This window comes from Mytilus edulis, chromosome 13 (assembly GCF_963676685.1).
Source record: "Mytilus edulis chromosome 13, xbMytEdul2.2, whole genome shotgun sequence".
NCBI lineage: Eukaryota > Metazoa > Mollusca > Bivalvia > Mytilida > Mytilidae > Mytilus > Mytilus edulis.
In genome coordinates this window covers 60,902,966-60,965,302 of record NC_092356.1, presented here as the reverse complement: position 1 = coordinate 60,965,302, position 62,337 = coordinate 60,902,966, and the positions used below count along the sequence as shown (strand labels likewise).

The window sequence follows — 62,337 nt, the reverse complement described above, 5'->3', positions numbered from 1 at the left end:
ATGAAGATATATTATCACAAGATGGATTGCAGGCTGCAGCATCATCATGACCTTCATTTCACCATGACTTTTGACTAATTGGTTGAACAATCAAATTCTGAAGGCATTTCTTGTAGGGGTAATTTGCCTGTGAGACAAAGGGATTACATTTCTGTGGTCACATAATAAACAGCATAAACTATTTGTTAAAAGTATTGTATTTCAGAAGATAGAAGACCTGGATGCTTTATAACTTGTATACAGATGCATTGTATCACAGATTCAGTCTCTCAAATGTCAACTGTCCTTGGCCTCATTTTCATGGTTCAGTGGCTGCTTATATAAATTGTAGAGTGGATTATTTAAATTCCTCACTTATGGGTAAAAAGATAACTTTATTTGGTATATGGCATCCTTTCAAGGGTTCAAACAACCTCATTTAATGGATGATGCACGTCTTGTACGAAACTACTGAGTATTAATATTTATGTTTTGCTGTTGCAGTATATTCTTTTGTTTAAAGATTCAATCAGAATTAGACTGGTATTATAGTCAAGCTGGAGTAACTGTAAAAATAGTAACTCTACAGCATTGGGCATTCAGTTGCATTCACTTTTTAGCTCACCTGACCTGAAAGGTCTGTCGTCCGTCGTCCTTAAACTTTTACAAAAACCTTCTCCTCTGAAACTACTGGATCAAATTTAACCAAACTTGGCCACAATCATCCTTGGGGTATCTAGTTTGAAAAATGTGTCTGATGACCTGGCCATCAAACCAAGATGGCCGCCATGGCTAAAAATAAAACACAGGGGTAAAATGTATATTTTGGCTTATATCTTTAAAACCAAAGCATTTAGAGCAAATCTGACATGGGGTAAAATTGTTGATCAGGTCAAGATCTATATGCCCTGAAATTTTCAGACGAATCGGATAACCTGTTGTTGGGTTGCTGCCCCTAAATTGGTAATTTAAGGAAATTTTGCAGTTTTTGGTTATTATCTTGAAAAATGTGTCTGATGACCTGGCCATCAAACCAAGATGGCCGCCATGGCTAAAAATAAAACACAGGGGTAAAATGTATATTTTGGCTTATATCTTTAAAACCAAAGCATTTAGAGCAAATCTGACACGAGGTAAAATTGTTGATCAGGTCAAGATCTATATGCCCTGAAATTTTCAGACGAATCGGATAACCTGTTTTTGGGTTGCTGCCCCTAAATTGGTAATTTAAGGAAATTTTGCAGTTTTTGGTTATTATCTTAAATACTATTATATATAGAGATAAACTGTAAACAGCAATAATGTTCAGCAAAGTAAGATCTACAAATAAGTCAACATGACCAAAATTGTCAGAGAACCCTTTAAGGAGTTATTGTCCTTTATAGTCAATATTGAACAACTTTTCGTCATTTTTGTAACTTGTACAAAAATCTTCTTTTCTAAAACTATGGGCCAAATTTAACCAAACTTGGCCACAATAATTATTTTAAACTAGAGGCTCTCAAGAGCCTGTATCGCTCACCTGACTCTACTTGGGTTTTTGAAATCATATAAAAACAGATAAAATTTGACTACAAAGTAACAAGACTTGGCCAGCACCTCATAAGGAAAGGACTAATCATTCTATGTTTGATTTCATTCAATTCCTTGGTTCTCTAGAAGTATGCATTTCCCATAGGGTCCTATGTTAAACTAAGTCCCCCTGCTGGTGGCCATCTTGGATGATGGATCAGCTACAAAGTAACAACACTTGGTCAGCACCTCATGAGGAACATTCATGCCATGTTTGGTTTCATTGCATTTGATGGTTCTCTAGAAGAAGTCATTTGTGTGCATTTCCCATAGGGTCCTATGTTAAACTAAGCCCCACGCTGGCGGCCATCTTTGATGATGGATCTGCTACAAAGTTACAACACTTGACCAGCACCTCATAAGGAACATTCATGCCATGTTTGGTTTCATTCCATTCAGTGGTTCTCTAGAAGAAGTCATTTGTATGCATTTCCCATAGGGTCCTATGTTAAACTAAGTCTCCCGCTGGTGGCCATCTTGGATTATGGATCGGCTACAAAGTAACAACACTTGGTCAGCACCTCATAAGGAACATTCATGCCATGTTTGGTTTCATTCCATTCTGTGTTCTCTAGAAGAAGTCATTTGTATGCATTTCCCATAGGGTCCTATGTTAAACTAAGTCTCTCGCTGGCGGCCATCTTGGAAGATGGATCGGCTACAAAGTAGCAACACTGGTCAGCACCTCATAAGGAACATTCATGCCATGTTTGGTTTCATTCCATTTAGTGGTTCTCTAGAAGAAGTTCAAAATGTAAAAAGTTAACGACGATGACGACGGACGACAGACGCCAAGTGATGAGATAAGCTCACATGGCCCTTCGGGCCAGGTGAGCTAAAAAGTGTTTAATGACCCCGCCTACCAACCAAGATGGCCGACATCAGTAAATACAGTAACAGGTGAGCGACACAGGCTCTTGAGAGCCTCTAGTTCCATTGCAGTTTTGTTGGGAAATCAGGTAAACCCTAGTAAGTTTACATCTGTTTTTCTGATAATGTATATGACTATGTTTATTCAAACCATCATGTTAATACAATGCAGTTTGCAATCTTTCAAAATTCATTACATACTGTGATGAATATAGGTCCTAAAGTTGTTTTAATGTCGTGTATGCTCCTTTCAACCATTATTGATTTTGTTCAGTAGTCTATGTACAGGTACCTACACTTCTACAAAGATTTGACATAGTTCATGTTGTGTTATAGTTATCACCAAATAAAAGGAGATTTAATATTATTGCCAATGAGACATTACTCTCCACCAGAGACCAAATGATGTTCATGCAAACAAATATAAAGTCATGTGGCCTTCAAGTATGAACAAAAACCATTGATTAAAGTGAGTACATTGGTACACCACCAAAACCTGTATGACTAAAAAAAAAATAATGTGTGCCAAAGTCCACAGTATTCTTTAAATTCTCTAAGTTTCCCTGAAATTTATTTCTTGATTTAGGAAAGTTGTTGATCCATATGCATCTAAATTTCATCTTTCAATATTCAACTTACTTGGCTTTATGCCAATATCTTGGGTTGATTTACGTTTTATTTTACATAGTCATAAAATCAGAATAATAAACACAGCCATGATTGTACTGTTCTATGACCAAAACATACAATGAAAATAGTATGGATTTTGATCATTGTTGAAGATCATGCAGTGACCAATGCTTGTTTATATCTTTGTCCTTTGATCTTTCAGATTTGTAATCATCCCACATTTCCTAATTTGTATGCTAGATATGGTTTAAATGTGAAAGGTATTTATTTGAAGAAATTACAAAACCATTGAATAAAATTAAGAATGGAAATGGGGAATGTGTCAAAGATACAACAACCTGACCAAAGAGCAGAACACAGCAGAAAGCTACCAATGAGTCTTGAATGCAGCAAGAAAATCCCACATCTGGAACCCAGCTTCAGGTGGCCCATTACAAATGTGTACAATTTCAGTGAAAATGAACAGCAGCATACTTAACTCCAAAAACATATAAATAAACTAAGAATAAAAAATCTACAAACTATCAAAGGTCAGAGGCTCCTGACTTTGGACAGACAGACACAAAAATGCTGCTGGGTTAAACATGTTTTGTGAGATCTCAACCCTTTCCTATACCTATAGCCAATGTAGAATAAACAAACAGACAGTAAAAATCCAGTTTAAAAGAAGCCTGATGTCAGAACAGTTAACAAAAGAAACTAAGCAAAGATGCATAAATTAACAAAGAACTACTACCAGTTACTGATGTGCCAGCTCCAGATCTCAGCTAAACTGATTGAAAGATTATCTTCATCATATTAAAATACAGTACAATCCCTCTCATCAAGGGTTTAGTATCATACCATCATAAAACAAGAGTGCACACACTGAAATGTCTCGCCTTTTTTACTAATCATTGATTTTATGTTGATAGTCCTAAATGTAAAGCTTTATTACAACTGTCACATAAACTTAACATTAACCAAGAAAAAACCAAACATTGATCAATGAACCATGAAAATGATGTCAAGGTCAGATAAACATGATAAACCATGCCAGGCAGACATGTACAGCTAACAATTCTTCCATACAACAAATATAGTTGACCTATAGCTTATAGTTTAAGAAAAAACAGACCAAAACACAAAAACTTAACACTGAGCAATGAACTGTGAGAATGAGGTCAAGGTCAAATAAAATCTGCACGACTGACATATGATCATAAAATATTTACATTCACCAAACATAGTTGGTCTATTGCTTATTGTATTAGAAAAATAGACCAAAACTCAAAAACTTAACTTTGACCACTGAACCATGAAAATGAGGTCAAGGTCAGATGATACCTACCAGCTAGACATGTACACCTTACAATCATTCCATACACCAAATATAGTAGACCAATTGCATACAGTATAAGCAAAACAGACCAAAACACAAAAACTTAACTATAACCACTGAACCATGAACATGAGGTCAAGGTCAGATGACACCTGCCAGTTGGACATGTACACCTTACAGTCCTTCCATACACCGAATATACTAGACCTATTGCTTATAGTATCTGAGATATGGACTTGACCACCAAAACTTAACCTTGTTCACTGATCAATGAAATGAGGTCGAGGTCAAGTGAAAACTGTCTGAAGGGCATGAGGACCTTGCAAGGTATGCACATACCAAATACAGTTATCCTACTACTTATAATAAAAGAGAACTTAACATTACAAAAAATTTAAACTTTTTTTTCAAGTAGTCACTGAACCATGAAAATGAGGTCAAGGACATGTGACTGACGGAAACTTCGTATCATGAGGCCTCCATATACAAAGTATGAAGCATCCAGGTCTTCTACTTTCTAAAATATAAAGCTTTTAAGAAGTTAGCTAACACCGCCGCCGCTGCCGGATCACTATCCCTATGTCGAGCTTTCTGCAACTAAAGTCGCAGGCTCGACAATATATGAGAAGAAAATATCCCATATATATCATACCAATTAACAACTGGTTTTAGAATAAATATAAAATTGAGAATGGAAATGGGGAATGTGACAAGGCGACAACAACCTGACCATAGAGTAGATAACAGCTGAAGGCCACCAATGGGTCTTCAATGTAGCGATAAACTCCCTCACCGGAGTATCCTTCAGTTGGCCCCTAAACAAATATGCATACCAGTTCAGTGATAATGGATGTCATACTAAACTCCGAATTATGCGCAAGAAACAAAAATTCAAAATCATACCATATTAACAAAGGCCAGAGGCTCCTGACTTGGGACAGGCGCAAAATTGTGTCCTGTTAAACATGTTTTTGGAGATCCCAACCCTCCCGCTATACCTCTAGCCAATAAAGAAAAACAAATGCACAATAATACGCATAGTAAAACTCGGGCTTAAGAGACGTCTGAGTCTGATGTCTGAATATGAAACAAAAGAAAATAAACAAAATGACAATAATACATAAATAACAACATACTACTAGCAGTTCACTTACATGCCAGCTCCAGACCTCAATTGAACTGATTGAAAGATTATGTCTTCATCATATGAATATCAGGCACAATCCCTCCTAATAGGGGTTTAGTATTATACCATCATGAAATATATGAGAACATAGCTTGTGTCATGCCAACAATTGGTTTTAGAATAAATGTGTTTAATTCGGGTGCAAAGACCCTAAAGGTGAATCAATATTAAAGCCAAAATATGCAATCTGTAATGACCTGACAACAGTATCGTAACTTTATTCCTTCTTAATAAGTCTGTTTAAAGGATTTGTTAGGTCATTGAGATGAATTCTGATATTTTTGTGCTTTGTATAGAATATTACCATAAAAGATTGGATGTGAAATGCCTGAACGTATAAGATGTCTGCATATTGGTTTATATTTACGATTAATATCCTTGATCTGATGATAAAATTAAGTAAAAGATTAGACTAGTTTGTGTGATGAAATAAAGTCATTAATAAAAGAATGCCACAACTTTTAGAAAAGTCTGTAATTTCCATTTATAATTATTCAAGAGACATAACTCAAAATGGTGCAAGTGATGCAACCTAACTCAAAATCTGTAATTTAAGGTAATAAGTATTGTGTGTCATAACATTTGATTTAGGCAAAGTAATGTTAACAGACTGCAGAAAACAATTTCATGAAGTACAGACAGGCAAGAATAATCCTTAATACTTTGTGGACAGGGGCATAAAAAATACTGATGCCTAAAGAAATCTGAACTTAATAACTTTCCAAATTTTAAAAGGTTAGATTTAACATGAAGTCGAAAGTGTGGTGCTAATAACTTTTCCAAACAGAAACTTCCTCTTAGTTGTTTTCTTCGAACAAGAATGTGTCATAATTACATAGATATCCCATCCTTACAACCATTTTCTATGTTCAGTGGACTATTTAAATTGGGTAAAATCTTTAATTTGACAGTAAAATTAGAAAGATCATATCATAAGGAACACATGTGTACTAAGTTTCAAGTTGATTGGATTTCAACTTCATCAAAAACTACCTCGACCATAAACTTCAACCTGAAGCAGGACGGACTGACAGACCAGAAAACATAATGTCCATAAATGGGGCATAAAAATAGTAAGACTTGTTACATACCTTCCAACTTTTGAAGGTTCCCATGGGGGGTTTTTAGTGCGCGACAACAATTTTAAAGGTTACAATTTTAAGCGAAGTATTTTGCACAATCTGGATTGTCTAGAAAAAGTGTCATATTTGAATGATGAGCTTACATGACTTTTTCTTAAGTCTGTTTGCAGGATTCTAGTTATTAAATCAGTAGAAAAGATGAACATGTAGCTAGCAGACCAGGGTTTATTTTCTTGTGTAAGAATATATGATGCATTTTGAAATTTCCAATTTTGAATTATGCACAAAGATGGACCTTTTACAGGTTGGGAACAACACTTCAAATGAGGGGTAACCCTCATTGGAAGAACATAACAACCCACTGTAAAACCTGTTTGTTGGTCTTTGTTAAAAAAGAATAGTACATTGTGCTTTAAATGATTTAATTGAATACAAAAATAACATATTATGTCAATTAATTAGTGAAAAACTACTATTCAGTATTATCTTTATGGTAGTACTAAAATTGAGAATGGAAATGGGGAATGTGTCAAAGAGACAACAACCCCACCAAATAAAAAACAACAGCAGAGGGTCACCAACAGGTCTTCAATGTAGCGAGAAATTCCCGCACCCGGAGGCGTCCTTCAGCTGGCCCCTAAATCATTGAATTTTGTCAATCAGTCATGATTTTATCCTAAAGCTGTGTAAGAACCCTCTTTGCAGATGAAAATTCACCTGCGGCAGTGCCATGTTCCCGATTTTACAACTAGATGAAAACAACAAAGTTCAAAATCTAGCATGTTAGAATAATCTACAGAGAAAATGTTTTTGATTACTTATTAATTTGATCATGAGAAACAAAGAATTTTATTGGCTAAACACAATTGTTTTTCCTTGGGAACAAAATAAGAAACAGATGCTTTTCACTAAATCGTGTTTTAGAGTTTTTTTTAACGATACCTTTAATATAAATATCTTTTAATAAATGCCAGGACGTATTATAAAACGTCCTTGATAAGAGTGAAGAGAATGAACACAGGGCAAACATACTATATGGTCGAAAGAACTCAGGACGAACAGACCAAGAGCGAACATGTAAACAGGGCAAGTTGACCCGAAACCAAATTCATGCATGCATACTACAAATGTCTACATTAAAAACATCCCGTTACAAGTAAACAAACAACGTTCATGTAGATGAGATGAAATCTAATAATTTATGTTAATAAAAGGATACATATTTACGATAGTGATTTTTTTTCAATCCTAACTTTAAAAATTAAATGATTCAGATGCTTAATCATGTGTAAAAATCGGTGTCAAGAATCAGAAGTTGTTGTGAAATTGTAGTGCACAGAAACGGATGCGGCATACGGAGGTGGTAAATGATTTTAAAGTCGGCACCATAGGTCTTCAGAAGACTTGAAGTCTTCTTCAACCAAAAGGCTAACATTGGTATAAGCACTGAATAGCAAGTGATGCAAAAGTACATATAAACCCCAACACTTTTCAACAAAGCATGAAAAGTGACACCAAAGTTCCTAATTATTCTCAGACAGTATATCTTTTTTAAATAATACAAATAATTAACTTTATTTTAACTTTTTTAATCATAAAATTCTATATAAATTCCTGTCAATTTATACCAACCCTATATAAATAACAGATCTAGAATTTGTACATTTCCATGAAACATAGTTTTTATTGAACAATTCTCACGCTAACAAGTTTCTATAATCACATGACTATTCTGTGTAACTGTGTCTCTTTTCGAAATCCCGTCTATGTCCTGCGGCTTCTTCTTTTCCTTTGACATCAACTGGTACATAATACCAAGCCTTATAATCCTGGTTTTCTCTCATCATTGCTCTAATCTTACGTGCTAAAATTCTGAAAATAAACAGAAACATCAATCAATTTCCAAGAAATTTATGCTGCCATGAAACAGTAACCTCAAATCCAAAAAAAGTGTGAAGCATTATTTTTATATTCCATACAACATGTACAATATAGTTGTAGCAAGTCAGAAATATGACAGTTGTTATCCATTCGTTTCACGTGTTTGAGCTTTTGATTTTGCCATTTGATTAGGGACTTTACATTTTGGATTTTCCTCCTAGTTCAGTATTTTTGTGATTTTAAATAAAAAAAATTATATGAAATTAATTTTGTGCATGGTTAAGATTTATCAAAGTGCTTGTAAGCACAGAAGGGTAAAGATTGCGTTTATTTGTCAGGAGAAAGTAAAATCAAATATTGCATTGTCAATACAGCAATGATTGTTGTTGATTCAACTACAATTCTGGACAATGGGAGATAACTTCAAATTTTATAACAATGACATCATTTATATATTTCTGCACCTTGCAAAAGTTATGTAATTTTCTTGACAGATCATTTTGTGACTTGAATATCTGAACATATAATGACTTTGATAAATTTCTGGAAATGTTCATGGATAAGGTGTTTAGAATGCTTTGATCAATGTACTATATTTTGTATATCAAAAGGTAGTGATAAGCCATGGACGATTTAGATATCAATTTGTTAACATAGGGTTTTGATAGCACTTCATACAATCTTTACCCCAAAAGGGGCAGGGTTTAGATAAACTCCACTACTTATGCATGCACATGTCTCAAGTTCAGTAGATGTCCTCTTTCATATCTATACTTATTTGATATATTATTTTAACACCAAGGTGACCAGTTTTTCAGGTTTAAATCTCAGATAAATAGCAAAAACTTGCATTTTGCTATATTCTTTATTACGTGGTCTTGTCAGCCATGTAGGTATATCATTGGAAACATTTAAACAAGACAGCGTATCGAAAAGTGTGGCTAAAAATAGTATCAATAGACAATTTGATGCATTTCTGTCAAAAACTTTGGTTTTAGTGTACATCATTTGTGCATTTAGGGGCATCATCACCTCCATTAGCATGTTGAGTAAGTTGTTGGAAAACAACGATGCTATAATGCACATATTATTCAGCATACTGACCTCTGATAATTGACAATCAGCACTGCTGTCATTGGGGAATTGTGATTAAGTACATACAGAACAAACATTATTTCTAGTTTATCCTTCAAAATGAAGATCACTCAGACACTCGATAAAAGTTAATAGTGCAGGAATACAGGTGATCCCCTCTATCTGGTAGATGATATCATAAAGGTGCACATAATTAACAAGTTTTTTTCTGGTGAAGAACAAACTCAAAATTGGTCTATTTATCCAGCATTTTTAGAGAAAAAAGATTTTGTAAAAGTTTACTTAATGACAGATGTACTATTAAGACAGTTTTGAGGGAAGAGGAAAGTTGGATTGAGCCTTTCAGTCAGGTTAGGTAATAAAGTTTCTGTGCAATTACTTTACCTCTGATCATTTTTGGCATTATCCATCCATTGATAGTGGAGGTTCTGTTCATATACTTTTTCCATAGGTACTGTAAAATGTTTAGCAATGAATCGTCTTATGGGATGCTGAAATTACAAAGCATTGTATTTATCTTCATTGAATCAGAACTGGTATTATAAATTATTTGAATAGCTGTATCTTTAATTTATAACTAAAAAGCACTTCATATGCACTTCCATTTAAAGAAACTTAAGTGATAAAGCTTACACACACTGTGCAATAAATAAAGCAATATGTCTTCAACAAAAAGTTTTATGAATGCCTTAATATTTCAAAAAGATTTATGAAACTTTGCAATTTTCAAAATCAAGAGGTTAAAAAAAGTTTTATTAATGTAAACATGGTAAATTCAATTGAAATTGAAATTGAATTTCGGAAACAAAGGAGAATATTTCACATGCATGTACTGAAAATTCAAATATATTGAAAATTTTGAAGAATGGACAAATAATGAGATTATTGGAATTTAAGGAAAAGCTGCATACCCCTGTACATAGACGTATATGCATCAGAAATTTTAATGCATGTTCTAATTGTTGCGATACTCACACAGTTGCATTATTTACATTAAGGTTTATGGGGAAACTTGATGGAAAGCATAATTATTTACTGTTTCATTGCATTTAATAGAAAAAGAGTACTTTGTGGCAAATAAACCAAGATTTTTATAGAAAATCCACAGCCTTTAATACAAAAGATTTTTGTTATAAAATTTGAAATAAAGATTTTCTCACTTGCTTTTCTATGATGTGCTAGTGTTTATTTTCTACAAAAAGTTCTAACCAACCTGTAAATACCAAAATACCTCGTGCTGAGTCATTAAAGTCGAGAGCACCCTAAAAGGTGTACTTGATTTGGTCCATATTTTTATTTGTTTTAACCAATAACTACATTAATAAACTTGTTTAAAGGAAATCAATGCTAGCACTAAATGCAATAATCCTATATCTATCAGTCATCAAATTGCCAAATATTAGAGTACAAGGATAAAGGCTGTGGATTTTCTATAAAATTTCCATATGTTTAGCATTGAATCAACAAAAGGGTACATAATCCTTAATGAGAAGTTCTCAATGATTTAAAAATCCTACGCATGCATAACATGATGTCTAGTGGTTGTCATTTGTTGATGTGGTTCATAAGTGTTTTATTAGACAGTTGGTTTTCACGTTTGAGTAGTTTTACACAGGTCATTTTTGGGGACCTTTAGAGCTTGCTGTTCAGTGTGAGTCTAGTCTTCGTGTTGAAGACTGTACTTTGACCTATTTATGGTTTACTTTTACAAATTGTGACTTGGATGGAGAGTTGTCTCATTGGCACTGATAACACATCTTATTTTATCTATGTATATTGTATTACTATACCTTTTCATATTCCCAATGATGAGGCTGGTAACCTTCTGGAATATCTGTTAGTTCTCCCTGACCTAAATATAAAAGAAATCAACCTTATTTTCTTGGCAAAGGAACTATGAAAACATTCAGGTTCACAGGTAGTAATTAAATTTATAACAAATATATACATGATATATATACATATATATAGTTTACTGTTACAGTTTGAAGAATACCTTTGTTTTGTAGCAAATTTTACAATATTCAAATTAAAGGTTTCATAACAAGTGAGAGTTGGATATTTCATCATATTAATTAAGTTTTTTAATTCAAATATAATTATGAAAGAGGTTTGTAAAGCCTTTGACAGGTTTATTATTACAATCTCTATCTATAATAGTGTTCAAGATAATACAAGCAAAGAAAGATAAATGGGGAATATGTCCATGGAACACAGATGATGCCCCGACTTGCAAATATATTATATAAAGTTATAAAGGGGCATATATGAAGAACAGTATAAAAAGTGACACAACAAAATATTTGTACTTGATCTGAGTTTTGTGGTAATAACTATTGTGTAAAAGTTTCATAGCATTTGGTTGAGGCAAACTTAAGTTAAATAACAGATTTTTAAGTTTAAGTAAATAGAAATCTACTTTTAAAGGGGCATAAAGAGGCAAACTTAAGTTAAATAACAGATTTTTAAGTTTAAGTAAATAGAAATCTACTTTTAAAGGGGCATAAATCTAGAACAGTAAAGGAAAAACCTCCAAAATTCAATCTTAATCTGTATTTGGTGTCAAAAAGCAAATTGTGTATAAGTTTCATAACATTTGGTTGAAGCTAACTTAAGTTAAAAAAATTAAAGGAAACAAAAAATTCATCAATTTTTCACTTGTAAAGGGCATAACTCTAGAACCTTTATATTGACCCACTAAAATCCAATGTTGATCTCTATTTTGTGGTAAGAAGCATTGTGTTTAAGTTTCATAACATTTGGTTGAGGCAAACTAAAGTTGGAGAATGGAAATGAAAAATTCAGCAATTTTTTTATTTGTCAATGGTGAATACTCGAGAATGGTTTAAGTGTGCCACCAAAATTCAAACTTGATCTATATTTTGTATATGGGCTATTTCAAAAAAAATTATGCCTTTCCTTTAAACCTTTGTCAGTCTCTTGTATGATACTATATCTGTAATGTTTTTATGTCAGATAATGTATTATGATTAGTTGGTCCTAACTACCAAAGATAATAGCAGTATGTGCTCTGTTTAAAAAATATTGTCCAAAATTGTACCTCAAAATGTCAGGAGTGTAACGCTTTTAGTGTGACATTTAGAAGAAAGCATGTGCATTCATTGATGATATAGAATAAATAAGAGCAGATACAATACCAAACAATGTCTTTCATCCAACTATTATATCTTGACTATGATTTCTTGTTCAATTCTTCCATATATTTACATTTTCATGAGACTCATAAGGTAAGTCAAATAAGTTTGTGTAAAAAAAAAATGTTAGTAAAAGTCAATATGCTGCCAGAAAATGTCTTTGTAGGTGAAATAACATGTTTCTGTACATCTTGCAGGGTTTATTTTTTTTGTTTAGTATCATAGCTTGGCACAGGTGCATCCAGTTGACCCTGAAGTTCTACTACTGGAATATTATGGTTACAATAAGAGGACTACCCAGGTCCGTCAGGAGTGTAACAACTGGGTTAAGATGTATTTTTTTTTAGAAACAATGTTGTTATAGTTGTTGTTTTTTCTTGAATTTCAGTGAACATTACCTGTTACAGTTTATCAGTAACAAACATGCCATTATTATGGCCTTCATTGCTTTTGTATGCTCAATACTTCAATGTCAGGAGTGTAACACAAAAAATGCCTTATTTCAATCTTATTAGCAAAGGTAAGTTATTGGAAGAAAAACAAGTTGACAATTATTATAAAATGACATTACTACACCTCAGCTTAACACAGAATACAAGTCTACATCATTACTTCTGAAATTTTTGAACTAAAATTGCAATTGAACTAGCTTGTTTAAATGTGTTACAGTCCTGACATACAAGTATTGAGCATAAACAAGCAATAAAGGCCATAATAATGGCATGTTTGTTACTGAAAATATGCAACAGACAGTGTTCACACTCAAATTCCAGAAAAGAAAACCAATAATAACAACATTGTTTCTATAAAAAATAACATGAATGTTACACTTAAACATTTTAAAGCGTTACACTCCTGACATTTTTGGGTACATTTTTGAACAATTTTTAATATACCGAGCACATACTGCTACCATCTTTGGTAGTAAGAACAAACTTATCATAATACATCATCTGACATAAAAACAGCATATATATAGTATCAAACAAGAGACTGAACAAGGTTTAAAGGAAAGCCATCTTTTTTTTTAAATAGACAATTAGCAAAATTGGTAAATATGTAAGAAGTATATAATTTTTTGTAACCTGTTCTTAATTTGCACTAAAATAATATGTGAAATATAAAGACTCTACATGATTTCAGGTCAGTTTCAGGTTAAAATATGGTAGCAATAAATTATGGTCAGGAGTGTAACATTTGTTACACTCCTGACAAGTTTCTGATGTAGCTTTTCTATAACAAAATTCAACAGGATTCTTTATTTAAATAATTGTAACATCTTTACAATGTAATGAGAAAGCCGATCTGTCCTGTAAAAAGGATTTTTCTGCACACTATTCACCAAAGATTCTTAAAAATTGCAGTGTAATTCTTATTAAACATGTTAAAAGTTTGCTCTTTGCTCAGAAATTAAAAAAATATCTAATCAAATATCTAATAAATTTATTTATTTGTGAGATTGTAAATTTAAAATAGATATCATTACTGATTTTCTACACATTCCATTAAAAAACAGTCTCACAGTTACTGAAAAAATATGTCAGGAGTGTAACAAAAGGATAAAAAACACATGTTTGTATTTTTTAAATGAAGAAAACTTAGAATTGACTGAAGCAATTGTTGTGAAATTTTCAGAGGATGTAATTAGATCATATATGTTTGCTTCCTTCTACTTTTTATATAAAATTAAAGCTTTTGCAAAGAGTATAAAAACTTTTGAAATAAAATATTAAAGAATACACTAAAAATTGGTGAAATTTACATATTTAAAAAAAAAATACACTGTTTATAAGTAAAAAAAAATTGCAGGAAAATCATTTAGTACCTTTATTGCAACAAACAAAAATATTACATTGATATTTATATTCTTATTTATGTTTGTCAGTTGATATTATTATTTTGTTGTTTCCTTTGAAAAGTGGATGAATTCTTATGAGTAAAGTGTTGTTAAAATTTTTGTTTTTATTATTTTGCATTAACCCTTGGTAGTTTTGTAAACTTGAATGTCTCTGGATTAAAGAAAAATGATAGAAAAAAGATTAGCAATGACTTAATTTTTTATCATGTTTGTCACACTTTGGCATCATTCTTTTTTTAAATAGCCCATATATAGTAGTTAGCATTGTGTAAAAGTATCATAACATTTTGATGAGACAAACTAAAGTTGGAGAATGGTAATGAAAAATTCTGCAATTTTTCTACTTGTAAAGGGCATAACTAAAGAACAATTTAAGAGAGGACACCAAAACTGAAAATTGACCTGGTAATAAGCATTGTGTTTAAGTTTCATAATATTTTGTTGAGGCAGACTAAAGTTAGAGAACAGAAACTGTAAAGGAGCATAACTCTAGAACAATTTTTGTGACGCCACCAAAATTCAAACCTGATCTATTTTTTGTTGTAATAAACGTTCTATATAAATTTCATAACATTTGGTTCAGGCAATCTAAAGTTTGAGAACGGAAACCAACTTTAGTATGTATGTTTGGACAAGGGTAAAACTACATGCACCCTCCACTACGATGGGGGCATAAAAATGGTAAAAATCACCTTTACATATATTTTATAAGAAGTTGTCTATTAATTTTGATCAAGATAGACCATATGTAGATCTTGACATTTTGTAAATGTACACAACAGATTTTCCTCTATCTAGGTTTTAATATTAAAAGACAATATTTGTATTTTATAACTTCAATGGCAATATCAGTCGACCAGTGGGATAATTGAACACAATTTTAAAACTAAACTAAAAACCCAAATGTTGATTTAGGCCTAATTTGGCCCATTAGTTTCAGTGAAGATTATTTTTGTAATATTTTTGGTCAGAGGAGCTTTAAAGTACCAGTACTAAATACTAACCACCAAAGATGTTAAATGCTGCTACTATCAGTATACATGGTATAGCTCCAACCCAGAAGAAGAAATGCTGTAAAATAAAGGATATAAACTAAGTCAAATAAATAGTAAGTCATTTTATTTGCTGTGACATGGAAATGCAGGGGAGATAACTTAAAAGTACAGATTTATTGTTAATTTATTCTGTTACTGATATTTTATCTGTACACAGGGGAGACAACTTAAAAATAAAGATAATTTTATTCTGCATGCTGCTATCACTGCACATACCGACATAGTACATAACAAAAATAAATCTTAAAAGATATTACTAAAATGTTTAAATTTCAGATTTTTCTTTTAAAATGTCATAATTATTATCATTTAATAAGGTTTCAATCATGTTGATAAGGGGAAATCATCTGTAGAGCATCTAACAAGAAATAAGGTGATATATAGATAGAGGAAGATACGGTGTGAGTGCCAATGAGACAACTCTCCATCCAAATAACAATTTATAAAAGTAAACCATTATAGGTCAATGTACGGCCTATATACACATAAATTTACTTTTCTACATTATGTGGACCCCTAAAATCCTATATATATATATATTACATAATACATACAAATTCATCTTTGAGAGTATTGTAGACACTCCTGGAAGCTGTTTTAATCATCGTAGGGGGCCCTCCACCTCCTCCCATTTGTCTGACAATACCTGTAATTATACAATTATACGGGGTATAATGAACTGTAGATTAATTATCATTTGTACCAAATCTTGTGCTGTATTAGTGTTGGTCAACCATAAATGTTCGAAAAAGTTTGATTTTTTTAAAGATTTTGCAGACATTGGCAAATTGAAATTCATAAATCACAAAATAAAATGTTTATCTAACAATAAACAATCGTGTATTATCAAAGAAAATTGGTACCCTAAAATAAATTAATCTCTGTTTTCCAACACGCTAATTTATCAGCTCTTCAAAATATTCATGATAATAATGAGTTTACTTCGGAATATTCTGAGGAAACATTAATTGACTAAATGCACATCTGATTTACTGTGAATTTAAATTATATCATATTATTGGCTTTCATTTATCATGTTTATATACATGTATATGCAGTCTCAGGTTAAGCCTATAGGTATAAAATAAAAATAATAATCAGTATATCAAAGGTTGAGAATAAAAAGCTATTGGTGTGAAGCAAGTCAAAGTTATATTGTATCAGGTCAAAAGATACAATATTAGAGGCCAGTACAAGTAATGTACATGTAAATATACAGTGTTCCAGCTAGCATGAAATAGAGGGGCGCTGTGCCCTGCCCCAAAAATTTTGCGCACCTCTGCCTTTTAAAAGCGCCCCTGTGCCCCTCTGTGCCCTTTTGAAATTTGTTTTAAAAAACGATCTTTTTTCCTCATATTGTATTTTGTTGAGTTCTTTATACACACACTTCATTAAGACAACAGATTAAAATTGTTGACACTTGTTACCTGTATATAATCACCTATTCGATTAGAGTCAATTACTTAATCAGGTGAAATTTACGACCCTGTCTAATCCCTTTGCTCTGAAGCACCAAACATCAAAGTTAAATGAATTGATTATTTTAACACCTGACGATGCAAAATAGAATGTGAACAATGTTCATTTCTATTGTATTTGTTATTTATGAAATAACGTTCATTTAAAAAGAATCATTCCAATAGGTCAACACGCAAAATGCTGACGAAAAAAAGAAATTGACCAACTCGGAAATGACAAGAAGAAAATATCAAAGACTTGCCAGTCTATTACATCTTTTTTGTCAAGAATAATGACCATCAAAAGTTAAAAAAATAATTTAATTCTTTACCTTTATGAAAAATCAAGAAGAAGAAAGGTTTCTATCAAATATCGCAATTGTTCTTCGATTGTAAATTCCGCCGATTACGGAACACTCGAAAGTCCGATTTTTATATCATTTTTTTCTTAAATTGAAATCCGTTTTGACTAACTTTAATAATGATATTATTAAATACGCTCAACATGAAGTAAATGGAGATGCTTGTTGAATTGATAATAAACTTACAAAATTGAATCAATTTATTATTGTGCCGATTACGGAGCTCTCGAATGTCCGATTTTTTTGTATCAATTTTCTTTATATTGAAATCACAGGCACTTGTTTCTATCCATTGGAAGACCCCCTATCAACGTATATTTCCGTAAATATACGTTGATAGGGGGTCTCCCAATGAATAGAAACAAGTGCCTGTGATTGAAATTCGTTTTGACAAACTTATTGATTTTATTAGATACGCTCAACATGAAATTTACGGAGATGCTTGTTGATTTGAACAGACAACAGTGAAACAATGTATGGTTATACAGAGATAGAAGCTCTGGCAAATACATTTGACATAGACCCTGAAACTCTCCTTATTCAATAACAGGACTTTATAGCTCTTGTGTCATCAGCAGAACTTACAGATCGTTCCTTATCTAGTCTGCTAGAGCTATTTCATTCACCTTGTCATTAGGATAATCAAAGAGCTGAAAGCTCTGAAGAAAAATGACGCCACTGTCTCTAATATTGGGATAGTTTTTATGCAAGTCTTGATTTTCACATACCGTAATTAGTTTAACAATGCAACATGTCTCGTAAGCATATAATTGATATTCGTATATGTGTGTGTGTGAAGTGAAGGTGCCAACTGGCTGGGTTTTTTTTTAAGACAAATGAATAGGTCAAGACTACCTGAATTGTACAAATAAATACCGTATAAAGGCTTCTATATTTCTCACTGGTACATAGGCTGAATCCGGGTCCGTTCGCGCCCATTCACGTTTGCACCAACTCATGTTCGCCCCCTTTCACTTTATCACCCTACATGTTCGCAACTAATCTTAATTGGTTTTGTGTTTAATAACTCTGTAAGCAAGTGTTTTCTTATAAGTATAATTGTTGTCATTGTCTCAAAATAAAGTGAGACAGCATTTTTTTTTTGTGTTGAATAAATCTTAATCATGTTTTGGATAGCGTATTGTTAAAGATAATAATAATCCTTTCTAAATAAAGTGGTATTTTGTCAACGTTTTATTTAGCGTTGAATAACTCTTAATCATGTTTTGGTTAGTGTATTGCTATACTTTGTTTCATTGACCTCTTTCATAATGAAGTGAGATTCTGACTATTTTTTTTCTGTGTGTTGAATAAATTTTATCATGTTTTGGTTATAATAGTGGATTGCTATATTTTGGTTCCTATATTTTATTGTTTCGTTGTTTCAGATCAAAGGGCTTAAAAACAATTATCTTTTGTGTTTTTCCTTTAAAATCTTCAATGTTTTACTCATACCAAGCTAAAAATACATTCAGTATTTACACCAAAGCAATTTAAAACAACAATCATGATTTTCCAATTATTCAACTTGAATTTGAATTAAAATTGGGCGCCAATGAGTAGAGTGCGAATGGACCTTGGGTGTGAACGTGCGAGGTGCGAAAGTGTATTGGGCGCAAACAGACCTGATACCACATAGTCTGAACCCCCTTCTCCCACAAAATATGATGTAAATTAAAAACAAATTGTTCAGAGAATAATTGAAGTCTTTCCACTAGAAAAGATCTATTTTTATATTGAAATATGAAAAATCAGTTTAAAATGTTAGTTCCTATGGCTTTATGACGTCCTATTAACCTATGACCTTGACCTCAATTTCAAGGTCACAAACCATGGACCTTGAATCAAAATATCCTAGGTCTTTAATATGTTTGGTTAATGAGAACTACCACTTGACGCGTAATTTTAAATGTAAGATGGACAAAAACTCCCTTTTATTGTATGCGCAGCCTTTCAACCAAAATATACAAGTAAGTACATGTCGCAACTAATAATTTATGAAAAATTATTTGTCAAAATGTCATACAGTATTTGAAAAGAAGTGAAAATAAGCCAAAATCAAAATTTATAATATGACCTTGACCTTTGACATTGACCTCATTTTCATTTTTAGTACCAATGACCTCATGAAGACCCTAGGTCTCTATCAGTTATGGTTTACCAGTTGAAAATGCATATCGCTTGAATCAAATGAAAAAGGGGGAATAACTCTCATATGGAGTCCCCATAGAGCTATGGTTCAAACGAATATTCTTATCCTAAATATGTAACGAGCAATTTGGTAAAATAAAATCTTTTACGGTTATGAAGGAGAGGTGGCCACAAGAAAAACAGTGTTTGGGGAGATAACTCTTACAACGTAATGTATTTTGTTATAATTACATTTGATATATGTTTCATTATAATACTTTATTCTGATTGGCTAACTGCACATCACATGTTATTCCTCAAGCAATTGCATCACTCAATAAAACTTTTCATTCATGATAACACGTGGTCCCACAATAAAGTGCACAGATGAATTGAATAAAAAAGTTATAAAATTCGTGTTTTCATGATCCTAGCTAAAAAAAGTAATTATAAGTATTGAATGTTTCTTTTTGTAACCTCATAGGGTTGCAAAAGCGTTGACCGTGTGCACATTTTTTAGAATGAAGCGCTTATGCGCTTCATACAAAAAGTACTTCGGTCAACGCTTTTACACCTCAATGAATTTACAAAAAAAAGCATTCAATACTTATGTGCAGTTGTAAATTTTTAAAGCAAAAAGAGTTAATACTAACTTTCACTTTTTTGGATGTTCATGTACATTTTGAATGTATTTATTTTTCTCAACTACATGAATTTTTTGGTGTATTTTTAATGATATATATGAGTAGTCCAAATAATTATTACGTCTGGCAAGGCTTTTTAAATTTTATTCTGGGACACCTTCCTATGACCACAAGGCTATGTTAATTTTTTTCTGGGACGCCTTCTTAGGAAGCCTTCCTACGAACGTCTTAGGAAGGCGTCCCAGAAAAAAATAAAATAGCCTTAGGCAGCAACCATTTGATTTTCTGGGGGGGGCTATGGTTTTTTTTTCTGCACAAACTTTTTTTTTCGCCTTCGGCGAAGAACAATCTATTTTTTTAGCGACAAACCGAAAACAGTTTTTTTTCTTTCAATTTTAGCATTACATATAGTGGGAGCTGAGGGTGAAACAAACAATTTTTTTTTCTCAGGGTCCAAAACAAATTATTTTTTTCACCAAAACCTGGAAACAAACTTTTTTTTCCAAAAAAAACCATAGCCCCCCCCCCCCCAGAAAATCAAATGGTTGCTGCCTTATTGGATATTTTTATGCATTATTTAACCAGTTGAGTCTTTTACAGGATTGTTTGTTTAATGCTGTTTAAACATTACTGAAAAAAAAACCACCTTAAATTTGCTAATTATTTGGCATGAAAGTTTGATTTATTGAAAGGGACTCATAGTTTTCCATTTAATTTTAATAATTGTCTAATGGTTAAAACAATAGCTTCGTTGTTTACTTTTATACACAACAACATATTCACTTTGGTCTCGTTGTTTACCTAATATTCACTATGTACTTGGTAACAGTTATTAATTAATTGAATAGAAAATATTATAATAAATATTATGGGGACGGAGTCCCCAATTATATGGGGACGAAGTCCCCAATAACAGTAGAAAATTCAATAAAAAAAAAAATTCGGGAAAATTTCCCGAATTTTTCATTGTACTAATGAACTCAAAATCGTTCAATTTTTTTTATGTCATGTTTTGAAATCCCGGACCTGCGCAGAAATGTACAATATACTTCCTTTTTCCGGTCTTGTTTGTATGAAACTTTGAGTAAAATATATATTTATCAGTCTAGTATAAAATAGGAAGAAACGCGCAATACCAATTTCATTTTTAATAATTCCTTGATATGAAAAAACGTTACCTGATGATAGCGTTTCTTTGTTTACATTGCATATGACGTCATAATTTAAATAACGTCACAACTAAAATCCCTAACAACAGAACCAAAATCGGAAACGTTACGGTATTTCCGTTTCTTTTTTTTTGACAAATAATTAAGTTACAAAAAAATAATTCATACAGACTTCGTCCCCATTTACAGGTAATGCCTGCCTCATATTATGGGGACGGAGTCCCCAATTACGGTAGAAAAAAAAAAAAAAAAAAATCGGGAAAATTTCCCGAATTTTTCATTGTACTAATGAACTCAAAATCGTTAACTTTTTTTTATGTCATGTTTTGAAATCCCGGACCGGCGCAGAAATCTACAATGTACTTCCTTTTTCCGGTCTCGTTTGAATGAAACTTTTAGTATTTAATATATATTTATCGGTCTAGTATAAAATAGGAAGGAACGCAATACCAATTTCATTTTTAATAATTGTTTGATATGAAATAAACGTTACCTGATGAAAGCGTTTCTTTGTTTACATTGAACATGACGTCATAACTAAAATAACGTCACAACTAAAATCCCTAACAACAGAACCAAAATCGGAAACGTTACGGTATTTCCGTTTCTTTTAATTTAAACATGTTTGAATTGAAATAAAAACTAATTTATACAAACTTCGTCCCCATTCACAGGTTATGCCTGCCTCATATTATTGGAAGCCGAATTGACGTCAAATAGGTGCCGATTTGACTAGATGCCAATTTAACCAGGTGCCGACTTGACTTGTACGTTTCAATTCCTCTGCGATCGTTTGCGGTATTTTCTTGAGAAAACCTATTTTCCATCATCAAAGAGAAGAAGAAACTGCTTGAAATGATTCCCGAACGCTTCGTGATTGTTAAAATAAGTTTAATTCACTCAAAAAACAATTTTAAAACTTGCGATGTTTAAACAGGAAGTTTCAAAAGCACGTGTAAAAGAAGAAATTAACCGGTGAGAGTGGAAATCCGTACATAACATATATCACTATAGTACGACTTTTAAAGCAAAACAGTTTCATCCTTTTGTAAAACAGTCTTTAATATACCTATCACATTAATGTTTGAAGGGTCTTAAGCTTATTCAAACCATATAAGTCGGTATGAAACACCAAAACGGAATGATAATAACCGATTACGTTTTGTAGTTTACAAAATTCTGGACTGGTTCCTGTCAAACTACAACACTTTCTTCGACTGTAGTGGAATACAAACAGAAACCAGTTAGTTTGTAAACTGGTTCCTGGCTGATTACTACACAATGCTCATGCATAATGATAACACAAGCACATTCCTCCAGTTTGTATTGAAATTAGTAAATACGAAACCAAGCGCGGTAGGCAGAGAAATCAGGTCGGCAGTTATGGAACAATGACTGCGTCATTTTCCAAAAACCTATTATCTATGTACCCTCTTGTTGCAAAACTATTCAGTGTTGCAATTTGACATGTACAACCACTCAGAACAGCAGAGGTGGAGAAAATATTCTCTCAGGTCAAATTGATAAAGACAAGTCACAGGGCAAACTTGAAAACACAGACATTAACAAAAATATCAACTGTAAAATTAAACTGTGATGAAACAAATGTGTGACAACCTTCTTCAAAAAGAAAAACAGAAGATTTGTCATTGTTGTTTAATATTTATTTGCATTTGAACTCTTCTTTGAAAAAATCTGTAGTTCTGAAAGAGAAAGGAATATAGTAATGTCTATTATTGCTATCAGTTTGATTTTAACTTATAAGTTCTATCTAAATGATTTTTAAACTTGTATATAATAGCTATTTAACTTAGCTACATGCTTGCTAAAAATATGTCTTTATGTGGTAATATTAAGTATTTGATTTTTTTCAGTGTGAATGCGCTAAAGTGCCCTTTTTAAAAACGCGCCCCTCTATTTTCAAATCCTAGCTGGAACACTGATATACATGTATAACAAATCTCAAAAAGAGGTACGTGTAAACAACTATGATGACTATCAGATTGACAATACCCAACACCCTTTTTGTTCATTTTACTTTGTTGCATATATTCTGAAATAACATTTGGGCAACAGTTTCGTTCAGCAAAAATATGTCATATATATTGGTATTCATATGGTACAGGTAATTTACATATACATGTACATGATATATATTGGTCACAGATTACTCTGAAGGCCAATGGCTGTTTTGCCCGACAAGCTGGGACCGTGGGACGTTAGAGCTCGTCCATATAAAAAAGTGGATATTTGCCCATCCAAAATAGATGCGCTGCTTCATCGCTTCTGGTGCAGAAATTATAACAGCCATGGAATTATATAAATTGGGTATCAATTTGTTCATTTTTCATTTATCTCTTTGTTTATATAAGTATCATCTACCTACCACCTCTTATTTTCTCATATTAAGACAGTTTTTTTACACTTTAGAAGTGGAGACTAGAGTGTAGCATATTCATGATTTCATGGTTGTTTTTATAGAACTATTTGATATCTTAAATCTACAATCATACCAGACTGCAAAGTCTTAGTTGCAAGAGCATTATGTTTTGTCGATAAGGAAATTATTTGCTTTGTTCCTCTCACGATAGAGGGTCTTAAGCAACTTAGAACACCCATAGTGTCCCTTTCCCAAGGTGATCCCTCAACTCTGGGAACAGTATCAAAGCTTATGCTACAGGCGGTAAACTAGGTACCAGTTATAATTATTGATATCCTACATGCAAAATAAAAATAATATAATATTTCTGAAAAAGTATCACAATTTTCATTCACCATCTGCTATTTTAATAAGATATGTTCTCTCTGTCATTCTTTATATGATTTTTTTATGATTGTTTTTTTTTCCCCAAATTTTGAATGACCGTGTATGGTGAATACCACACCTCTGGCAGTATGGCCGAAGTATTTCGTGACGAAACATTATCTCACCAAGAACATGGATTTACTGGGATCAATTATGGGCTCAATGGAGAAACCACCGTCATTAAATGATGCAGAAAGGAAAAAGGTCAAAGGTATGTGGCCATGGAATAAGCTTTGTTACTTATAATGACCATAAATTGCATATTTTATGGGTGTAAAAATTTGGTATTGTATGGGGGCGAGACAACTCGGCCTGTAGTTAACTCGGACCTTCTTTCCAAAAAAATAAAAATACAAAAGAGGAAACGTACACAAGTGTTTACAGTGTCATTTGGGACACTTACTAAAGACTAAAGACAAAAATAAGACAAAATGGGCTGTCAAAACGTCAGATAGTATTGCTTGTAATGACAACTCTAAATATTAAAGGAGAGTCATGAAGAAATAATTGAAGCCATTGAAGGGGAAAACATCTGCTATAAATGAAAAAGGTTTTTTATAAGCAAAAAATGTTAAAAAAACCAGACAAACATGACAAAGGAACATTCAAACTCATGAGTTAAAATTAATTCACAAAGCTACTGCTTAAAATAGGAAAAATAACAGAAAATCAACAAGACTCAAACCAATACATAGAACCCCGACAAAATAATTTTGGGGTGATCTCAAGTGTTCAGGAAGGGTAAGCAGATCCTGATTCCTGTTCCACATGGGTCAACCGTCATGATGCCCGTCAGATGTTCGTGTTAACGCTGCTCATGCAAGTACAAATTTGGTTATACATCTAAGTCTAATTTGATAGGTCACATTCAGGGAAAGCGGAAAGGGTTGTAGTAAATGGATACATGTACTTTAATGTAAAACATGTAAAATATTCCATTTTATCTTTGTCATACATGAGGTGGGGTAGGAGCGGTCCTGAACCCGAAATCCCGTGCTTAAAAAGCACAAAATCCTGAGGTGCCGATTTTAAATAAATTTAAATCCAGACATCCCGATATTCGAAAAAAAGAATTCCTGTATCCCCAAAGGGTCAATCACGAAATCAAGAGCTTAAAAACACCTGATCCGGGAGTCCCTATAAAGTTCCTATCGGTATCCCCTCTCATACATGTATGAACATGATGATCATGATGATTTAGCCTAAACTCAATATTTATACTTTGTAAGAAGTGGAATTAAAGACTGTCTGAGTTGACTTAAAGACTTTAAAGATTAATAAATAATAAAGAAAAAAAATTACCTCACAATTTACCAATTCAACCTAGACTTCTTTTTGTTGTTAATCTGGTTACAGTGAGAGGGGGTTAGATTGGACCTAATCCCCAAATCTGGGGCTTAAAGACATGAAATCCTGAGGTCCCAAATTTTAAAGAAATTTAAATCCTGACAGCCTGAAATTTGAAAAAAGAATTCCTGTATCTCGAAAGGATCAATCCTGAAATCCCTAGCTTAAAAACATGTGATCTAGACATCCCAAAAAATCCTGCCCCCTCTACAGTATATTTAATGGGAAATGAATCTGATATAAAATTGATATAATCCCAAACTTTATGAGACTTTGTGAGATTTATGAATTTTCAAATGATCTAATTGAAATCCATCAGAACTGCTCAATAATAAACCACTTCATTTCAAAGGTTCAGCATATACAATGAAAACATGCATGACTGTTGACATGATTAATTGGTCAGTTTTATACATGTTGTCTACATATATATATATACATGTTGTAATAAGTAGAAAAGTTATTTATTTTGTCATATAAAATTTCCAAGATACATGTACATGTATTGAAGTGTGATTTATTTGATGTGTAGTGTTTTATAAAGGTTTGTGAAAAAATTAGTACTTTGTATGCAATTGGCGTCATTTTTATTACCCCTATTAATTGCATTCTGTACTCCTCTGTAATGAAATGAATATGATTATGACTATAATTACATGTAGGTACTGTCCCATGAATATACAAATGATATATATATGTTCCTGAGTTAATTATGTTTTTTTTTAATAAATTGATATAGATCTAGATAACACGGATGAATAGAAATTTGAATTCAAATATGCATAACAAGCATTTTTGTAGTTTCAAGACAATAAATTGGATCTTTCTTTGTCCAGAATGGTTGTTGAATCACCTGAAACCAATGCTTTATGAAATCTTTGAAAATTGGAGTTATCTTTCTTTGTCCAGAATAGTAGTTGAATCAACTTAAATCGAAAATAATATATATATATACAATATACAATGCAATATTCACTTTACTACCAACTGATAAATTAGTCTTTACCATTCAGTGATTACAAGCACTTTGATAACCATTCTAGGGTTATGCCCCTTTACAAATGGAAAAATTGAAGAATTTTTTAGTTTCTGTTCTCTTAACTTAAGATTGTCTCAACTAAATTTAATGAAATGTGTATATAATGCTTATTACCTCTAAACTCAGTTTAAGTTCAATTTTTGTCAGCTTCACTTCTACAATTTTTGAGTTATGTTCTTTTATAACATTATATAAGAGCGGGGGACCGGGCATCATCTGTGTCCAAAGGGACACATTCCCCATTTATTTTTTTAGGAGTTACTATTAATTAATATTGATTTTAACCATGACTGTATGACATTTTATATTTTAATATTTTATGATGTATTTAAATGAGTAGTAATTGTTGCAACTCCATTACAAATTTGAAATGAGATCATTGTTGGAATAAGGGAAAGGGGAGGTAAAAAAAAAGTGGGGGGGGGGGGGGGGGGTTCATTTTTTTTTTTTGAGAGGATTAATATTCAACAGCAATAGTGAAATGCTCAAAAGCAAAAAAAAATTTAAGTTCATTAGACCACACTCATTCTGTGTCAGAAACCTATGGTGTGTCAACTATTTAATCACAATCCAAATTCAGAGCTGTATCATTAAGCTTGAATGTTGTGTCCATACCTGCCCCAACCGTTCAGGGTTGACCTCTGCGGTCGTATAAAGCTGAGCCCTGTGGAGCATCTGGTTTAAAAATTGGACATTGTTTTATATGACACAAAATACTATGGTTAAATCAAATTTTTGTCAAAGAAAATATAGAACTATCATTGATATTGACTAGTGCAAACATCCCAAGGTACTTCATTTTGAAATCTCTGTTGATAAATATGATTATAATGATGCAAAGTATATATTAGAATGTAAATAATTATTTCCGATATTTTGTAGCTCAGAAAGCAATGATCGAAAAGCAGCAAGAAGCTGACAAGAAAAAGTTGGTTGTATTTAGAGAAAAGGTAGGATAAGATGAATGTAAAAGTTAACATATTGTTTAAATATATTTCTTCACTCTTTTGGTCTTTTGGAAAATGTTGTTTGTGCTCAGCAGTGATGTCGTTAGAAGCCGGCAGCCGGCGATTTTCGCCGGTTATTGTCCTTTTCCCGCCGGCTATTTTTGCATGAGTAAAAAAAATTAATAAGATAAAAAAGATAATCAGGTTAATATTAAAAAATAATTGTTCAATGCATCAGCTTCCACGATTAAAGTCGCGATAAACAAGGATGTAAATCAGTGTTTACCTTTGACTAAATATAGTTCACGTAAATGCAGTTCGCTGATTATTCGTCTATTTAAAGTCGGTAAGTATTGTAATGTTTGCAAGGATAAAAAGAGAGACGTTCCGATGGACATTATGACCCTGTTTGGTTTTTGCTTCAAGAGAAGGAATAAGCCAAAGATGACAATAGCATGTTATGGAAATTAATATATCAGTCAAATAAAAGAAAGTATGATATATATAATGTTGTCAAGAATCTGGAAAAACAGCACCTTTTGAAGTTCACATTTCAAAGCCCACGACCACGTGGTGTCCAGAGAATGAAGGTCAATAACGAAAGTAGAATATTGTCGACCACAAATAATTTTTAAAAATATCTTTTATAGTTCAAAAGGATTTTAGTTTACTGATTACTGAACAGTTAACAAATAAGAGAAAATAAAACGACATAGCTTGACAACATGTTTGAAATACGTGTACAAGTCTTATATGAGAAAAAAGGGGGTCATTTGTCACTAAGTACGTACGCAAATAAATCGATCAAGATATTTAATAAATTCGATTATTTTTGAAATAAAATTATAATATTTCACCTATTATTTCACAGGCACTTGCCTGTGTATTATTTACATATATTCAAGAACAGACTTCCTTAGTTGTCTTACAAAAGACACCTTCCCAGAAAAAAATATAATATAGATTAGCCTTGCCAGGACTACGGATTCTCATTTAAAAACAAAATCAATGTGATTGAAGTCAACAACAAAAATAAGACAAAATTAACATTTTCCCAAGCATCTAAATCACTCTCAGGTACAAAATGTATGCTCAGAATGCAGGAATTTTAGTCTAAATTTTCAAATCTTTTTGGGGATAGCCAAGGACGTATATTATGTTAGTTATACGTCCTTGGGATAGCATACGATTTTATAAAATATAGCACCTCTGTAACAGTTTTAACTTTGAAATCGAAGCTCCAGCTGACTACTAGTCAGTGAATATTGTTTTTTAATTTTGTAAAAACAAAACCAACACTTTTTTAATATAAAATTAAAACAATGTTCTCAATGTCACAATTACAATTTTCATTTAAAACTAAATTATTCAAGTGACAATTCAAACCAGAGACAATATGTTTCTATTCAAACTAAGATTTTTGGATTCTTTCAGTTCAAAAATATTTACTAGCAGTCAACCTGCAGGAAAATGCACAAAAATGTATATTGGTCCATCAAGATGATCAATGATGTGATCACATGTACAGAAAATTTTCCCATCATGTTGCTAATTTTAGTTAATCATTTACATTATCTTCAGTAAAAAATGATGTTTTCAGAGGTCTGAATAAGGGTCTAGGACACCCCCAGAATGCAGGATTTTGCACCATTTAAAAAAAAAATCCTGGGGCCCTTGAGCCGGCCCCAGACCCCCCGCCGTAGTAGCGACGAGCAAGCTCGTCGACGCGAACGGCTTCGCCGTCCGCCTGTACTTGCCGCCTATTTTAGAAATTCAGCCTGCTTCTTCAAAACTTAGTGACATCACTGTGCTGTATTTAGACCCTTCTACAACGAAATTTGTTTTACATGCACACATATAAAAATTGCAGTTTTTATCCAAGGCAATCATAGGTTTGAACGTAGTTTTCAATTTAGACTCGTTATATATATATATCATGTATATATTTAGTTATTTGAAAGAAAAAAATATTGAGATGAACATCTGAACTTCATGTTAATGTGACTACAACTTCCTTGTAGCTTGTCGCCTTTTCCAAAAACTGTATCATAAGAATGTACAAGTGGTTTCAAACGATTGAATTGCCATTTATCATGTTTAGAGTATTGTTATAGTGAATATTGAAATAAAGAGTCTAAACTGTAATTTGGCATATAACTTTAATTGTACACATCAGAATAAACTTGTTCTACACTTCAACTGTTTAGTAAAGATCGTTGGTCACATTTTGAAACAAGATACAGTATGGTTTATTGTAAAAAATGTTGAAGGGAAGATATTTTACTATTGACCAAACATTTTTCTAGATAAGATTTTGGATGAATAGCAATATCGCATGAAATATTTACATTTTACAACATCATTTGAAATATTTAATGACATTTTTAGATACAGAAAAGGATACATGAATTCATCAAAGATCCACAGAAACAGAAGTTCAAGTTTGAAGTAATGGATAAGGTCTATAGAGCTATTGTGTAAGTTACAATTATACTTCAGTGCATCCATTCATATCAAAACAGCTTTAGAAAATAGAATATGTCCTTAATGCCATAAAGAGGTGGAAGATGAATTTCATTTTATCATAACATGTTCAGAAATTAATAAAACTAGGATCAAAATGTTTAATGAAATTTCTAGTATTGTCCCAAGTTTTAATTCAATGAGTGAAGAAAACAAATTTGATTTTATATTTTGCTGTGAAGAATGTGATATTTTACTTATTATTGTTAACTATATAAGTAAAATGTATAATGAGAGAAACAATTATGTCATTATATGAACTGTGAAATTGACGTCTCAACTTATAATATTATATATAAGCATAATATTTGAATAAATAATTTTAAAGAGGAGGCATGCTGTCAAAAATAGTATTATAATTAAAATTAATAATCTATAAAAAAAATAATTCTTTCAATGCTACATGTTTGTAGTGTTTAATGATCTTTAATGTCTATCGTTTTGTAATTAATATGCCTGTCTGTCTGTTTATTTTTGTTTTGTATTTTAGTAACAATCCTATTGTTTGGATTTTACACTAATAAAATTCTTATTCTTATTCTTATCAATTTTACCCAGGAACTACAAATCAGAATGCTATGCTGTGTGATGCAGCTTTAGCATGTTTAGATTCATCAATAATCAACTTCCAGTGTACATGTACCTATTACTACTAATACATTCTAATATATGGCCATATATGAAATTTTCTTTGTATATTTTTAGGGAACTTCATAAAAGAGATTCTTAGCACTTGTAATCAGGCTTCAAGTCTGCCTACTTTATCATGTGCTGCGGTTTCATATTTTCATTTTCATCACTCGAACATTTCCTGTTAACCTAATGCTTACATTGACATTACAGACATATGAAATAACAGTCACATAATATTAAAGAACTACAAATACATGTAAGAACATCCTGAAACTTGAAATGTTTTCAGACTAGTTGCTGATGAACTTCCTGTTTACTGTTTAACTAGGATATCATTAATGAGCTGTAGATTTAATACTTATTCTTGCTTTATCAGTAACAGTTGAATATAAGAGAGGTGAAATATACCATCAGAACATTCAAACAACTTGACATAAACAGATAATCATGATAAAAAGATGCAGGAAGATCAGACACAAATAGCATATAATTCAAAAATATTTCAAAGACTAAAATATCTAAACGAAATAAAGGATATGACACCTAAACCTAAAACACATTTTTATACGACCGCAAAAATTGAAAAAATTTTGGTCGTATATTGGTATCACGTTGTATACATTTGTAATTCTGCATTTGTTTTTATCTTCAGCCATGAAGTGACAGATGTGGCTGGGTTGACATCATTTTCCTTTGGGGTAGAAGAGCAGGACAGATATGTGATGTGTTGGAAAAAGGTAGAGATACCCTTTACACTCATACCCCAGATTTATTGGCCCTATCTCGGATTTTTAAAAGAATGTGGATCCTACCTATGAGGCAACATTAGGAGTTGGACTTGTTGAAAGTCTTATGAACTATGAATTAACCCCCCCCCCCCCCTCCCTGAATCTTTATCTGGATGCTATGCTGAAATGTGAGCAATTTATTATCATTACAAACCTATTATCATTAGTGAAAATGAAGAACAGCAATATTAGGATGATTATTCCCTAGTATTAATAGTTTTCAGTTTTCATGAGATTATTACCTAATGTAAAATCAAGCAAAAATGTTTTTGAAACAACAAATTAAATTGAAAATCAATCACTAAGATGTTGGTCCTATTATCATCTTCCTTTATTCTATCTTCCTCAACAAACAGATCTCTGGAATCTAAATGTTCTAATTAATAAATCTATAAATGATCATATGCAAAATATATGTGTTATGAAGGCTAGCCTGATATTCATATGCTGAAGACATAATCTTTCAATTAGTTTAATTGAAGTCTGGAGCTGGCATGTCAGTACTGTTAGTAGTCTGTTGTTATTTATGTATTATTGTCATTTTGTTTATTTATTTTGTTACCTGTTCTGACATCAGACTCTAACTTCTCTTGAACTGAATTTTACTGTGCGTATTGTTATGCGTTTACTTTTCTGCATTGGGTAGAGGTATAGGGGAGGGTTGAGATCTCAATAAACATGTTTTACCCTGCCTCATGTTTGCGCCTGTCCCAAGTCAGGAGCCTCTGGCCTTTGTAAGTCTTGTATGATTTGTAATTTTAGTTTCTTGTGTATACTGTAAACTGGGAAATTTTCGCACCGTCTTTATTTCGCGATTTACTAACACAATCCAAATTTGCGCCGTTTTGAATTTGCGATTTCCCAGTGGCCCATATAGATATTTTTATGCCCCACCTACGATAGTAGAGGGGCATTATGTTTTCTGGTCTGTGCCTCCGTTCGTTCGTCCGTTCGTTTGTTCGTCCCTTCGTTTGTCCCGCTTCAGGTTAAAGTTTTTGGTTGAGGTAGTTTTTGATGAAGTTGAAGTCCAATCAATTTGAAACTTAGTACACATGTTCCCTATGATATGATCTTTTTAATTTTAATGTCAAATTAAAGTATTGACCCCAATTTCATGGTCCACTGAACAAAGAAGAAGATAGTGTGAAGCTCAGGTTAAAGTTTTTGGTCAAGGTAGTTTTTGATGAAGTTGAAGTCCAATCAACTTGAAACTTAGTACACATGTTAACTATGATATGATCTTTCTAGTTTTAATGCCAAATTAAAGTATTGATCTCAATTTCACGGTCCAGTGAACATGTAAATTAATAGTGTGAGTGGGGCATCCTTGTACTACGGACACATTCTTGTTATAAATGATTTGGAAAGTGATATCTTAAATCAAGTGATAAAATCAATCAGAAATCTCTTGTTTTCGGTTCATTAATGTTAAAGTAGATTACAAGTTTGTCATGTTTGCTTGTAAAAACACATACACTATACAGAAAAGTAGACCTTATTAGGAGTGAATATGCGTAGATATATGAAGATGTGGTATGAGTGTCAAAGAGATAACTCTCCATCCAATTCACAACTTGTAAAAGTAAATGTAATAAAAAGAGTTTCCTTGATTCTTTCACGGTCGGTCTTTTTTTGCGTTTCTATTCTTACCGTGAAAATAGCGCAAATAAAACTCCCTCGAAAATTTCCCTGTTTACAGTAATTTGAAGTTTATTTTGAAGTCCATTATCACTGAACTAGTACATATATTTGTTTAAGGGCCAGCTGAAGGACGCCTTCAGTACAGGTTTTTCTCGCTGCATTGAAGACCTATTGGTGATCTTCTGCTGTTGTCTGTTCTATGGTGGGGTTGTTGTCTCTGACACATTCCCCATTTCCATTTTCAATTTTATTCTAGGGGAAAAGTGTATGGGTTTGGATGGACACTGCATATATTTAGATTTTGAAAAAGGTAGTAGCGAACATTATTTTCCAATGGTAGTAGTGGGGTATTAAAAAAAGTGTCATCCAAAATAATTGGTAAAGGATTTGCCTGAAAAGGGTGATAGGTACCAAGGTGGCAATAAAAATATAAGTTGAAGAAAAACCACAATATATACCGTACTTATATTTACAGGAATTTGCTCCTACTGATGATGAATTACAGGCTTACAGGAAAGGGGAGGAATGGGACCCAGAAAAAGCCAAATTAGCAGCTAAACAAAAGGTAAGAACTGGGACCAGGTTTAAGATAGGAAGGGAATAGAATCCAGAAAAAGCCATTTAACATTGGTACAGGGAACAGTTTAAAGATAGACAGGGATGGGATCTAGATGAGGTCTTATTAATAGCTACCGGCATGGATTTGTATAGTAAGTATACAAATCCTTGCTACCGGTAATAAAAAAGTATGTACTTGCACGAGATAAAGAGTACATGTATTGACACTCACAATTGACATTTGTATTGTAAAGATAAAATAACAAAAAGGGTGAAATAGAAAATAAAGAGATGTGGTGTGCTTATTTATGAGACTACTCCCTGCCGGAAACCAAATGACTCCGACTTCAACTATAGGGCTGTACAACTTTCAACATTTAGAAAAACCCATATTACATAGCATGCCATAAAAGATTATGACAAAAGGAAAACAATTTAAACAAGAAAACAAACAACCTCATTTATGAATAAAGACAACAACTCAAAAAATATAGTAGATACAGCAACTCACCACAACAATTAAATATCTGGCTCCAGACTTAAGACTGGCACTTACAAAATATTGCAGATTTAAACATGTTAGTGGGACCTCAACCCTCCTACTAACCTGTGACAGTGGTGAAACTGCGTAGCACAAAAACAATCTATAACAAAAATTTAGATTTCAACTTGACAACACACTGGGTTTTCTGTATTTTGAAGGCACTTTCAGGCTTGGTTTGATCTGCCATATTCTACACATATTTTTCTATCTAAAAATTACTCCTGAACAGCACAGATGAACATCATCAATTTGAAATATACCTCCATTTTGTCATCATCAGTAATTTTGAAAAGCGTTAACTTTGTTGAACATTTCTTAGATTATTACACTTGCACAGAAATGACAAAATGTGATTTTAAAATCTTCAAAGGAACATAACTTCTAAACGTTAATATGGAAAATCATCAATATTGCACTTGACATCAATTTTGTTATCACTTACATGCTAGTAAAATTTGAAAAGCATTCCTTGAACAATGCATACGTTATTGCATGGAAATGACAAAGTAGCAATTTCCAACATATCAATAACTCCTGAAAAGTGAAAATGTAAAAATATCAAATTTCAAATGAATTTGACTTAAATTTGTCATCAATAATAACAAAATAAAATTTAAAAAGCATTTTTTTTAATGTTTCATAAGTTATTGCACTGACACTATTGGCAGCATTTTTCCATCTGAAAACGTAGTTAAAATAATGTTGAAAATACTGCACTCATTTGATTGATACCAAACAAATTTTAATATATTGAATATCAGTTTGAAGTTATACATTGATGCTTTATTCTTTATCCCTTTAACAGGAAATTGATAGATTGCAGGCAGAGGCAGATTCTAATAAAAAGACAGAGAAAGTTATTCCAGTATCAGATTACAAAGATAAATACAAACATCTGATCGGAGATGAATCAGCCAAAGATGGAGCTAAACAGACACTAGCTAACAGATCATATGGTTTTGGTAAGAACGGCAGTTTTGGGGTCAACCCTATGTTACTGACTTGATACCTTGATCTTTTAAGTTTTATCACTACTACTGAGATTCACAAAATATAGTGCATGGATCATACCATTGTATGCATCCTATTGATGAACATTTCCAGAAAGGAGCAAGTTTGATGAGGGCCATATTTGGCCCCAATTATTAATTTCAATGTAACAAAAAAAAACTTTTTAGGTTGAATTGAAGACATGTGAGATAGATTTATAGAACTATTTCTGTCTTTCTTAAAAGCATTAAGTATTACATCCCAATTAGGTCAAAATAAGGGATTTTGGTGAAATTTGACAAAATCAGCCAGATTTTAGCTAAATTTAGGATCAGGAAACATGTGCAGCCGTAAACAAACTAATATTCAAGTTATAAATGTAAAATGTCATTACAAACATTATTGTAATGCCGACATTCCCCCCTTTTTATAGTAAACCTATGTCTGTATAGTTTCTCGACATTATTGAGGATAAACGATAGATGTTAGTGAGATGTCTAATGTTACAAGTAGTGTAAGACTTGTCATTGTTATTTTGGCTATTGTTTTCATGATACGACAGATTTGTGTATGTTAGTTTGTTAAGAAGTTTTAGTTCACGTACTGATTCCGTATTTTCGCGGTTGTTGCCTTATTATACTATAAACTCAAATAAAACTGTTCTAATGATCTACTAATAAATTTAAAGTCGAAACCCATCTTTATTGATGAAGATCAATCGTTGTTTACAAACAGTATCAACATTACGGGAGTTTCCCTAATATGATCCATGGTTGCCGATTGGTAAACAATATGTAACAAGCTCTGTCATTGGTCAGTCGAAAGTATAAATACCAAAACAACAACAGAAACGACGGAGTGTTGGGTTGACAAAGAATGGGTAGTGACAAACTTAAATAAAAGCTGGAATATGTAGCTTATTGAACGTTGCCTTTGTTTTAATTTAAGGTTCACGGTGCTGGTGCTTAGGGTGCCGGTGACGGTGCTAAGGTTGTAGGTGCTAAGGTTATCGGTGACGGTGCTAAGGTGGTCGGTGCTGGTGCTAAGGGTGCCAGTGAAGGTGCTGAGGTTGTAGGTGCTAAGGTTGCCGGTGACGGTGCTATGGTTGTCGGTGTTGGTGCTAAATAGGGTTGCCGTGACGGTGTTAAAGTTGTTGGTCTCGGTACTTAAATTTGCGAGGTTTTTATTATATCAAGTTGGTGGGGTATAAAGTAAAATTTGGGTATAAAATCTTCGTTTAGGGAGATTATACAAATAGTCCAAATAAGTAACCCCTTTAAAACTGGACTGTTGAGAAATATATAATCGGGTTGTATGTCAAAGTAGGACCAAGCATTACCGGGAACTCGACCAGACCAGTGACAGAGCCGGCAAGACCCAGCATCTCCAACGGAGATTATTTATTTTCGTACAAATAAAATATGAAACTTTATTTATTTAGACATTTTATTTCATAACTATATATATACAAGTATACGTTTTCCCATTCTGTAACGTGTTTGGTCCGACGGTTAAAAGTGGACGTCGAACCTTACACTTTATAGATCCTTTAAATCCCTTTTTCTTTGTGACCCTGTGTTCTCTGGTGGCCGACTCTAACACCAGGGAGGCGGCGTTACATTATTTTGAAAGATCTGTTTAGTAGACAGATGAGCATTGTGTTTCCTGTCCAATAATCAATGGAAATTTATTCATTTTCATTGATTTTTTGTTGAAAATCAAAACAAGTACTTTTTGTGACATCATGAATAAAACTCAGGAACGTAAATTGTCAACAAATAGACTAATTACCTATCTAATCACTGTATTAGCTATGAATTTTGTTATATCGGTCAATAAATTCCAATTCAAAATTCAAGCTAAATAAGGGGGCCCTTTATTCAACTTATCGTACTTACTCCTTTATCAATGAAATATATGCTCAAATATTCAAGTTACAAAATGATGATAAAATTGAGAAAGGAAATGGTGAATATGTCAAAGCGACAACCACCCGACCATAGAGCAAACAACAGCCGAAGGCAACCAATGGGTCTTCAATGTAGCGAGAATTCCCGCACCCGTAGGTGTCTTTCAGCTGGCCCCTAAAATATGCATAATAGTACAGTGATAATGGACGTCATACTAAACTCCGAATTATACACAAGAAACTAAAATTTAAAATCATACAAGACTAACAAAGGCCAGAGGCTCCTGACTTGGGACAGGCGCAAAATTGCGGCGGGGTTAAACATGTTTATGAGATCTCAACCCTCCCCCTATACCTCTAGCCAATGTAGAAAAGTAAAAGAATAACAATACGCACATTAAAATTCAGTTCAAGAGAAGTCCGAGTCTGATGTCAAAAGATGTAACAAAAGAAAATAAATAAAATGACAATAATACATAAATAACAACAGACTACTAGCAGTTAACTGACATGCCAGCTCCAGACCTCAATTAAACTGATTGAAAGATTATGTCTTCATCATATGAATATCAGGTACAATCCCTCCCGTTAGGATGATATATACTTGTTATGAAAGTTACATAACCTCTGTTTCCCATTCAGTACATCTATTACAAAATAATTTGTGGCTATTTTTCATCATCATAATCCTGTCATGTGTTAATTTAACAGTGAATGTAATTGGTCAAATTATGAAAGTTGTTGCATATAATTGTTCGGTTGTCAAAATGCATAATGTCCAAGGGTGATTGTTAAATATCTTACCTTATAGATAAGTTATGAAAATGTCAAATTTTCTAATTAATTTACTTGTACATGTTGTACACGAGCATCACAGGTGCAGGAAAATTGGTACCGTTAATGTTATCACTTTTCTCTGTCATTCATAGTCAACAGAAAAATTGATTCAGTTATATTTGTTAGTTGAGGAAAATTTAGATTTTCTTTGATATTTGATTTCGTAATTCGTATATTTTATAAGTGCTGCAAATATATCTGTAAGATTGTACCGGTACTTCCTTGAACACTTAACTTTGTGGTTATTTTTTTCCGACTAAATCCACAAAAATCAATTCTCAATAAACAATAATGAAATAGTGTTACCCATGACTGGCTTCTGACCATCCTTCTGTCCCAAAGGTATTTTCATAAATTAAAAGAAAGTTTTTATTGTCTAGAGATGTCTTTTTTTCACATACAAATCAAAGTTCATTGATACTTGCTAAAATATGTGATTGTTTGTTTTTTCAGTTCCCAGTGAAAACAAACGTGATCGAAGAACAGTAGAGCAAGTATTAGCAGACACCCGTGCCAAAAAGAAGTTAAAAACAGAAAGTTCATCAGCATCAGAATTATCTTCCCAGAATGCATCAACAGAGACTACTACCTCTTCCTGTCTAGATCTACCTTGATGTTTACTTTTACATAGTTACCTTTGATTAATATTGTTTGTATTTTATTTTAACTTTGTTTGAAGATTTTAACTTGTTTTAAAAAAAAATCATGTTCTGATGACAGATATACTTGCAGAAGCTAGACATTTTTAAGTATGTCTTCTCCAGTAATTTCAAATATCAATCATAAAAGGATAATAAGAGACAAAGGATCTGAAAAATGAGGTCCATTTCCAGTTAAAGTTTTATACCAATACATAGGTGCAGTATTACATGAGTTACTAAAGATTCCTGGAAGGGTTTAATTGTCTTCAATTGTTTAATACTCTCAATATTTCTGAACGTGTTCTAATAGCATTTTCAAAAGACCTTTCAACCCATGTAATTAACTTTATAAAAAAGGCTGCACATACTTAATATGGTTTTATAATTGTTGTATGAGTGTTCGTTAGGGCTGTTTCAAAATTGATGGGATTGATGGGAGGCATATTGATTAAAGTGGTTGGCTTCAATTTCTTTAGAATTTTGAAGTATAATGAGAAACAAATATACAATTATTGGTATTGGAGGTTGCTGTCTAAAAAAGGTTCCTGTCAAGCCTTTAAATGTTTGATATTTAAAAGAAAATGTTAGTTCCATAGTAATTTGTTTTGGGAAGAAAATCATGATATATAATGTTTTATGTTTAGTTTTAGATGCATTTTTTATAGAATCATTTATCATACTACATACTTACCTGTATTCATTTTCATAATTTAATAATTGTATTATATTACTGTAAATTTAGAAACTATTGCACACATATAATATAGGGATTTTAAATCAAATAATAAAATGTGGGATTATTGATGAAAGATAAATATCATGGTATTCTTAAATATGATTTTCAAGAAATTATGTATATACAAGCAGTTTTTGGGTTGTTTTCTTGTACTGCTTGACCTGGGGTCATTCTGGGGAATCGTGACATTGTGAAGTGATATTTGCTTTAAGATGCAATTTTTTTTATGAGAAAAAGCACTATTTGGAAGATCAATCATATGTTGAATTTTAACACTTCCAATTTGACTTTTATACATACTGGTAATCACCTTCAGCTTGCATTAAAAAAATGTCATTAGAATTTCCAAATTTACAGTAATCATCCATGTAGTTCACCTTTTTTTTACAGAAAATTTTATCATATCCTCTAAGTGATGGAAATTTGTTATTAATCTTGACATTTTTGTTTCATTTTTTTGTAGATTATAGAGTTATCTCCCATATAAAATGTTATGAATAATCACTTGTCAGCAAACAGCAATATGTTACATATTAAATGTATACATGTATATACATAAAACAGGCCAACAGTAACCTAGGTTAAATATCTGAATATCTGGACAAAATACATTTTGTTTACAACAATGGAAAATAATTGTAAAATGAAAAGTATGAAATATAGTTACAGTACTGTTATGTGTTGATGAATTGGAAAAAAAGAAAGAATAAAATAGTTTTGATACCCAACGTTGTTTTAATATTTCATTTCTTCATACAATATATTAATGCATTACTACTGTTGTACTGTATCACCACTGTCGTAGGTATGGGGGAGTAATTTACCTGGCCTCAACTTGTATGTGCCTGTCCCAAGTCAGGAGCCTGTAATTCAGTGGTTGTCGTTTGTTGTGGTGTACATAAAAGAAAATGTGTTTGGTTATTGTTTTGTTCACAAGTCAAACCGTTATTTTTTTGTTTTGAACTGTTTTAACATTTGTCATTTCAAGCCTTTTATAACTAACTTTGCCTATTAACACCCCGTATAACCCCGATACAAATGAAACCGGACGTTGACGCGTTCAAAGCGATAATAAGGACAATATTTAGGATGACAACAATTTCGAATGCCTCTCTAGAATTTATTTGAGTATATATAAATATGTTAATATGCATGCTAGTTTATTTATTCAATTATACGATTGTTGTTAGTTTTAGATATTGCATAGAACGTTTGATAAAACTGCTAGATGCAAAACGCACAGACATGGTGCAATTTCATACGTTTTATGAGATAAACAATGCTGAATATCTTTTCGTGCAAACACCTTTGCGTATTAATACCTTAAGCAATAACAAATAACTATACTTTGAATTACTACGTGCCTTCAAATGTTCCCTAGAACTAAGAATAAACACAATATCATAGTAAATAAGTTTTCTCTTACTGTATTGTTCGTTCCACCAAATGTGTCGCGTTCGTTGTGTGTTTTTAAAAAATCACTGTACAGTTCGTTGACAAAAACCGTCACAAATCACTTTCTTGTCAAGGTATTCGAGATGATGTCGGCGACCCTTTTTTCTGTATTTTATTGTAAATGTTTATCCGTTATATTAGTCAAAATAGTTGAACTTAAATCACCAGTCACCCAAAGCCAAAATTGCAGTGTTTATAACCAGCGTACATCTGATAGGAATGTTTCTATTGAAAATTGGGACTTTCAACGTTATTCCAGATGAAATGAACACTTAATAAATATATTCCAGAGGAAATAAAGTTTCAAAAAGTATAGAACAGTCATTAAAACATTAATGACTTCCTTTTCACAATTTGAGGCTCTTCCCAATGCTGATGTTGGTTCAAATTTGCATAGACAAAAGCAGACATAGGAGCTCGTTGAACTTAGTTTGCCGAAAGCCTTAGATGGCATTCCAACTGCTTTATCTATGGGTCTATGGGTGTTTTTTTTTTTTTTTTTTTTTTTTTTATACATATACAGCTTTTTAGATGTGGTGTGATGGCCAGTGATACAACTTTCCACCAAAGTTTAAATGAAATGGGTGAATAAAGCAATTATTATAGTCCAATATACAACATTTAACAGTGAGGAAAACCTATACCATATAGTCGGCTATAAAAGACACCAATATAAAAAAAATGTGAAAAAATAAAAACGAGAAAACTAACGGTTATTTATTTATAACTTATGGATCATTTATCAAAGAAAAAAAAATATGACAGGTCTATATAACCTATGATATACAGGCCCATGACTTAGGACCGACACGAAAAAAATGCAGCGGGATTAAACATGTGAGCCCCTAACCCTCTACTTCTTCTACTTCTACTATATAATGACCGCCTTCAACACGTTGAAGTTTACGTCACTTGTACTGCGCATTGCTTTGTGAAGACATAATTATATACAGTGAAATATAACAAATTTGTGATAATAAACAAAACAAAAAATTTTTACATAGTGGTAGTTCATATTTTTAATTTATTATTTTTAAATATTAAGATAAAACTATTGACACTTGATGAATTTATTGACTGTAGGTGTAGTTTGAGACGGCTACTTTGAACTACTCTATAGAGTCGCTCATCACAATACTCAGGGGAAGGCTGTTCCAGATTTTAATTGTGCGTGGGAAAAATGATTGTTGTCTTATTTGGGTTCTGCAGGATGGAATTTGGTATGACCCTATTGGACCCGCCTCTGAGATTCAGGCCAAAAGCCTATAATCCATTAATTGTTTTTGATTGCCGTCTACATCAAAAAGAAGATGTGGTATTGAAACAACTCTTCGCAAGAGACCAGACGACACAAAAATGAACAACTATAGGTCCCTGTACGGCCTTCAACAACGAACAAAGCCCATACCGCATAGTCAGCTAAAAAATCACACAGAAATGACAAATGTAAAACAATTCATAAGAGAAAACTTACAGCCTAATTTTTGCACAAAATAGTGAACACAAAAATATATATAACCACTGATTACAAGCTCCTGGCTTTAGACAGGCACATACAGAATATGGCGGGACTAAACATGTTAGCAGGCACCTACCCCACCCCTAACCGTACATTGACTGTCGTTTGGTAAACATTTTCTTAAATGCTATCAAATTAGATATTCAGACGTGTGTATCTGTATGCTTAGTCATATTTGCATCTGTCGAATTAATGTATTTCTACCAATTCAACTTTCGTATACATAAGGATTATTTTTACATGTACAAAATACCTCCAAGAGTGTTTCGACAATACAACGGATATTATGGGTTGCTGCCTGCATGTTATGGTGGTAAATTATTTATTTTTTAAACATGCATATTGGTTATAATCATTTCAAAGCATTATTTCATACACGCAAAATTCATTGACAAAATCAATATTGTGTCAACGAAGCGTACAGTATAAAAATGTCAATGACAACGAAGCGTACACAACATGAAAATAAAGACACTTTAAAACGTGTATTTTTTAGTTTTTAGACACAACACAAGCATACGACCTTTATAAGTTTGTTAATTTTAACTATGAAATTTTCAAAAATGTATGTTATAAAAACTATGAGGTGCAAGAAACATTAAGTTTTGACTATTTAAAAATACCAAGCACGTTTTATCATTGATATCTTCGTGCGTTATTTGATGTTTGTATATAAAAATTCCACATATTTGAAAAACCTTTTAGTAACTAATGAGTATTATGGCAAAGAATATATTGGAGCAAAATATCCGAAGAATAGATATTGGATTTTTAAAAGTATTAATTTCTTACTGTCTGAACTCAGTGTTACACGATGTGTTCGATTCGAACAAACGTCCGGTTTCATCTGTATCGGGGTTATACAGGGTGATTAAGGTCTTGCTCACTATTGAAGGCCATGCAGTGACCTATTATTGTTAACTTTAACATCACTTGGATTTTGGTGGAGAGTTTTCTCATTAGCAATCATACTACAGCTCTTTTTTTATTTTAGCTACGTTGTATAAGTTGAAAAGTACTGTTTAGTATGGTATTTTTAGCAGTTTGCTAATGCATATTTTACCCCCATGAAGCAATATAAATTTGCTGTTGTCTGCTCTTTAGTCAGGTTGTTGTCTCTTTGACATTTCCATTTTCAATTTTATTATCATCCAATTTTTTTGCACAAGTTTGATAGTTTTTATGCCCCACCTACGATAGTAGAGGGGCATTATGTTTTCTGGTCTGTGCGTCCGTCCGTCCGTCTGTCCCCTGCAGGCACACTTTGTTGAATCAACGTTGAATCTTTGTTGATTTTAGGTTATACATTGATCAACAAATATTCAACATTGATTCAACGTTGACAATGCAACGTTGAAATTAGTACATTGTTTCAACGTTGAATTGACATTGTGTTGAAATACCAACACTGAATCTACGTTGGCAGGCGCGGATCATCCAGAAGGGGGGGGGGGTTCATGGGGGTTGGAACCCCCCTTTTTTTTGGACGATCAATGCATTTGAATGGGGACATGCAATTGGACCCCCCCCCCCTTTGTCCTAGGTTAGGAACCCCCCTTTTTAAAATGGCTGGATCCGCCCCTGGTTGGCTAAACAATATATAAAAACCAGTAGTTGTGGATACCAGAAATGTCAAAAAAGAAGTATTTGACACATCACAATTATTTTCAAATTGAAAACGATATTCACATTAAATAAAATATTTAGTAGATTTATCAGTAGAATTGTTGTGGTGATTATAGAATAACACATACAACAATCGCAGTGTTATAAGCATTACTAATTAATCGTGAACTTCGCACCCCAAATATTGAAATAATAGAAAATTAAAAAATTTCACCCCACTCCAAAACATAATAAAAAAACCAGCGTGTATACAGGATCATACAGTAAATATAAAATTAAATATTTGTGAATAACTCCTTCCCCTTAAAAGATCCCTCCACCTTTTCCCTTGACTTCTGATGTCAAATATCTTGTTTTCATTTTTTTTCTATTCTTTTTATTAATTCCAAGAGAAAGACGAATACATCAGTACATAAACAATGGTTGACAACTTGAAATATAAACAACGGATAGATCTATTTAAATAACGATTTAAATTTTCGCGGCATTGTAACATTTCTATTTTAAGACTTCAGATATGCGCATGCGCAGTTGTTTTTGATGCCAAAGTTTGAATATCCGCCAACGAGACCACAAGTGATTTCTGCAGAGTTTTTATCAATATCTTTCCTCTATACAGCTTTTACATTTTTATCGTAAGTATTTATATTAATTATTGTGATTACGTTATTGTATTTTAGAAATGTGAACATATCATGTTGTTATGAAACTGTACAGTACTGAAAAGTTGAAATTTTACACGTGAAAAAGGGGGATGTTTAGGACAATCTATGGATTGACCTTAGGATCAGGATCAGGATAGCATGTTACCATTCCCAAGATATCTTGCAACGTCTCATGAATTTTTATCATTGACTTTTTGAAATCATATGATTGAATCAAAAGTGAAAAGAAATTTTAATCGCATAAAAAGGGGGGCTTGTTTACAACTTTGGGATGGAAAGGTCAGAAGCCATACATGTATATGACTCACCAAGTTGAACCTTTAATTTTACTGTCAAAATTGAGGTAGAGTTTGGACAAGGTAATTAAACATAAAGGGTATATGAGGGTGGTAAAAAGTTATTTGCATTTATGGCCTTTTTATTTCACGTGTTTTAGCGTTTTATTTCTCGTAATTGGTTAGACATGCATTATTTTAGTTTCCTCTTATTTATTTTCCGTGTTTCGTCTGTGTACTCTTTAATTTCTCGTGCTAGTCCAACATTCAAGATGAAAAAAAAAAGTAAAGCAGGACTAAATTCGAAGTCCAGTCGGGAGATTGTTTTAAATTATGTGTTCCCAGGATATTAATTTTGATCAAGTTATCTTTTCCACGATTCGGATGCAACAAGCGGAAGCGAAGCGAAAAGGTGACTGCAGGGTCTTCGTGTCCATTATCATGACTGTGTGATCTCCAATAATGACTGAGTATTAACTTCTAGTACTTTTTTCCTTAATAATATTCATGATTTAATTTTTCGTGCTTCCTTTATCCAAATTTTTATTTTCAGTGCAGTGGTTTTTTTAATTTTTATTTCACGTGTTTCCGTGTTAAGAACCCCCTTTACCATCCTTGAATACAATTAGTCAGATATCCATGCCGCAGCACAAGTAATACAGAAAAAGACATAAGTGGATAAACCTTCAATTTGTTCAAATTAAAATGTAGTAGTTAGGATTTTCTTGCAGATTATACCTTTTTATTAAGTCCTTCTAGTCTATCTAAACGGAAATGTAGTTGAGACTTCAAAGGACAACTGTTATTTACTTTAGTTTTCACCGGTTCTTATGCTTTTTATTTATACTTTAAGGGAGCTACCATTTAATTTTTAGGGGGGGGGGGGGGGGGGGGGCTAGGATGAAATTTGAAAAAAAAGGCAGGACAGGAGTTTTGAGTAAAAAAAAAGGCAGGATGAAACACTTGCAAGTCAGGACGACAATTTAGGTAAAAAAAAGTCAGGATAAATGGAAAAAAAAGGCAGGACCGAACAGAGTGAAAAATAAAAAGTCAGGACAGAGATTACAGCTAAAAAAAAGGCAGGACAAAATTTTTCCTCCTAGCCCCCCCCCCCCTATAGAAATCAAATGGTATCTCCCTAAAGTAATATCATTATGAAGTTAAAATAGTTAAATGTGTTGAACAGAATAAAACTTTACAATGTTATAACTTTTGATTTTGTAGATGTCATCATGAAGACCTAGATGGAATCACGGAACAGCAATTCAAGTGTCTGAAAAAACAATAAACTTTCTAAAACGGGCTCCAAAAAGACAAGGTGTGAGAAAAAAGAAGTTGAAGTTGTTTCACTATTAATAAATAAATTTATTTTAATTTTATCGTATTGAATATTTCTCTATAATCAGTGGTTGGACATTAGAATACATAGGATAGGAAGTGTCCGAACAGCAAACTTTGTTTTATATTTTGACCACTCAGATATTTCAAATAGACATTGAGCAAAATTTGTGTATTAAGGGTTGTGTGCTTTCGAAATCAATATTTCTCTTGGATGATAATTTGTGTTGTTGTAAGCATGTTGTTAAATGTTAAAAAAAACTTGGTGGTTAAATTATGGTTCGTAGGATATCCCTCAACACCCATATTTGTTATTCAGTTGATTGGTTGTTATTTTTATCATTGTCAAGCAATGCTCACATCACACGAATGTGGTCACTCAGTTTTATTGTTGAAAATTACTGATATTTTACAAGTTATTGACAGTCAATGGCATCTACATTGTATTCAAAGTTTTGTGCATCCAAACACTTTTTATTGTTGTACCTATTGTTAACAAGACAACCATCAACCAAAGAACATTGTTTATATATCTTTGCGTTACCATACAGTCTTCAACAATGAACTAAAGCCCACACCATGTCAAATATAACCAGACAATGACTTTATTTAAAGATAATCAATTTTGTTTTGAGATTATTTTTCAAACTTGGGGTCTAATGGAGCAGTTATTGGATCAGGTTTCCTGAGGCAGAATGTTGCTATGGCGTTTTGCATGTTGAGCGCCTAGAGAAGACAATAGCTTGAACATTACTACAGTATAAAATTATGGACTGCAAGACAAAGAAAATACAGGATGAATGAAACATATTAGTTTAGGTGGAAACACAGTTGAACACAATCACTAACCAATTTTGATTCCGTGTTGAATACTAGTATTGTATTCACCCTGAATTCAAATTAAGCTATTGGTTGAAACAATGTTGAAGCAACTTTTATTCTATATAGATTCAATGTTGAACATCAACGTTGATTCAACATAGGATTTCAACGTTGATACAAATTTGCAAAATCTAATAATAATTCAACATTGATTCAACATAGAAAATAAACATTGATTCAATGTTAAATCAACGTTGTGTGCCTGCTGGGTCCGTTCGTCCGTCTGTCAGTTCGTTCGTCCGTCCGTCTGTTCCGCTTCAGGTTAAAGTTTTTGGTCAAGGTAGTTTTTGATGAAGTTTAAGTCCAATCGACTTCAAACTTAGTACACATGTCCCCTATGATATGATCTTTCTAATTTTAATGCCAAATTAGAGTTTTTACCCCAATTTCACGGTCCACTGAACATGGAAAATGATAGTGCGAGTGGGGCATTCGTGTACTGAGGACACATTCTTGTTAATTGCTATAAACAAACATGTCAGAAAAGTTCTTTATTTTATGGTAGGCATGTCTGTCTAGCAGTACATTGACAATTTTTAACAACATAAATGCCAAAGATCAAATCTTCAATATGTAAATTGATGTAGTGAGTTTTTTTAATTAGTTTATTTCCAATTTGACTGATACATTTTAAGCATTAGTTCAACAATATGAATTAGTTACTATATGTATAAGCAGGTAATCAGGATGGATTCCTATTTATGCTCCAGCTGTCATTTAACCTCATTAAAATCCAAATTATAAAAGTCAACATTCTGGTTATGGGCTGGCAAGGAAGTTATTTCATTGTAGTCAACATGTTTCTACTTTTCAGTGTGGCATCTTCAAGGCATAATAGGTAGAGAAATAAACACTGAAGTACACAGAATAAGTTTATTTTAATATGGTTATAGAAAGGTTAATGTGATTGCACATTTACTAGATTAAATACACCACTGGACATATACCATTTCAAATGGCTTCACTCTGAAGGAGGTACTGATACCAAATGGCTTCACTCTGAAGGAGGTACTGATACCAAATGGCTTCACTCTGAAGGAGGTATTGATACCAAATGGCTTCACTCTGAAGGAGGTACTGATACCAAATGGATTCACTCTGAAGGAGGTATTGATACCAAATGGCTTCACTCTGAAGGAGGTATTGATACCAAATGGCTTCACTCTGAAGGAGGTATTGATACCAAATGGCTTCACTCTGAAGGAGGTATTGATACCAAAAGGCTTCACTCTAAAGGAGGTATTGATACCAAATGGCTTCACTCTAAAGGAGGTATTGATACCAAATGGCTTCACTCTGAAGGAGGTACTGATACCAAATGGCTTCACTCTGAAGGGGGTATTGATACCAAATGGCTTCACTCTGAAGGAGGTACTGATACCAAATGGCTTCACTCTGAAGGAGGTATTGATACCAAATGGATTCACTCTGAAGGAGGTATTGATACCAAATGGCTTCACCCTGAAGGAGGTACTGATACCAAATGGCTTCACTCTGAAGGAGGTACTGATACCAATTGGCTGCACTCTGAAGGAGGTACTGATACCAAATGCATCAGGTCCTTTGTGAGATGTATGGCTGTCACACAACTTGAGAATTATGGAAATTGTGGTAAATCTATCAACATTTGAAGTTTTGGTACAGTATCTAAGTTTTATGTTCATTTTGACTATGACTTGTGCTTATTGTGATCCTTTGTTTGTGGTTTTCTTCTTTGATTCTCTTATGATAATTTTTCCTTTTCCTGAAAATATTTAAAGTTTCCAAAGTGTTCTGTGATGTTATCTATGTGATGTGAACCATGAAAATTTAGGTCAAGGTGAGGTCAAGGTCAAATTAAACCTGCAAGACTGAAATGTACATCATAAAGTATTTCCATACACCAGATATGTTGACCTATTGAATATAGTATTAGAAAAAAAGACCCAAAACTCAAAAACTTAACTTTGACCACTGAACTTTGAAAATGAGGTCAAGGTCAGATGACAACTTCAAGCTAGACTCAACACCTTACAATCATTCTCTACACCAAATGCAGTAGGCCTATTGTATACAGTGTAATAAAAACAGACCAAACACAAAAACTTAATTATAACCACTGAACAATAAAAATGATGTGAAGGTTGGATGACACCTGCCAGTTGTTCATGTACACCTTACAATTTTCCCATACACAAAATCATCTTCGCTAGCTAAGGGTTACGATCCACTCCCACTCTCTTCACCCTTGGCAGATTGAGCCAACATTTGTGATATCAATGTCGCGCCATCTATCGGAAGATTAAAGTCACGCCCATTCCGAATACATTATTCTTGACCAATGGTAGCACTTGAACTCTTCAATTTGGAGGTAAAAACACGGTAGTGTCTAGATTCTACCCACTTGGTAAAGCCAGAAACGAAAATATACGTCAACATCCATGCATTTGTGCATGAAACATACACAGAAATATTATCTCAATCCGCCAAGGGTGAAGAGAGCGGGAGTGGATCGTAACCCTTGGCTAACGAAGATGACACAAAATATACTAAACCTATTGCGTATAGTATCTAAGATGTGGACTCATAATAAGAGAGAAATTAACCTCACAAATTTGTTTTTTCAAGTAGTCACTGAACCATGAAAATGAGGTCAAGGACAATGGAAATGTGACAAACAGAAACTTTGTAACATAAGGCATCTATATACAAAGTATGAAGCAATCTGGTCTTCCACCTTCTTAAATACCGGTATATAGCTTTTAAGAAGTAAGCTAAAGACGCCGCCACCTCCAGATCACTATTCCTATGTCCAGCTTTCTGCTACAAAAGTTCAAGGCTCTACAAAAATTAAGGATTAATTGATTGACAACAGCTTCTTATATCTATATAAAGTAGGTGTTAAATACTACTTCAGCATGCATGGCTGTAATGTAGATATTATCATTAGTGGTTGATTCTGGTACCAGGAGAAAACCACCGACATTTTTCAGGAAAACTGTCAATTCTTGTCAATAAGGTTCAGATATGAATGTACGTTGTGATGATGATCTTCAGATTAATAGGCTATATATCACCAGGATAATTGGATTACTACATCAACTACTCTGCCACCAAGCCCACATAACTTGGGATTGATACTTTCTCAAGAACATTACACAAAATACTGTTGGCCAAATTAAAATGCAAAAGTCCTGCTCAGAGAATAAATTTAAGTGGATTATTATTTACTTTCACAATTTGTGAGGACTTCAAGATAGTTCCTATCAAATATGCTATCTTAACTTGTAAAAGAAAGTTCTGAAATACTCTAGGCAAATAAAGTAAGAACCAATTTGTTTATAATAAAACTTTTTATCAATATACTATAAGACTACTGCAAATAAAAGCAAATTTAATATCACACATATTGAGGACTTACAGTCAAAAATAATTTCCCCCTTGAAACAAAGGGTTAGTAGCTTGATAGGTGATCAAAACATTTTTTATGATAAAACATTGCATTCTTATACTGTCAGCAGTTATATCAATGTCAAACTTTGAAAAGAAGCATCTTCAATGATATAAAAAAAATTCTTCAAAAAAGGTTAAACAAGAAATTGAATAATGGTGGGGAATTAGACACAAAGGGGAAAAAAAATCCATTTTGAATTGATTGGCTACAAGATATATTAATGCAAGGACCCTTTTATAAAATTGATTTATTTCTGAAAGAATAATTATAAATAAAGATTAATATAAAAAAATACAAAATAGTAAATACTGGTAAATAGTAATTAATGTTATATATACTTTCTCCGGATTACCATACCACCTCATAACCTTATTTACATCAAGCATACACAATTACTTTTGATTATAATCCAATGCATGGAACAATTATCTCCCTTACACCTTTTATATTTAATATTTATATGGTTGTAACACCACTAATTAGCGCCTGGCCAGAAAGTAGTACATATTTAACACAAAATTGTTTCTACGCATGAGTGTAACTTTCAAAATGTGTAGAAGATTTAGGTATTTTTGGTATCAAATGAAAGCTGAAGGACTGGTGGTCATTGTAGAACACTTCTTGACTTATAATTTTAAATATTTAAAAAACTACATCTAATTTTTTCTAATAAAAAAGGGTACATTTTGTCTGTTTTACAGATCTGAATTACCTGTTTTGGTACATCTGAAGTTCTGGGAACCAGTTCTTTCTTATATGCCATTAAAGTTATGTTGATTTTTTCATTACAAGACACCATAAAGTGTTGCTTTGACATACAATGATTGTCACTTTATTTGAACTTAAAACAAAAGAGGTGTGCCTGCTTAAAATGGAGGAATTTAACATAGAAAGCAATGGGGCCATGAATTAGTGGTGTACTTCCTTATAATCGAATGCATGGATCAATTACCTCCCTTGCGTCTTTTATATTTAATATCTATATTGTTTTCTTTTCAAAACCATTTGAACATATACATTCACATCTATACTGTATAGTTGGTAGTTTTAAAAAAAAAGATATCACATGTGCGATTGCTAATTATACTATTTTTGAAGACCTCTTTAAAGTTATTATAAATGTAAAAAGAACATTAATGGAAAGAAGTGCTCATAAATCTTACATAGGGATCACAATTATATCTAAATAAATTAAATTAAAATAAATATACATCTCTGGTTCTTGGTCTATGTCAGAAATACTCTTTTAGATTTTCAGATTTTTTATTTTTTTTTGTAGATTTCTTTTATTCAATGCTAGTACCAATATGAACCTTTTCTAGAAAATGAGACCTGCAAATACACTAATAAGATCCATATTGTTTCAAGTGACCAGCATTTATCTAAATAATGAAAAAATGAAAGTCTTATCATATTCATTTGAGATTTCTAGATTAAAGTAAAAATCCTACTGTTTTTAAAAACATTTCTCACTTGGGGTTGCAAACAACAGTAACCAGATGCTCTGCAGGGCGCAGCTTTATACGACTGTAGATGTCAAACCCTGAACGGTTGGGGCTAGTATGGACACAACATTCAAGCTGGATACAGCTCTGAATTTGGATTGTGATTAAATAGTTGACACAGCATAGGTTTTAGACACAGAATTAGTGTGGTCTAATGAACTTAAAATTTCTATTTTTGCTTTTGAGCAATTCACTATGCTGTTGAATATTAATCCTCTCAAAAAAAAAAACATTTGAAGAAATTTTCTTTTACTTTTCTTAAATCTGAAATGAGAAAAATTGATCCTAAACTGAGTTTAGAGGTAATAAGCATTATATACACATTTCATTAAATTTAGTTGAGACAAACTTAAAGGGAAACTTCGCAAAAAAATCAAAAATTGATATTATGTTCATTCTGTATAAAAATGTTCAAATTCATAGATATTAAAGTTTTATTCCGCTAGATAAGCGATCACCATCGATTTTAAATTTAGAGTATCAATTCTCCGAGATCCGCCATCTTGTCTTCTTTCCCGATGAATAAAAACGATATGTCTATAAACCACAAAGAAACAAAACTACAGTAACCGATGTAGTCGTAATTGCGTGTCGATATCTTGTCAATCGTACGGTTGTTTAATACGACTAACTAACTTGATACGGAAAATATTCTTACTTTTTTTAAATTACCATGGTCTGTTGTTTTTAAACTGTTGATATTGGAATTAGGTGAAAAGTCAAAGTTGAAATCATAAATAAGTGTTCCGTGAAAATTGTTTTCGAAAATCTAATTTGTTCATAATTCTTTAAAGTAATAAACTTTTTTCAAATATATTTTGATCTTCCCTTATCTGATCACCAGCATGGCTAAAGGTATTACTTCCAAAGGTATTGTGAGGGGTGTGAGGTGACACGTCCAGGTATTCAAGCGATTTCCTGTCGGGCTTGCAAGTTCATGCATCGTTTCACTTCTGCAGGTATTGATCAGTGTACACGGCTGATAACTTATAACTTATAACTTTCCATTTTGAACTATCAGATGTATAATATACAACTCTGTCTTACTTGTCATTGCTAAACTCATACGCTTGTTTATAAATAACATTTATGGTGTAAAGAATATAATTCATAATATATAAATAATACCCAAAAAATAAGATTTGATGAAATTAAAATCTATTTAAATATTTTTTCCAAGGGTGAATTTGGGAAAATGTAATATATAGTCATTGTCAATAGTGAAGGACAGATTGGAACAGACCAGAAATATTGATTTAAAAAAATGTACGCACTTGCCGACGATTCGTTTATACGACTGGATATAAAGTTACGGAACTATAGCGCAATTTAAAATATATACGTGTATACATTGAACATAAGAAAAAAACATATATTTTGAATAAATAGGGGTAAAAGTGAGTATAGCATGTAAACATTCCTTCTCAATAATATGGTTGTATTGGAAAACTTTTCATACAGATTGACAACTCATTGTCCGATATGCATGTAATATTTGCCACATGACGCCCATAGTTCTTTCTACCATCATCACCTTATTCCTTGATATTGCTGTAAACATCGATGGTTCACACCCAAACAAAATGGGAGTAATGAACCTTCAGAGCTTCTCCGTGTTATACACTTGTGAAATATATAGACGAAATTTCTGTATTGAAATGAATCTACATCTCACAAACAGGATTTTCAAATAACGATTTTGAGTAATCACCTTACAAACCAATATAAACGTATGGCAAGATATAACCATGAAGGAATTTAGTTTTTGTCAGAACTCATCACTATATCATAAACGTATACGTATATATATGCATACAGTTTCAAATATCAAGAACAAGCGTTCGATGTCGATAGTCTGTTCTTTAACTGTTCAGAGTTAGACATGTCACTTGTTCATTCTTGGAAGCCTTCATATTCCCCGTCTAACGATGGGAACTCTTTCTGATTGTGTTGACTATAAATGCTTGTATGGTAATTCTGTCGTTTATCTGTACACGCGGTTGCATTTCCTCTCCTTTCCCAACAAACAAACGAACGAAACGCAACTAGTCTGATTTCTCTGGAGCTCATCCTCAATGGCTCTTATACGTCAGGAAACTTACATGTATACTAATAATGATTGTTTCATGAACAACGATGTATGAACGAACTATTATAAATTCGTCAATATCTGTAATGCATGACTAAAGTATAACTTTTATTACAACTACTGTATTACTTATTTGGATTAATGACGGCTATCATGTTCAACATTGCACAACTATTATCATAGAATTTAAAAAAAAATCCTCAAAAATCCTCAAAAGATATAATGCCTTAGCTTAGATAATTAGTATTCTTTTCACAAAAAGTTCGTGTAAATGATTGTCAAATGAATTTAATTATGTAAGAATAAAATGTTAAAAAGAAACTAAAAAAGAATTATGCATGTTGTATGTTGTATTTTTTTGTCAATTAAAAACTTTAAAATTGCAATAGTTTTATTAGCATTTAAACACAGCCAGATTTGAATACAAGTTAAGAAATTCCGGTAAAGTCAATGATATCAAACAGATGTACAATGGTATATCAAATTGGGTAATATTGCATTTAGTTTTTATTAAAGATTAAAACTACTATTTTTTGCTTCATATTTGAATCTTTACGCCAATTGCCGCTAAGAAAGTAATCAAAAATTGTTTCCTTTTATTTTTATACACTTTCAGAATTACGAATCTGAATTTTATTTTCAATTAATTTACACAATTTAATTATTGTATCTTTATTCTCATCGTGTATTTAATCTTAGTGTATTAACATCATGACAGCATATACTCTAATCCTTTCTATTTATCCTTTCCAAATAACAACATTTATACCTGTGTACGCTTGAACTCACACCTGCGGCTAAATAGCTACAAGGTAAACGAATTGACCTCAAGCCGAGAAATATACAGTGACCTTTACAAAATAATATACACACTCTGCTCACACATTAGTTGCATTGAAATGATTATCAAAACAATAACGGTAAATAGAACTGAAATATTTTCAGTTCAATATCAGTAAAAATGTTCAATAAATATTTTATGAAAAAAATCTCAACAATAATTAATTAAATTTATTCAAAAACATTTACTAGAGATAATTTTATAGGAGTTTAATTCAATCAATACAAAACGGTATATATATGCATATTCACTTTCGTTCATTCTTATATTGTGGTTTATAACTTCGACCATTCGTCAGCTGTGCGCTTTTAATTACGTATATTGTCGATAAGCTATAAGAGTTAAACAGATTTTATTTTTTCCCAGAATTCAATAAATCGGGCTAATACGTCACAACCCACTCGAGAATTCAACCAAATAAGTTACAAATACTTGATTTTCTCCGTTATTAGAAGGAATATAAATTTAAAACTTTGCAAATGTGTTTTTTATGTTAAGATGAACATAATTAGATGATAAGTAAAAAATCGCGGAATTTCCCTTTAAGTTAAGAGAACCAAAACTAAAAAAAAATCCATTTGTAAAGGGGCATGACCCTAGAATGGAAATCAAAGTGCTTGTAATCACTGAATGGTAAAGACTGCTTTAATTTATCAGTTGGTAGTAAAGTGAATATTGCATTGTCTATTGTATATAGCATTGATTTAAGTTGATTCAACTACTATTCTGGACAAAGAAAGATAACTCCAATTTTCAAAGAAGATTTCATAAAGCATTGGTTTTAGGTGATTCAACAACAATTATGGACAAAGAAAGATAACTCCTATTTTTGTCTTGAAACTACAAAAATGCTTGTTTTTGGCCCTTTATTCCTAGACTGTTTGCCCCATAACCCACAAAATATATCACAACCTTCTACTTATGGTATTTAACATTGTAGTACAATTGAAATACTTATACACAACTTTTTGTACTGACACTAGATAAATGCTTGTTTTGGACCCCTTTGGGCTTCTTATTCCTAAACCTTAGGAACCATAGCCCCCAAAATTGATCCCAAGTTTCCTTTTGTGGTTATAAACATTGTGTTAAAATTTTATTGATTTCTTTTGACTTTTACTAAAGTTATTATCCATCTTCGAAAGACAATGACTATGACGACGTGATACAAATATACGACCGCAAATTTTTTTTCCCGGTCATATAAAAATGGAGTGTCATCCATAAAAATAATATTCAAACAAACAATATTGTGATTCATAATCACTGACAATACACATGTGTTTAATGAAACAAATTTCAGTATCACTCTTTGAAAACTTTACTGGGAATAAAAATGCAATAACTCAAAATTTTTAAAATCCTTTCAATGCCAGTTTTGGGGTATACATATTATATATACAGAGGAGGATATCTAGATCTAAGTCTGCAGCTGTAGCAAATCACCATTATATCATAACAGCTGTAGGAAATCACCATTATATCATAACAGCTGTAGGAAATCACCATTATATCATAACAGTGACAGGTCTACAGCTGTAGGAAATCACCATTATATCATAACAGTGACAGGTCTGCATAGTTGCTACCTTGTAGTCACCAGCACACAAACAAATTGTATTATACAGATCCCCAAACAACATTTTCTTGCCTTCAAATTTCCCAGCTTGTCAACAAGAGGTATAAATGAAGTACATACTCCATTGCTTAGATTATAATGCTACAATTTTTGACTACATGATTATCATTTACTATTTCTATACTACAATATATTATCAGTACTTTCACATACAGATTATTTTATTATATTTATATATCAATATTTTTATACAAGGGAAAAGCAAATGAAATACATCAAGTGTATAGTGAGGGGTGGACAGGGGTCTTTGATTTCCACTCCCCTTCCCTCTACTCCCTAAATCCCTTCCCCTACTTTCACTCTCATCCCCCTTACTTCCAAACAATAATTGTTTTTAAAAAAAAATCTGAAAACATCCCTATTTTTACTCCCTCTCCTCCCCTTGATTCCTACTTCCCTCCCCCTTAATTCCCTGCTTCCAGCCACTCATTCTCACGTTCCCTTAGTCCTGTCCACTCCCTCAGTAGTATTTACATAGTAGCTAGGCAGGAACAACACTGGTTATATTATGGCACAAAAGCTGCTGCCTTATGACAGCAGATAAATATTATGTCCTTATAATGTCCATGGTTTTACAATAATCACATTTCAATGTTCACTGAACTACAAAATCTCATCATGTAATTTGCCATACATTTAAAAAAAAAACACCAAAAAAAACAATGAAAAACAATCAATCAACAATCCAAAAAAATATTACATGTTTAATGAACATATGTACTAAGTTTCAAGTTACGGTGACCAAAACTTCACAGAAAACTATCTTAATTCAAACTTTAAACAGATACACATTATCACATTTCTCTGTTCAGTGAATCCAAAAATATGGGTCAAAACATTAATTTTTAATATATTCTAAAAAGTTCTCATCATACTAAGGTTGAAGTTAATATAATAATATAACCACAACTTCATGATAAACTGCCTTAATCAAATTCTTTAACATGATACACATTATTCCATTTGAAAAATTAGTGAATTACAAATCTTAGACAAAACCCATTTTTTATTCATATATACTTTTAAAAGCTCAAATCATAATGTACATTAGTACTAAGTTTCAAGTTAAAGTGACCACAACTTCAATAATAATTTAGCAGATGTGACCACAATTTCATTGTTAAAACCCTTTACTATAAACTTTGACCTTATAATGAATAAGTTAACATAGGATTGGAGTTTTATGTGTAATGCCCTACCCAGTGGGAAGTACTGCAAAAAACTAGTTTTAGCAGACAATACTGGGCAATATGAACTACTGGCCTGACTGAGGATTTCGCAATCAAAACATAAATATTTTAATCTATAAGTCAATTTGTTTGAGACTTAAGGAAGTTCACTACTCAGTTTCAAAATGAATAGCTTTTCATAAAACTAGTATATATTAATAGGGGATAAATTAAGGAATCAAAGAAGCAAAAAATATATAGAGGTCAATGTGCTTGTTTTTAAGATATTAGCCAATGAAATTGTAGCGGGAAAATGTTCTCTCTTAATTTTTCATAGCTTTATCATTGACAAGTTTAATTTCTCACAAACTATTAAAAAATAAATAAGATTTTATAAGACTTTTACAAATGGCTTATACACGCAAAAGATTTATTAAGATAAAAATGGGGGTCAATGGGCAAAAAAGTTTAAGGCATCCAAATGGATAAAACCATAGGATTCTGAAAATCTGACAAAAATTCTAAAACATGACAAGCGAACATCCTTACATTTAGTATATTAAGTGAAGAAAGAATTGGTCAAGAAGTTTGTACAACATTACTGTTGGGTATACATCATTGAGACAGCTACACAAGGACAATTTCTTCTTGTTTTTTTGAACAGATGCATTATATTATGTATTGGTTTTCTGTCAGTTAGAAGACACTACATAAGGAAGAAACAGGCATTCAAGCAGCACAATCCATATTTTATCAAATTTTGCACAAAATAACAAATTGTTTCTATGGTGATGGCATACACTTCATTCTTTCAAAAGCTTCCTTTTCTAATCTTTCTCTGTGATCAGGATGAGCTAGTCGGATAAGTTCATACGCTCGTTGTCTAATATTTTTTCCAAAAAGATAAGCTATACCGTACTCTGTTACAATATAGTGAACATGTGCCCTGGTGGTCACTACACCACTACCTGCAACAAAAATAAACCTCATTTTATGGAATTAAGGTACATACTGTGGATTTCTTTTATTTTCGTGGGTATCAATTTTCGTGGATAAGAAAAACTTCCATTTTCATGGATATTTGATTTTGACATTTTTGTGGTTTAAACAATCTCTGCATACTAAACTATAGAAAATTTATAATTCGTTAATCATTTGACTTTGAAGTTCACCTATATCCACGAAAAATGGTATCCAATCGGACCAATGAATAATAATAAATCCACAATAAGTTATATCAATGCATAAATATATCTTCAATGTAATGCATATTATATCTTCAGTGTCATGCATAAATATATCTTCAATGTTATTGTAAACAAGTCATTAGGCCAAAAATATATCTTCAATGTTATTGTAAACAAGTCATTAGGCCAAAAATATATCTTCAATGTTATTGTAAACAAGTCATTAGGCCAAAAATATATCTTCAATGTTATTGTAAACAAGTCATTAGGCCAAAAATATATCTTCAATGTTATTGTAAACAAGTCATTAGGCCAAAAATATATCTTCAATGTTATTGTAAACAAGTCATTAGGCCAAAAATATATCTTCAATGTTATTGTAAACAAGTCATTAGGCCAAAAATATATCTTCAATGTTATTGTAAACAAGTCATTAGGCCAAAAATATACACTTGTTTCCTGCCTCCTCACAGAAAAATTGAGAAGTTAGCTTAAATGCATTTTATTCTATGCAAACTATATTAGGTTTATGTTATTCATGTCTCAGACAAATCATGTAATATGATCAATGGATTTGAAATGTTTTCTTTTATACTTTTAGAAAAATATGAAATCTTAATGAGACTTCACAATACTAAGATTCTCTTGATGTAAAGAGTAGTTAGATCTTACCCAATAAGTAGCTGTCTTCTTTAGGAATACACATATTTGTATCTATTAATAAATATACAAATAATACATGTATAATAATTTCTTACCATTTTTCAGCATATTAACAATTTTGCTCTCTCCTCTCTTGGTGGTTGATGGCATGGCTATAATAGGTTTCCCCCTACCATCAAGGCCAAGGGCAGCACCTCTAATGAAGTCAATCTGACCACCGAATCCTGAATACATCTTTTCTCCAATTGAGTCGGCACAGACTTGTCCTGTAAGATCTACTTCTATACAAGAGTTTATTGCTGTTACTTTAGGATTCTGACATATAACTGCCGTACTGTTAGTAAAGCTTACATCACACATTTCTGAAAAATACAGGAACATAATTTAATCATTGAGCAGAATGCTCTGAGGGATACAATTGCCATTGTTTTCATTTACACATGTATACATGTAGCTGGATAATATTATTTTCAAAACTAATTCAACTGCAAATGTAAAATGTAATTTATGTAATCTGAAGTTACAAAATAGCCAATCCCGGATACAAGTGTATGAACAATGTACTCATTGTGTTTTATTTTTGCACTATCAATTCCAAGTTTACTTTCCACAGCAGTCACAGCAGAGACTCAGAGTGAGAGAAGGTATTTCACTTCGTATCTTTTCACCTATTTTCCTACGATAATTCTAGGAGGAACCCCATTCCTAACTCTCTTAAAAATATTTAATTTCCTGTGGGTCAGTGGTCGTGACTCCTTTCTGTACACATTCTTCGGTTAAAATTGCAATCGTATTTAATATAACATGACGTTTATCGACAGAAAGAGATAATTTTTCTCGACATGATTTGTTTTCAGAATTTACGGAAGTTACTTTCGGAAGGGAGACAACTCGAAAAGATAATATGGAAGACTCCATTTCCCCTAAGGGGTGTTGCCATGTGGACTACATTTATTTTAATTTAAATGATGCATATGATTTAAAATTATGAAACAACAATAACCCTCAGTAGCAGACAAATATAGAAACGATCCCATGAGTTTTAAATCATTCAATTGAGTGGGGAATCCAGAGCAACCATTCAATCAAATACCCCTTGAAGTCAAGAAAACTATACGCATGCGCATAATTACCTAAACAAACCCTGGAGCAAGAACGTATATTAAATGTTAATTAAAAGACCTAGATGGTTCTCTATATTTCTTTATGGAAGTACAATATCAAATATCAGTTTCATAACAGTGACATATAAGAGAAACTCCACTTCAGCTCTTATATGACAGAAATAGATTTATCGGAATTCAGAGAACTCTCGCATGTTTATCAAAACTGGGAAATACCCTCTGACGTGTTTCTAAATTTATAAAAACACTAAATATAAATACTGCTTAATTCTGATTTTCCGTGTTTGTTAAAAACATGCATATAAGTCAAGAGAAATATCAAAAGTGAAGATTATGAAAAGAACATTATAGTATAGTTGTTAAAATTCAATCCCTTTGTTTGTTATTACCTTTAAAGCAAGAAAATCATAAGAATCTGAGATGTTCCTTAATGTTTAGAATAAAACGATTGACATGAGGGCATTGCCCTGAGCCACTGGTATAAGTCTACAGATTGCTTGAAAGCAATCGTATCCCAAAACATCAAATATATAATTGATATGAAAATGTTGTAAACAAAGCTCAGAAGTGCAAAATAATTTCATTATAATTCATAGCTTTTTCATTAAATGATCTCAACACCGTTGTGATTATTCATGGAAATTCTAGCTCAAATTGAATTAATAGTTTTAAAAAAGAAGGTTTTATAAAGTGTACTTGTAGTACCCGAAACCCTATTTTGTCCTTTAGAAGTAAAATGCTTTGGTTTACACTAATGGCCATGCTGCATGACACACATCATAGGTAGACAAACCAGAAAGCGAACTGTTGAAAAATATGTCTTTGAAAAATAAGCATTCTGAGAGTATTGCATAGCAATTACATAGTCCCCTACCGGTTAAAAATTCATTATATTGGGAAAAATGCTAATTTTATCTATAATTTGTCATGGTGTAAAATATATTTATAAAATATCAAGGCAATATCTTCAAGCATGACAAAAAAATGTTAAAAACTATATTTAAGTGAATTTTTTAATCTTTTGAAGATTTGGAAATCAAGTCAGTAACATCATGAACATAGGGTTTTAATTGCATTTCATACAATCTTCATCTAATTATAGATGCTCATTAATGTTATAAATACCTAGAACTTACCAACAAATGGGTTATCATCCATAAAGTCATATAATTTTTTTGTTCCTACAGCAAAACTACTAATAATACTTCCCGTCTCTATGTTTTTCTTAGCATTAGTTATACAGCCATTCTCAACAAGTTCTACAACTCCATCACTGAACATTTCCGAATGAACTCCTAAATCTTTATGATCATTTAGTTGGGCTAATACTGCATCTGGTATAGATCCAATACCTATAACACAATCATTTATTATACAATGATTCAGGCAAAGTTGTTTTGTTTTCACTTTAGTGTTAAATTATATTATCCAATACATGCAGCATAGAAGAGCACATAATTAACACAATAAACATATACATTGATATATAAAGGTATATATCAATTTTTGTATGTTTTAAAATGAGCAGATATGGTAAGATTG

The 62,337-nt window shown here is 32.3% G+C and overlaps 3 protein-coding genes across 3 annotated transcripts in view; 1 reads left to right on the top strand and 2 right to left on the bottom strand.

Annotated features, from left to right (window-relative positions):
• Positions 1-8,213: 8,213 nt before the first annotated feature.
• Positions 8,214-24,134, bottom strand: LOC139500727 (NADH dehydrogenase [ubiquinone] 1 beta subcomplex subunit 5, mitochondrial-like). The gene is made up of 6 exons (XM_071289565.1): positions 23,960-24,134; positions 16,239-16,330; positions 15,634-15,700; positions 11,407-11,468; positions 10,001-10,107; positions 8,214-8,512 (listed from the first exon to the last, which is right to left on the bottom strand). Exons 1-6 carry the CDS (start codon positions 24,063-24,065, stop codon positions 8,368-8,370), a joined length of 579 nt encoding a protein of 192 aa, XP_071145666.1. The 5' UTR covers positions 24,066-24,134; the 3' UTR covers positions 8,214-8,367.
• Positions 24,135-24,324: 190 nt separating this feature from the next.
• On the top strand, positions 24,325-40,113 carry LOC139500726 (sperm-associated antigen 7 homolog). The gene is made up of 7 exons (XM_071289564.1): positions 24,325-24,463; positions 27,521-27,588; positions 29,974-30,062; positions 31,394-31,478; positions 33,646-33,735; positions 35,078-35,234; positions 38,462-40,113. The coding sequence occupies exons 1-7, from the start codon at positions 24,385-24,387 to the stop codon at positions 38,620-38,622; spliced, it is 729 nt and encodes a 242-aa protein (XP_071145665.1). The 5' UTR covers positions 24,325-24,384; the 3' UTR covers positions 38,623-40,113.
• A 16,881-nt stretch (positions 40,114-56,994) lies between these two features.
• The window catches only part of LOC139500725 (succinyl-CoA:acetate/propanoyl-CoA:succinate CoA transferase-like), a 9,951-nt gene continuing 4,608 nt past the window's right edge, over positions 56,995-62,337 (bottom strand). The window contains exons 5-7 of the mRNA XM_071289562.1: positions 61,932-62,147; positions 59,767-60,033; positions 56,995-58,789 (exon numbers count right to left, since the gene is read on the bottom strand). Coding sequence (XP_071145663.1) covers positions 58,605-58,789; positions 59,767-60,033; positions 61,932-62,147 — 668 coding nt within the window. The 3' untranslated portion in view covers positions 56,995-58,604. The remainder of the gene's footprint in view (positions 58,790-59,766; positions 60,034-61,931; positions 62,148-62,337) is intronic.

What these genes read in the sequence shown, in the direction of transcription:
- LOC139500726 (XM_071289564.1), top strand. Translation starts at nt 24,385, where the DNA reads ATGGATTTACTGGGATCAATTATGGGCTCAATGGAGAAACCACCGTCA. An exon ending in AAGGTCTATAGAGCTATTGT is followed by an intron (nt 30,063 to 31,393) that starts GTAAGTTACAAT and finishes TTTTATCTTCAG; the next exon opens with CCATGAAGTGACAGATGTGG. An exon ending in AATTAGCAGCTAAACAAAAG is followed by an intron (nt 33,736 to 35,077) that starts GTAAGAACTGGG and finishes TCCCTTTAACAG; the next exon opens with GAAATTGATAGATTGCAGGC.
- LOC139500727 (XM_071289565.1), bottom strand. Translation starts at nt 24,065, where the DNA reads ATGGGTGTTCTAAGTTGCTTAAGACCCTCTATCGTGAGAGGAACAAAG. An exon ending in AGCATTTAACATCTTTGGTG is followed by an intron (nt 11,469 to 15,633) that starts GTTAGTATTTAG and finishes TTTTATATTTAG; the next exon opens with GTCAGGGAGAACTAACAGAT. An exon ending in AATGCCAAAAATGATCAGAG is followed by an intron (nt 8,513 to 10,000) that starts GTAAAGTAATTG and finishes GTTTATTTTCAG; the next exon opens with AATTTTAGCACGTAAGATTA.